The following is a 72,089-nucleotide window of genomic DNA, read 5'->3' as shown; positions in this document are numbered from 1 at the left end:
ATGTAGCCCTAAGCAGTGACTGGCGAGAAACACTTTCATGGAAAGGGGTTGCCAGGCTTCCCAAAATTACGAATCTCCAGAAATCTCAGCAAATATTTTTTCACCCAAACTGGATGATACTTTCAGGTAATGATCAGTACACTAAGGCGACTTGGTTCCCCAAATTTCGTTCTTCTATGTTGAAGCGTTCGTTTCCAGTAACAGTTTGAATTTTTAGGTTTCACTCTGTTTTCTCCTATATTGATAGATGTATTTGGAACTCTGAATCCAACACGGTTTGTGCTAGCTTCTTGAAACTTGACACAATAAAGTAATTTCACGTTCTATCTCTATGTTTTGTTTCCTCTTGATGTAGCCCCAAGCAGTGACTGAGGAGAAACACTTTCATGGAAAGGGGTTGCCAAGCTTCCTAAAATTACAAATCTCCACAAATCTCAGCAAATATTTTTTCACCCAAACTGGATGATACTGTCAGGTAATGATCAGTACACTAAGGCGACTTGGGTCCCCAAATTTCGTTCTTCTATGTTGAAGCGTTCATTTCCAGTAACAGTTTGAATTTTTAGGTTTCACTCTGTTTTCTCCTATATTGATAGATGTATTTGGAACTCTAAATCCAACACGGTTTGTGCTAGCTTCTTGAAACTTGACACAATAAAGTAGTTTCACGTTCTATCTCTATGTTTTGTTTCCTCTTGATGTAGCCCTAACAGTGACTGGCGAGAAACACTTTCATGGAAACGGTTGCCAGGCTTCCCAAATATACGAATCTCCAGAAATCTCAGGAAATATTTTTTCACCCAAACAGGATGATACTTTCAGGTAATGATCAGTACACTAAGGCGACTTGGTTCCCCAAATTTCGTTTTTCTATGTTAAAGCGTTCGTTTCCAGTAACAGTTTGAATTTTTAGGTTTCACTCTGTTTTCTCCTATATTGATAGATGTATTTGGAACTCTAAATCCAACACGGTTTGTGCTAGCTTCTTGAAACTTGACACAATAAAGTAGTTTCACGTTCTATCTCTATGTTTTGTTTCCTCTTGATGTAGCCCTAACAGTGACTGGCGAGAAACACTTTCTTGGAAAGGGGTTGCCAGGCTTCCCAAATATACGAATCTCCAGAAATCTCAGGAAATATTTTTTCACCCAAACAGGATGATACTTTCAGGTAATGATCAGTACACTAAGGCGACTTGGTTCCCCAAATTACGTTCTTCTATGTTGAAGCGTTCGTTTCCAGTAACAGTTTGAATTTTTAGGTTTCACTCTGTTTTCTCCTATATTGATAGATGTATTTGGAACTCTGAATCCAACACGGTTTGTGCTAGCTTCTTGAAACTTGACAGAATAAAGTAGTTTCACGTTCTATCTCTATGTTTTGTTTCCTCTTGATGTAGCCCTAAGCAGTGACTGGCGAGAAACACTTTCATGGAAAGGGGTTGCCAGGCTTCCCAAAATTTCGAATCTCCAGAAATCTCAGCAAATATTTTTTCACCCAAACTGGATGATACTTTCAGGTAATGATCAGTACACTAAGGCGACTTGGTTCCCCAAATTTCGTTCTTCTATGTTGAAGCGTTCGTTTCCAGTAACAGTTTGAATTTTTAGGTTTCACTCTGTTTTCTCCTATATTGATAGATGTATTTGGAACTCTGAATCCAACACGGTTTGTGCTAGCTTCTTGAAACTTGACAGAATAAAGTAGTTTCACGTACTATCTCTATGTTTTGTTTCCTCTTGATGTAGCCCTAAGCAGTGACTGGCGAGAAACACTTTCATGGAAAGGGGTTGCCAGGCTTCCCAAAATTTCGAATCTCCAGAAATCTCAGCAAATATTTTTTCACCCAAACTGGATGATACTTTCAGGTAATGATCAGTACACTAAGGCGACTTGGTTCCCCAAATGTCGTTCTTCTATGTTGAAGCGTTTTTTTTCCATTAACAGTTTGAATTTTTAGGTTTCACTCTGTTTTCTCCTATATTGATAGATGTATTTGGAACTCTAAATCCAACACGGTTTGTGCTAGCTTCTTGAAACTTGACACAATAAAGTAGTTTCACGTTCTATCTCTATGTTTTGTTTCCTCTTGATGTAGCCCTAAGCAGTGACTGGCGAGAAACACTTTCATGGAAAGGGGTTGCCAGGCTTCCCAAAATTACGAATCTCCAGAAATCTCAGCAAATATTTTTTCACCCAAACTGGATGATACTTTCAGGTAATGATCAGTACACTAAGGCGACTTGGTTCCCCAAATTTCGTTCTTCTATGTTGAAGCGTTCGTTTCCAGTAACAGTTTGAATTTTTAGGTTTCACTCTGTTTTCTCCTATATTGATAGATGTATTTGGAACTCTAAATCCAACACGGTTTGTGCTAGCTTCTTGAAACTTGACACAATAAAGTAGTTTCACGTTCTATCTCTATGTTTTGTTTCCTCTTGATGTAGCCCTAAGCAGTGACTGGCGAGAAACACTTTCATGGAAAGGGGTTGCCAGGCTTCCCAAAATTACGAATCTCCAGAAATCTCAGCAAATATTTTTTCATCCAAACTGGATGATACTTTCAGGTAATGATCAGTACACTAAGGCGACTTGGTTCCCCAAATGTCCTTCTTCTATGTTGAAGCGTTCGTTTCCAGTAACAGTTTGAATTTTTAGGTTTCACTCTGTTTTCTCCTATATTGATAGATGTATTTGGAACTCTAAATCCAACACGGTTTGTGCTAGCTTCTTGAAACTTGACACAATAAAGTAGTTTCACGTTCTATTTCTATGTTTTGTTTCCTCTTGATGTAGCCCTAACAGTGACTGGCGAGAAACACTTTCTTGGAAAGGGGTTGCCAGGCTTCCCAAATATACGAATCTCCAGAAATCTCAGGAAATATTTTTTCACCCAAACAGGATGATACTTTCTGGTAATGATCAGTACACTAAGGCGACTTGGTTCCCCAAATTTCGTTCTTCTATGTTGAAGCGTTCGTTTCCAGTAACAGTTTGAATTTTTAGGTTTCACTCTGTTTTCTCCTATATTGATAGATGTATTTGGAACTCTATATTCAACACGGTTTGTGCCAGCTTCTTGAAATTTGACACAATAAAGTAGTTTCACGTTCTATCTCTACGTTTTGTTTCCTCTTGATGTAGCCCTAAGCAGTGACTGGCGAGAAACACTTTCATGGAAAGGGGTTGCCAGGCTTCCCAAAATTACGAACCTCCAGAAATCTCAGCAAATATTTTTTCACCCAAACTGGATGATACTTTCAGGTAATGATCAGTACACTAAGGCGACTTGGTTCCCCAAATTTTGTTCTTCTATGTTGAAGCGTTCGTTTCCAGTAACAGTTTGACTTTTTAGGTTTCACTCTGTTTTCTCCTATATTGATAGATGTATTTGGAACTCTAAATCCAACACGGTTTGTGCTAGCTTCTTGAAACTTGACACAATAAAGTAGTTTCACGTTCTATCTCTATGTTTTGTTTCCTCTTGATGTAGCCCCAAGCAGTGACTGAGGAGAAACACTTTCATGGAAAGGGGTTGCAAGCTTCCTAAAATTACAAATCTCCACAAATCTCAGCAAATATTTTTTCACCCAAACTGGATGATACTGTCAGGTAATGATCAGTACACTAAGGCGACTTGGGTCCCCAAATTTCGTTCTTCTATGTTGAAGCGTTCATTTCCAGTAACAGTTTGAATTTTTAGGTTTCACTCTGTTTTCTCCTATATTGATAGATGTATTTGGAACTCTAAATCCAACACGGTTTGTGCTAGCTTCTTGAAACTTGACACAATAAAGTAGTTTCACGTTCTATCTCTATGTTTTGTTTCCTCTTGATGTAGCCCTAACAGTGACTGGCGAGAGACACTTTCATGGAAACGGGTTGCCTGGCTTCCCAAATATACGAATCTCCAGAAATCTCAGGAAATATTTTTTCACCCAAACAGGATGATACTTTCAGGTAATGATCAGTACACTAAGGCGACTTGGTTCCCCAAATTTCGTTTTTCTATGTTAAAGCGTTCGTTTCCAGTAACAGTTTGAATTTTTAGGTTTCACTCTGTTTTCTCCTATATTGATAGATCTATTTGGAAATCTAAATCCAACACGGTTTGTGCTAGCTTCTTGAAACTTGACACAATAAAGTAGTTTCACGTTCTATCTCTATGTTTTGTTTCCTCTTGATGTAGCCCTAACAGTGACTGGCGAGAAACACTTTCTTGGAAAGGGGTTGCCAGGCTTCCCAAATATACGAATCTCCAGAAATCTCAGGAAATATTTTTTCACCCAAACAGGATGATACTTTCAGGTAATGATCAGTACACTAAGGCGACTTGGTTCCCCAAATTACGTTCTTCTATGTTGAAGCGTTCGTTTCCAGTAACAGTTTGAATTTTTAGGTTTCACTCTGTTTTCTCCTATATTGATAGATGTATTTGGAACTCTAAATTCAACACGGTTTGTGCTAGCTTCTTGAAACTTGACACAATAAAGTAGTTTCACGTTCTATCTCTATGTTTTGTTTCCTCTTGATGTAGCCCTAAGCAGTGACTGGCGAGAAACACTTTCATGGAAAGGGTTTGCCAGGCTTCCCAAAATTACGAATCTCCAGAAATCTCAGCAAATATTTTTTCACCCAAACTGGATGATACTTTCAGCTAATGATCAGTACACTAAGGCGACTTGGTTCCCCAAATTTCCTTCTTCTATGTTGAAGCGTTCGTATCCAGTAACAGTTTGAATTTTTAGGTTTCACTCTGTTTTCTCCTATATTGATAGATGTATTTGGAACTCTAAATCCAACACGGTTTGTGCTAGCTTCTTGAAACTTGACACAATAAAGTAGTTTCACATTCTATCTCTATGTTTTGTTTCCTCTTGATGTAGCCCTAAGCAGTGACTGGCGAGAAACACTTTCGTGGAAAGGGGTTGCCAGGCTTCCCAAAATTACGAATCTCCAGAAATCTCAGCAAATATTTTTTCACCCAAACTGGATGATACTTTCAGGTAATGATCAGTACACTAAGGCGACTTGGTTCCCCAAATTTCCTTCTTCTATGTTGAAGCGTTCGTATCCAGTAACAGTTTGAATTTTTAGGTTTCACTCTGTTTTCTCCTATATTGATACATGTATTTGGAACTCTAAATCCAACACGGTTTGTGCTAGCTTCTTGAAACTTGACACAATAAAGTAGTTTCACGTTCTATCTCTATGTTTTGTTTCCTCTTGATGTAGCCCCAAGCAGTGACTGAGGAGAAACACTTTCATGGAAAGGGGTTGCCAAGCTTCCTAAAATTACAAATCTCCACAAATCTCAGCAAAAATTTTTTCACCCAAACTGGATGATACTGTCAGGTAATGATCAGTACACTAAGGCGACTTGGGTCCCCAAATTTCGTTCTTCTATGTTGAAGCGTTCATTTCCAGTAACAGTTTGAATTTTTAGGTTTCACTCTGTTTTCTCCTATATTGATAGATGTATTTGGAACTCTAAATCCAACACGGTTTGTGCTAGCTTCTTGAAACTTGACACAATAAAGTAGTTTCACGTTCTATCTCTATGTTTTGTTTCCTCTTGATGTAGCCCTAACAGTGACTGGCGAGAAACACTTTCATGGAAACGGTTGCCAGGCTTCCCAAATATACGAATCTCCAGAAATCTCAGGAAATATTTTTTCACCCAAACAGGATGATACTTTCAGGTAATGATCAGTACACTAAGGCGACTTGGTTCCCCAAATTTCGTTTTTCTATGTTAAAGCGTTCGTTTCCAGTAACAGTTTGAATTTTTAGGTTTCACTCTGTTTTCTCCTATATTGATAGATGTATTTGGAACTCTAAATCCAACACGGTTTGTGCTAGCTTCTTGAAACTTGACACAATAAAGTAGTTTCACGTTCTATCTCTATGTTTTGTTTCCTCTTGATGTAGCCCTAACAGTGACTGGCGAGAAACACTTTCTTGGAAAGGGGTTGCCAGGCTTCCCAAAATTACGAATCTCCAGAAATCTCAGCAAATATTTTTTCACCCAAACAGGATGATACTTTCAGGTAATGATCAGTACACTAAGGCGACTTGGTTCCCCAAATTACGTTCTTCTATGTTGAAGCGTTCGTTTCCAGTAACAGTTTGAATTTTTAGGTTTCACTCTGTTTTCTCCTATATTGATAGATGTATTTGGAACTCTGAATCCAACACGGTTTGTGCTAGCTTCTTGAAACTTGACAGAATAAAGTAGTTTCACGTTCTATCTCTATGTTTTGTTTCCTCTTGATGTAGCCCTAAGCAGTGACTGGCGAGAAACACTTTCATGGAAAGGGGTTGCCAGGCTTCCCAAAATTTCGAATCTCCAGAAATCTCAGCAAATATTTTTTCACCCGAACTGGATGATACTTTCAGGTAATGATCAGTACACTAAGGCGACTTGGTTCCCCAAATTTCGTTCTTCTATGTTGAAGCGTTCGTTTCCAGTAACAGTTTGAATTTTTAGGTTTCACTCTGTTTTCTCCTATATTGATAGATGTATTTGGAACTCTGAATCCAACACGGTTTGTGCTAGCTTCTTGAAACTTGACAGAATAAAGTAGTTTCACGTTCTATCTCTATGTTTTGTTTCCTCTTGATGTAGCCCTAAGCAGTGACTGGCGAGAAACACTTTCATGGAAAGGGGTTGCCAGGCTTCCCAAAATTTCGAATCTCCAGAAATCTCAGCAAATATTTTTTCACCCAAACTGGATGATACTTTCAGGTAATGATCAGTACACTAAGGCGACTTGGTTCCCCAAATGTCGTTCTTCTATGTTGAAGCGTTTTTTTTCCATTAACAGTTTGAATTTTTAGGTTTCACTCTGTTTTCTCCTATATTGATAGATGTATTTGGAACTCTAAATCCAACACGGTTTGTGCTAGCTTCTTGAAACTTGACACAATAAAGTAGTTTCACGTTCTATCTCTATGTTTTGTTTCCTCTTGATGTAGCCCTAAGCAGTGACTGGCGAGAAACACTTTCATGGAAAGGGGTTGCCAGGCTTCCCAAAATTACGAATCTCCAGAAATCTCAGCAAATATTTTTTCACCCAAACTGGATGATACTTTCAGGTAATGATCAGTACACTAAGGCGACTTGGTTCCCCAAATTTCGTTCTTCTATGTTGAAGCGTTCGTTTCCAGTAACAGTTTGAATTTTTAGGTTTCACTCTGTTTTCTCCTATATTGATAGATGTATTTGGAACTCTAAATCCAACACGGTTTGTGCTAGCTTCTTGAAACTTGACACAATAAAGTAGTTTCACGTTCTATCTCTATGTTTTGTTTCCTCTTGATGTAGCCCTAAGCAGTGACTGGCGAGAAACACTTTCATGGAAAGGGGTTGCCAGGCTTCCCAAAATTACGAATCTCCAGAAATCTCAGCAAATATTTTTTCACCCAAACTGGATGATACTTTCAGGTAATGATCAGTACACTAAGGCGACTTGGTTCCCCAAATGTCCTTCTTCTATGTTGAAGCGTTCGTTTCCAGTAACAGTTTGAATTTTTAGGTTTCACTCTGTTTTCTCCTATATTGATAGATGTATTTGGAACTCTAAATCCAACACGGTTTGTGCTAGCTTCTTGAAACTTGACACAATAAAGTAGTTTCACGTTCTATTTCTATGTTTTGTTTCCTCTTGATGTAGCCCTAACAGTGACTGGCGAGAAACACTTTCTTGGAAAGGGGTTGCCAGGCTTCCCAAATATACGAATCTCCAGAAATCTCAGGAAATATTTTTTCACCCAAACAGGATGATACTTTCTGGTAATGATCAGTACACTAAGGCGACTTGGTTCCCCAAATTTCGTTCTTCTATGTTGAAGCGTTCGTTTCCAGTAACAGTTTGAATTTTTAGGTTTCACTCTGTTTTCTCCTATATTGATAGATGTATTTGGAACTCTAAATTCAACACGGTTTGTGCCAGCTTCTTGAAATTTGACACAATAAAGTAGTTTCACGTTCTATCTCTACGTTTTGTTTCCTCTTGATGTAGCCCTAAGCAGTGACTGGCGAGAAACACTTTCATGGAAAGGGGTTGCCAGGCTTCCCAAAATTACGAACCTCCAGAAATCTCAGCAAATATTTTTTCACCCAAACTGGATGATACTTTCAGGTAATGATCAGTACACTAAGGCGACTTGGTTCCCCAAATTTTGTTCTTCTATGTTGAAGCGTTCGTTTCCAGTAACAGTTTGACTTTTTAGGTTTCACTCTGTTTTCTCCTATATTGATAGATGTATTTGGAACTCTAAATCCAACACGGTTTGTGCTAGCTTCTTGAAACTTGACACAATAAAGTAGTTTCACGTTCTATCTCTATGTTTTGTTTCCTCTTGATGTAGCCCCAAGCAGTGACTGAGGAGAAACACTTTCATGGAAAGGGGTTGCAAGCTTCCTAAAATTACAAATCTCCACAAATCTCAGCAAATATTTTTTCACCCAAACTGGATGATACTGTCAGGTAATGATCAGTACACTAAGGCGACTTGGGTCCCCAAATTTCGTTCTTCTATGTTGAAGCGTTCATTTCCAGTAACAGTTTGAATTTTTAGGTTTCACTCTGTTTTCTCCTATATTGATAGATGTATTTGGAACTCTAAATCCAACACGGTTTGTGCTAGCTTCTTGAAACTTGACACAATAAAGTAGTTTCACGTTCTATCTCTATGTTTTGTTTCCTCTTGATGTAGCCCTAACAGTGACTGGCGAGAGACACTTTCATGGAAACGGGTTGCCAGGCTTCCCAAATATACGAATCTCCAGAAATCTCAGGAAATATTTTTTCACCCAAACAGGATGATACTTTCAGGTAATGATCAGTACACTAAGGCGACTTGGTTCCCCAAATTTCGTTTTTCTATGTTAAAGCGTTCGTTTCCAGTAACAGTTTGAATTTTTAGGTTTCACTCTGTTTTCTCCTATATTGATAGATCTATTTGGAAATCTAAATCCAACACGGTTTGTGCTAGCTTCTTGAAACTTGACACAATAAAGTAGTTTCACGTTCTATCTCTATGTTTTGTTTCCTCTTGATGTAGCCCTAACAGTGACTGGCGAGAAACACTTTCTTGGAAAGGGGTTGCCAGGCTTCCCAAATATACGAATCTCCAGAAATCTCAGGAAATATTTTTTCACCCAAACAGGATGATACTTTCAGGTAATGATCAGTACACTAAGGCGACTTGGTTCCCCAAATTACGTTCTTCTATGTTGAAGCGTTCGTTTCCAGTAACAGTTTGAATTTTTAGGTTTCACTCTGTTTTCTCCTATATTGATAGATGTATTTGGAACTCTAAATTCAACACGGTTTGTGCTAGCTTCTTGAAACTTGACACAATAAAGTAGTTTCACGTTCTATCTCTATGTTTTGTTTCCTCTTGATGTAGCCCTAAGCAGTGACTGGCGAGAAACACTTTCATGGAAAGGGGTGGCTTCCCAAAATTACGAACCTCCAGAAATCTCAGCAAATATTTTTTCACCCAATCTGGATGATACTTTCAGGTCATGATCACTACACTAACGCGACTTGGTTCCCCAAATTTCGTTCTTCTATGTTGAAGCGTTCGTTTCCAGTAACAGTTTGAATTTTAGGTTTCACTCTGTTTTCTCCTATATTGATAGATGTATTTGGAACTCTGAATCCAACACGGTTTGTGCTAGGTTCTTGAAACTTGACACAATAAAGTAATTTCACGTTCTATCTCTATGTTTTGTTTCCTCTTGATGTAGCCCTAACAGTGACTGGCGAGAAACACTTTCATGTAAAGGGGTTCCCAGGCTTCCCAAAATTACGAATCTCCAGAAATCTCAGCAAATATTTTTTCACCCAAACTGGATGATACTTTCAGGTAATGATCAGTACACTAAAGTGACTTGGTTCCCCAAATTTCGTTCTTCTATGTTGAAGCGTTCGTTTCCAGTAACAGTTTGAATTTTTAGGTTTCACTCTGTTTTCTCCTATATTGATAGATGTATTTGGAACTCTGAATCCAACACGGTTTGTGCTAGCTTCTTGAAACTTGACACAATAAAGTAGTTTCAAGTTCTATCTCTATGTTTTGTTTCCTCTTGCTGTCGCCCTAAGCAGTGACTGACGAGAAACACTTTCATGGAAAGGGGTTGCCAGGCTTCCCAAAATTACGAATCTCCAGAAATCTCAGCAAATATTTTTTCACCCAAACTGGATGATACTTTCAGGTAATGATCAGTACACTAAGGCGACTTGGTTCCCCAAATTTCGTTCTTCTATGTTGAAGCGTTCGTTTCCAGTAACAGTTTGAATTTTTAGGTTTCACTCTGTTTTCTCCTATATTGATAGATGTATTTGGAACTCTAAATCCAACAAGGTTTGTGCTAGCTTCTTGAAACTTGACACAATAAAGTAGTTTCACGTTCTATCTCTATGTTTTGTTTCCTCTTGATGTAGCCCTAAGCAGTGACTGGCGAGAAACACTTTCATGGAAAGGGGTGGCTTCCCAAAATTACGAATCTCCAGAAATCTCAGCAAATATTTTTTCACCCAACCTGGATGATACTTTCAGGTAATGATCAGTGCACTAAGGCGACTTGGTTCCCCAAATTTCGTTCTTCTATGTTAAAGCGTTCGTTTCCAGTAACAGTTTGAATTTTTAGGTTTCACTCTCTTTTCTCCTATATTGATAGATGTATTTGGAACTCTAAATCCAACACGGTTTGTGCTAGCTTCTTGAAACTTGACACAATAAAGTAGTTTCACGTTCTATCTCTATGTTTTGTTTCCTCTTGATGTAGCCCTAAGCAGTGACTGGCGAGAAACACTTTCATGGAAAGGGGTTGCCAGGCTTCCCAAAATTACGAATCTCCAGAAATCTCAGCAAATATTTTTTCACCCAAACTGGATGATACTTTCAGGTAATGATCAGTACACTAAGGCGACTTGGTTCCCCAAATTTCGTTCTTCTATGTTGAAGCGTTCGTTTCCAGTAACAGTTTGAATTTTAGGTTTCACTCTGTTTTCTCCTATATTGATAGATGTATTTGGAACTCTAAATCCAACACGGTTTGTGCTAGCTTCTTGAAACTTGACACAATAAAGTAGTTTCACGTTCTATCTCTATGATTTGTTTCCTCTTGATGTAGCCCTAAGCAGTGACTGGCGAGAAACACTTTCATGGAAAGGGGTTGCCAGGCTTCCCAAAATTACGAATCTCCAGAAATCTCAGCAAATATTTTTTCACCCAAACTGGATGATACTTTCAGGTAATGATCAGTACACTTAGGCGACTTGGTTCCCCAAATTTCGTTCTTCTATGTTGAAGCGTTCGTTTCCAGTAACAGTTTGAATTTTTAGGTTTCACTCTGTTTTCTCCTATATTGATAGATGTATTTGGAACTCTGAATCCAACACGGTTTGTGCTAGCTTCTTGAAACTTGACACAATAAAGTAGTTTCACGTTCTATCTCTATGTTTTGTTTCCTCTTGATGTAGCCCTATCAGTGACTGGCGAGAAACACTTTCATGGAAACGGGTTGCCAGTCTTCCCAAATATACGAATCTCCAGAAATCTCAGGAAATATTTTTTCACCCAAACAGGATGATACTTTCAGGTAATGATCAGTACACTAAGGCGACTTGGTTCCCCAAATTTCGTTTTTCTATGTTAAAGCGTTCGTTTCCAGTAACAGTTTGAATTTTTAGGTTTCACTCTGTTTTCTCCTATATTGATAGATGTATTTGGAACTCTAAATCCAACACGGTTTGTGCTAGCTTCTTGAAACTTGACACAATAAAGTAGTTTCACGTTCTATCTCTATGTTTTGTTTCCTCTTGATGTAGCCCTAAGTAGTGACTGGCGAGAAACACTTTCATGGAAAGGGGTTGCCAGGCTTCCCAAAATTACGAATCTCCAGAAATCCCAGCAAATATTTTTTCACCCAAACTGGATGATACTTTCAGGTAATGATCAGTACACTAAGGCGACTTGGTTCCCCAAATTTTGTTCTTCTATGTTGAAGCGTTCGTTTCCAGTAACAGTTTGAATTTTTAGGTTTCACTCTGTTTTCTCCTATATTGATAGATGTATTTGGAACTCTGAATCCAACACGGTTTGTGCTAGCTTCTTGAAACTTGACACAATAAAGTAGTTTCACGTTCTATCTCTATGTTTTGTTTCCTCTTGATGTAGCCCTAAGCAGTGACTGGCGAGAAACACTTTCATGGAAAGGGGTTGCCAGGCTTCCCAAAATTACGAATCTCAAGAAATCTCAGCAAATATTTTTTCACCCAAACTGGATGATACTTTCAGGTAATGATCAGTACACTAAGGCGACTTGGTTCCCCAAATGTCATTCTTCTATGTTGAAGCGTTCGTTTCCAGTAACAGTTTGAATTTTTAGGTTTCACTCTGTTTTCTCCTATATTGATAGATGTATTTGGAACTCTAAATCCAACACGGTTTGTGCTAGCTTCTTGAAACTTGACAAAATAAAGTAGTTTCACGTTGTATCTCTATGTTTTGTTTCCTCTTGATGTAGCCCTAAGCAGTGACTGGCGAGAAACACTTTCATGGAAAGGGGTTGCCAGGCTTCCCAAAATTACGAATCTCCAGAAATCTCAGCAAATATTTTTTCACCCAAACTGGATGATACTTTCAGGTAATGATCAGTACACTAAGGCGACTTGGTTCCCCAAATTTCCTTCTTCTATGTTGAAGCGTTCGTTTCCAGTAACAGTTTGAATTTTTAGGTTTCACTCTGTTTTCTCCTATATTGATAGATGTATTTGGAACTCTAAATCCAACACGGTTTGTGCTAGCTTCTTGAAACTTGACACAATAAAGTAGTTTCACGTTCTATCTCTATGTTTTGTTTCCTCTTGATGTAGCCCTAAGCAGTGACTGGCGAGAAACACTTTCATGGAAAGGGGTGGCTTCCCAAAATTACGAACCTCCAGAAATCTCAGCAAATATTTTTTCACCCAATCTGGATGATACTTTCAGGTCATGATCACTACACTAACGCGACTTGGTTCCCCAAATTTCGTTCTTCTATGTTGAAGCGTTCGTTTCCAGTAACAGTTTGAATTTTAGGTTTCACTCTGTTTTCTCCTATATTGATAGATGTATTTGGAACTCTGAATCCAACACGGTTTGTGCTAGGTTCTTGAAACTTGACACAATAAAGTAATTTCACGTTCTATCTCTATGTTTTGTTTCCTCTTGATGTAGCCCTAACAGTGACTGGCGAGAAACACTTTCATGTAAAGGGGTTCCCAGGCTTCCCAAAATTACGAATCTCCAGAAATCTCAGCAAATATTTTTTCACCCAAACTGGATGATACTTTCAGGTAATGATCAGTACACTAAAGTGACTTGGTTCCCCAAATTTCGTTCTTCTATGTTGAAGCGTTCGTTTCCAGTAACAGTTTGAATTTTTAGGTTTCACTCTGTTTTCTCCTATATTGATAGATGTATTTGGAACTCTGAATCCAACACGGTTTGTGCTAGCTTCTTGAAACTTGACACAATAAAGTAGTTTCAAGTTCTATCTCTATGTTTTGTTTCCTCTTGCTGTCGCCCTAAGCAGTGACTGACGAGAAACACTTTCATGGAAAGGGGTTGCCAGGCTTCCCAAAATTACGAATCTCCAGAAATCTCAGCAAATATTTTTTCACCCAAACTGGATGATACTTTCAGGTAATGATCAGTACACTAAGGCGACTTGGTTCCCCAAATTTCGTTCTTCTATGTTGAAGCGTTCGTTTCCAGTAACAGTTTGAATTTTTAGGTTTCACTCTGTTTTCTCCTATATTGATAGATGTATTTGGAACTCTAAATCCAACAAGGTTTGTGCTAGCTTCTTGAAACTTGACACAATAAAGTAGTTTCACGTTCTATCTCTATGTTTTGTTTCCTCTTGATGTAGCCCTAAGCAGTGACTGGCGAGAAACACTTTCATGGAAAGGGGTGGCTTCCCAAAATTACGAATCTCCAGAAATCTCAGCAAATATTTTTTCACCCAACCTGGATGATACTTTCAGGTAATGATCAGTGCACTAAGGCGACTTGGTTCCCCAAATTTCGTTCTTCTATGTTAAAGCGTTCGTTTCCAGTAACAGTTTGAATTTTTAGGTTTCACTCTCTTTTCTCCTATATTGATAGATGTATTTGGAACTCTAAATCCAACACGGTTTGTGCTAGCTTCTTGAAACTTGACACAATAAAGTAGTTTCACGTTCTATCTCTATGTTTTGTTTCCTCTTGATGTAGCCCTAAGCAGTGACTGGCGAGAAACACTTTCATGGAAAGGGGTTGCCAGGCTTCCCAAAATTACGAATCTCCAGAAATCTCAGCAAATATTTTTTCACCCAAACTGGATGATACTTTCAGGTAATGATCAGTACACTAAGGCGACTTGGTTCCCCAAATTTCGTTCTTCTATGTTGAAGCGTTCGTTTCCAGTAACAGTTTGAATTTTAGGTTTCACTCTGTTTTCTCCTATATTGATAGATGTATTTGGAACTCTAAATCCAACACGGTTTGTGCTAGCTTCTTGAAACTTGACACAATAAAGTAGTTTCACGTTCTATCTCTATGATTTGTTTCCTCTTGATGTAGCCCTAAGCAGTGACTGGCGAGAAACACTTTCATGGAACGGGGTTGCCAGGCTTCCCAAAATTACGAATCTCCAGAAATCTCAGCAAATATTTTTTCACCCAAACTGGATGATACTTTCAGGTAATGATCAGTACACTTAGGCGACTTGGTTCCCCAAATTTCGTTCTTCTATGTTGAAGCGTTCGTTTCCAGTAACAGTTTGAATTTTTAGGTTTCACTCTGTTTTCTCCTATATTGATAGATGTATTTGGAACTCTGAATCCAACACGGTTTGTGCTAGCTTCTTGAAACTTGACACAATAAAGTAGTTTCACGTTCTATCTCTATGTTTTGTTTCCTCTTGATGTAGCCCTATCAGTGACTGGCGAGAAACACTTTCATGGAAACGGGTTGCCAGTCTTCCCAAATATACGAATCTCCAGAAATCTCAGGAAATATTTTTTCACCCAAACAGGATGATACTTTCAGGTAATGATCAGTACACTAAGGCGACTTGGTTCCCCAAATTTCGTTTTTCTATGTTAAAGCGTTCGTTTCCAGTAACAGTTTGAATTTTTAGGTTTCACTCTGTTTTCTCCTATATTGATAGATGTATTTGGAACTCTAAATCCAACACGGTTTGTGCTAGCTTCTTGAAACTTGACACAATAAAGTAGTTTCACGTTCTATCTCTATGTTTTGTTTCCTCTTGATGTAGCCCTAAGCAGTGACTGGCGAGAAACACTTTCATGGAAAGGGGTTGCCAGGCTTCCCAAAATTACGAATCTCCAGAAATCCCAGCAAATATTTTTTCACCCAAACTGGATGATACTTTCAGGTAATGATCAGTACACTAAGGCGACTTGGTTCCCCAAATTTTGTTCTTCTATGTTGAAGCGTTCGTTTCCAGTAACAGTTTGAATTTTTAGGTTTCACTCTGTTTTCTCCTATATTGATAGATGTATTTGGAACTCTGAATCCAACACGGTTTGTGCTAGCTTCTTGAAACTTGACACAATAAAGTAGTTTCACGTTCTATCTCTATGTTTTGTTTCCTCTTGATGTAGCCCTAAGCAGTGACTGGCGAGAAACACTTTCATGGAAAGGGGTTGCCAGGCTTCCCAAAATTACGAATCTCAAGAAATCTCAGCAAATATTTTTTCACCCAAACTGGATGATACTTTCAGGTAATGATCAGTACACTAAGGCGACTTGGTTCCCCAAATGTCATTCTTCTATGTTGAAGCGTTCGTTTCCAGTAACAGTTTGAATTTTTAGGTTTCACTCTGTTTTCTCCTATATTGATAGATGTATTTGGAACTCTAAATCCAACACGGTTTGTGCTAGCTTCTTGAAACTTGACAAAATAAAGTAGTTTCACGTTGTATCTCTATGTTTTTTTTCCTCTTGATGTAGCCCTAAGCAGTGACTGGCGAGAAACACTTTCATGGAAAGGGGTTGCCAGGCTTCCCAAAATTACGAATCTCCAGAAATCTCAGCAAATATTTTTTCACCCAAACTGGATGATAATTTCAGGTAATGATCAGTACACTAAGGCGAGTTGGTTCCCCAAATTTCCTTCTTCTATGTTGAAGCGTTCGTTTCCAGTAACAGTTTGAATTTTTAGGTTTCACTCTGTTTTCTCCTATATTGATAGATGTATTTGGAACTCTAAATCCAACACGGTTTGTGCTAGCTTCTTGAAACTTGACACAATAAAGTAGTTTCACGTTCTATCTCTATGTTTTGTTTCCTCTTGATGTAGCCCTAAGCAGTGACTGGAGAGAAACACTTTCATGGAAAGGGGTTGCCAGGCTTCCCAAAATTACGAATCTCCAGAAATCTCAGCAAATATTTTTTCACCCAAACTGGATGATACTTTCAGGTAATGATCAGTACACTAAGGCGACTTGGTTCCCCAAATGTCGTTCTTCTATGTTGAAGCGTTCATTTCCAGTAACAGTTTGAATTTTTAGGTTTCACTCTGTTTTCTCCTATATTGATAGATGTATTTGGAACTCTAAATCCAACACGGTTTGTGCTAGCTTCTTGAAACTTGACACAATAAAGTAGTTTCACGTTCTATTTCTATGTTTTGTTTCCTCTTGATGTAGCCCTAACAGTGACTGGCGAGAAACACTTTCTTGGAAAGGGGTTGCCAGGCTTCCCAAATATACGAATCTCCAGAAATCTCAGGAAATATTTTTTCACCCAAACTGGATGATACTTTCAGGTAATGATCAGTACACTAAGGCGACTTGGTTCCCCAAATTTCGTTCTTCTATGTTGAAGCGTTCGTTTCCAGTAACAGTTTGAATTTTTAGGTTTCACTCTGTTTTCTCCTATATTGATAGATGTATTTGGAACTCTAAATCCAACACGGTTTGTGCTAGCTTCTTGAAACTTGACACAATAAAGTAGTTTCACGTTCTATCTCTATGTTTTGTTTCCTCTTGATGTAGCCCTAAGCAGTGACTGGCGAGAAACACTTTCATGGAAAGGGGTTGCCAGGCTTCCCAAAATTACGAATCTCCAGAAATCTCAGCAAATATTTTTTCACCCAAACTGGATGATACTTTCAGGTAATGATCAGTACACTAAGGCGACTTGGTTCCCCAAATGTCCTTCTTCTATGTTGAAGCGTTCGTTTCCAGTAACAGTTTGAATTTTTAGGTTTCACTCTGTTTTCTCCTATATTGATAGATGTATTTGGAACTCTAAATCCAACACGGTTTGTGCTAGCTTCTTGAAACTTGACACAATAAAGTAGTTTCACGTTCTATTTCTATGTTTTGTTTCCTCTTGATGTAGCCCTAACAGTGACTGGCGAGAAACACTTTCTTGGAAAGGGGTTGCCAGGCTTCCCAAATATACGAATCTCCAGAAATCTCAGGAAATATTTTTTCACCCAAACAGGATGATACTTTCTGGTAATGATCAGTACACTAAGGCGACTTGGTTCCCCAAATTTCGTTCTTCTATGTTGAAGCGTTCGTTTCCAGTAACAGTTTGAATTTTTAGGTTTCACTCTGTTTTCTCCTATATTGATAGATGTATTTGGAACTCTAAATTCAACACGGTTTGTGCCAGCTTCTTGAAATTTGACACAATAAAGTAGTTTCACGTTCTATCTCTACGTTTTGTTTCCTCTTGATGTAGCCCTAAGCAGTGACTGGCGAGAAACACTTTCATGGAAAGGGGTTGCCAGGCTTCCCAAAATTACGAACCTCCAGAAATCTCAGCAAATATTTTTTCACCCAAACTGGATGATACTTTCAGGTAATGATCAGTACACTAAGGCGACTTGGTTCCCCAAATTTTGTTCTTCTATGTTGAAGCGTTCGTTTCCAGTAACAGTTTGAATTTTTAGGTTTCACTCTGTTTTCTCCGATATTGATAGATGTATTTGGAACTCTAAATCCAACACGGTTTGTGCTAGCTTCTTGAAACTTGACACAATAAAGTAGTTTCGCGTTCTATCTCTATGTTTTGTTTCCTCTTGATGTAGCCCTAAGCAGTGACTGAGGAGAAACACTTTCATGGAAAGGGGTTGCAAGCTTCCCAAAATTACGAATCTCCAGAAATCTCAGCAAATATTTTTTCACCCAAACTGGATGATACTTTCAGGTAATGATCAGTACACTTAGGCGACTTGGTTCCCCAAATTTCGTTCTTCTATGTTGAAGCGTTCGTTTCCAGTAACAGTTTGAATTTTTAGGTTTCACTCTGTTTTCTCCTATATTGATAGATGTATTTGGAACTCTGAATCCAACACGGTTTGTGCTAGCTTCTTGAAACTTGACACAATAAAGTAGTTTCACGTTCTATCTCTATGTTTTGTTTCCTCTTGATGTAGCCCTATCAGTGACTGGCGAGAAACACTTTCATGGAAACGGGTTGCCAGTCTTCCCAAATATACGAATCTCCAGAAATCTCAGGAAATATTTTTTCACCCAAACAGGATGATACTTTCAGGTAATGATCAGTACACTAAGGCGACTTGGTTCCCCAAATTTCGTTCTTCTATGTTGAAGCGTTCGTTTCCAGTAACAGTTTGAATTTTTAGGTTTCACTCTGTTTTCTCCTATATTGATAGATGTATTTGGAACTCTAAATTCAACACGGTTTGTGCCAGCTTCTTGAAATTTGACACAATAAAGTAGTTTCACGTTCTATCTCTACGTTTTGTTTCCTCTTGATGTAGCCCTAAGCAGTGACTTGCGAGAAACACTTTCATCGAAAGGGGTTGCCAGGCTTCCCAAAATTACGAATCTCCAGAAATCTCAGCAAATATTTTTTCACCCAAACTGGATGATACTTTCAGGTAATGATCAGTACACTAAGGCGACTTGGTTCCCCAAATTTCGTTCTTCTATGTTGAAGCGTTCGTTTCCAGTAACAGTTTGAATTTTTAGGTTTCACTCTGTTTTCTCCTATATTGATAGATGTATTTGGAACTCTAAATCCAACAAGGTTTGTGCTAGCTTCTTGAAACTTGACACAATAAAGTAGTTTCACGTTCTATCTCTATGTTTTGTTTCCTCTTGATGTAGCCCTAAGCAGTGACTGGCGAGAAACACTTTCATGGAAAGGGGTTGCCAGGCTTCCCAAAATTACGAATCTCCAGAAATCTCAGCAAATATTTTTTCACCCAAACTGGATGATACTTTCAGGTAATGATCAGTACACTAAGGCGACTTGGTTCCCCAAATTTCGTTCTTCTATGTTGAAGCGTTCGTTTCCAGTAACAGTTTGAATTTTTAGGTTTCACTCTGTTTTCTCCTATATTGATAGATGTATTTGGAACTCTAAATCCAACACGGTTTGTGCTAGCTTCTTGAAACTTGACACAATAAAGTAGTTTCACGTTCTATCTCTATGTTTTGTTTCCTCTTGATGTAGCCCCAAGCAGTGACTGAGGAGAAACACTTTCATGGAAAGGGGTTGCAAGCTTCCCAAAATTACGAATCTCCAGAAATCTCAGCAAATATTTTTTCACCCAAACTGGATGATACTTTCAGGTAATGATCAGTACACTTAGGCGACTTGGTTCCCCAAATTTCGTTCTTCTATGTTGAAGCGTTCGTTTCCAGTAACAGTTTGAATTTTTAGGTTTCACTCTGTTTTCTCCTATATTGATAGATGTATTTGGAACTCTGAATCCAACACGGTTTGTGCTAGCTTCTTGAAACTTGACACAATAAAGTAGTTTCACGTTCTATCTCTATGTTTTGTTTCCTCTTGATGTAGCCCTATCAGTGACTGGCGAGAAACACTTTCATGGAAACGGGTTGCCAGTCTTCCCAAATATACGAATCTCCAGAAATCTCAGGAAATATTTTTTCACCCAAACTGGATGATACTTTCAGGTAATGATCAGTACACTAAGGCGACTTGGTTCCCCAAATTTCATTTTTCTATGTTAAAGCGTTCGTTTCCAGTAACAGTTTGAATTTTTAGGTTTCACTCTGTTTTCTCCTATATTGATAGATGTATTTGGAACTCTAAATCCAACACGGTTTGTGCTAGCTTCTTGAAACTTGACACAATAAAGTAGTTTCACGTTCTATCTCTATGTTTTGTTTCCTCTTGATGTAGCCCTAAGCAGTGACTGGCGAGAAACACTTTCATGGAAAGGGGTTGCCAGGCTTCCCAAAATTACGAATCTCCAGAAATCCCAGCAAATATTTTTTCACCCAAACTGGATGATACTTTCAGGTAATGATCAGTACACTAAGGCGACTTGGTTCCCCAAATTTTGTTCTTCTATGTTGAAGCGTTCGTTTCCAGTAACAGTTTGAATTTTTAGGTTTCACTCTGTTTTCTCCTATATTGATAGATGTATTTGGAACTCTGAATCCAACACGGTTTGTGCTAGCTTCTTGAAACTTGACACAATAAAGTAGTTTCACGTTCTATCTCTATGTTTTGTTTCCTCTTGATGTAGCCCTAAGCAGTGACTGGCGAGAAACACTTTCATGGAAAGGGGTTGCCAGGCTTCCCAAAATTACGAATCTCAAGAAATCTCAGCAAATATTTTTTCACCCAAACTGGATGATACTTTCAGGTAATGATCAGTACACTAAGGCAACTTGGTTCCCCAAATGTCGTTCTTCTATGTTGAAGCGTTCGTTTCCAGTAACAGTTTGAATTTTTAGGTTTCACTCTGTTTTCTCCTATATTGATAGATGTATTTGGAACTCTAAATCCAACACGGTTTGTGCTAGCTTCTTGAAACTTGACACAATAAAGTAGTTTCACGTTCTATTTCTATGTTTTGTTTCCTCTTGATGTAGCCCTAACAGTGACTGGCGAGAAACACTTTCTTGGAAAGGGGTTGCCAGGCTTCCCAAATATACGAATCTCCAGAAATCTCAGGAAATATTTTTTCACCCAAACAGGATGATACTTTCTGGTAATGATCAGTACACTAAGGCGACTTGGTTCCCCAAATTTCGTTCTTCTATGTTGAAGCGTTCGTTTCCAGTAACAGTTTGAATTTTTAGGTTTCACTCTGTTTTCTCCTATATTGATAGATGTATTTGGAACTCTAAATTCAACACGGTTTGTGCCAGCTTCTTGAAATTTGACACAATAAAGTAGTTTCACGTTCTATCTCTACGTTTTGTTTCCTCTTGATGTAGCCCTAAGCAGTGACTGGCGAGAAACACTTTCATGGAAAGGGGTTGCCAGGCTTCCCAAAATTACGAATCTCCAGAAATCTCAGCAAATATTTTTTCACCCAAACTGGATGATACTTTCAGGTAATGATCAGTACACTAAGGCGACTTGGTTCCCCAAATTTCGTTCTTCTATGTTGAAGCGTTCGTTTCCAGTAACAGTTTGAATTTTTAGGTTTCACTCTGTTTTCTCCTATATTGATAGATGTATTTGGAACTCTAAATCCAACAAGGTTTGTGCTAGCTTCTTGAAACTTGACACAATAAAGTAGTTTCACGTTCTATCTCTATGTTTTGTTTCCTCTTGATGTAGCCCTAAGCAGTGACTGGCGAGAAACACTTTCATGGAAAGGGGTTGCCAGGCTTCCCAAAATTACGAATCTCCAGAAATCTCAGCAAATATTTTTTCACCCAAACTGGATGATACTTTCAGGTAATGATCAGTACACTAAGGCGACTTGGTTCCCCAAATTTCGTTCTTCTATGTTGAAGAGTTCGTTTCCAGTAACATTTTGAATTTTTAGGTTTCACTCTCTTTTCTCCTATATTGATAGATGTATTTGGAACTCTAAATCCAACACGGTTTGTGCTAGCTTCTTGAAACTTGACACAATAAAGTAGTTTCACGTTCTATCTCTATGTTTTGTTTCCTCTTGATGTAGCCCTAAGCAGTGACTGGCGAGAAACACTTTCATGGAAAGGGTTTGCCAGGCTTCCCAAAATTACGAATCTCCAGAAATCTCAGCAAATATTTTTTCACCCAAACTGGATGATACTTTCAGGTAATGATCAGTACACTAAGGCGACTTGGTTCCCCAAATTTCGTTCTTCTATGTTGAAGCGTTCGTTTCCAGTAACAGTTTGAATTTTAGGTTTCACTCTGTTTTCTCCTATATTGATAGATGTATTTGGAACTCTGAATCCAACACGGTTTGTGCTAGGTTCTTGAAACTTGACACAATAAAGTAATTTCACGTTCTATCTCTATGTTTTGTTTCCTCTTGATGTAGCCCTAACAGTGACTGGCGAGAAACACTTTCATGGAAAGGGGTTGCCAGGCTTCCCAAAATTACGAATCTCCAGAAATCTCAGCAAATATTTTTTCACCCAAACTGGATGATACTTTCAGGTAATGATCAGTACACTAAGGCGACTTGGTTCCCCAAATTTCGTTCTTCTATGTTGAAGCGTTCGTTTCCAGTAACAGTTTGAATTTTTAGGTTTCACTCTGTTTTCTCCTATAATGATAGATGTATTTGGAACTCTAAATCCAACACGGTTTGTGCTAGCTTCTTGAAACTTGACACAATAAAGTAGTTTCACGTTCTATCTCTATGTTTTGTTTCCTCTTGATGTAGCCCTAAGCAGTGACTGGCGAGAAACACTTTCATGGAAAGGGGTTGCCAGGCTTCCCAAAATTACGAATCTCCAGAAATCTCAGCAAATATTTTTTCACCCAAACTGGATGATACTTTCAGGTAATGATCAGTACACTAAGGCGACTTGGTTCCCCAAATTTCGTTCTTCTATGTTGAAGCGTTCGTTTCCAGTAACAGTTTGAATTTTTAGGTTTCACTCTGTTTTCTCCTATATTGATAGATGTATTTGGAACACTGAATCCAACACGGTTTGTGCTAGCTTCTTGAAACTTGACAAAATAAAGTAGTTTCACGTTGTATCTCTATGTTTTGTTTCCTCTTGATGTAGCCCTAAGCAGTGACTGGCGAGAAACACTTTCATGGAAAGGGGTTGCCAGGCTTCCCAAAATTACGAATCTCCAGAAATCTCAGCAAATATTTTTTCACCCAAACTGGATGATACTTTCAGGTAATGATCAGTACACTAAGGCGACTTGGTTCCCCAAATTTCGTTCTTCTATGTTGAAGCGTTCGTTTCCAGTAACAGTTTGAATTTTTAGGTTTCACTCTGTTTTCTCCTATATTGATAGATGTATTTGGAACTCTAAATCCAACACGGTTTGTGCTAGCTTCTTGAAACTTGACACAATAAAGTAGTTTCTCGTTCTATCTCTATGTTTTGTTTCCTCTTGATGTAGCCCCAAGCAGTGACTGAGGAGAAACACTTTCATGGAAAGGGGTTGCCAAGCTTCCTAAAATTACAAATCTCCACAAATCTCAGCAAATATTTTTTCACCCAAACTGGATGATACTTTCAGGTAATGATCAGTACCCTAAGGCGACTTGGTTCCCCAAATTTTGTTCTTCTATGTTGAAGCGTTCGTTTCCAGTAACAGTTTGAATTTTTAGGTTTCACTCTGTTTTCTCCTATATTGATAGATGTATTTGGAACTCTGAATCCAACACGGTTTGTGCTAGCTTCTTGAAACTTGACACAATAAAGTAGTTTCACGTTCTATCTCTATGTTTTGTTTCCTCTTGATGTAGCCCTAACAGTGACTGGCGAGAAACACTTTCTTGGAAAGGGGTTGCCAGGCTTCCCAAATATACGAATCTCCAGAAATCTCAGCAAATATTTTTTCACCCAAACAGGATGATACTTTCAGGTAATGATCAGTACACTAAGGCGACTTGGTTCCCCAAATTACGTTCTTCTATGTTGAAGCGTTCGTTTCCAGTAACAGTTTGAATTTTTAGGTTTCACTCTGTTTTCTCCTATATTGATAGATGTATTTGGAACTCTAAATTCAACACGGTTTGTGCTAGCTTCTTGAAACTTGACACAATAAAGTAGTTTCACGTTCTATCTCTACGTTTTGTTTCCTCTTGATGTAGCCCTAAGCAGTGACTGGCGAGAAACACTTTCATGGAAAGGGGTGGCTTCCCAAAATTACGAAACTCCAGAAATCTCAGCAAATATTTTTTCACCCAAACTGGATGATACTTTCAGGTCATGATCACTTCACTAACGCGACTTGGTTCCCCAAATTTCGTTCTTCTATGTTGAAGCGTTCATTTCCAGTAACAGTTTGAATTTTTAGGTTTCACTCTGTTTTCTCCTATATTGATAGATGTATTTGGAACTCTAAATCCAACACGGTTTGTGCTAGCTTCTTGAAACTTGACACAATAAAGTAGTTTCACGTTCTATCTCTATGTTTTGTTTCCTCTTGGTGTAGCCCTAAGCAGTGACTGGCGAGAAACACTTTCATGGAAAGGGGTTGCCAGGCTTCCCAAAATTACGAATCTCCAGAAATCTAAGCAAATATTTTTTCACCCAAACTGGATGATACTTTCAGGTAATGATCAGTACACTAAGGCGACTTGGTTCCCCAAATTTCGTTCTTCTATGTTGAAGCGTTCGTTTCCAGTAACAGTTTGAATTTTAGGTTTCACTCTGTTTTCTCCTATATTGATAGATGTATTTGGAACTCTGAATCCAACACGGTTTGTGCTAGGTTCTTGAAACTTGACACAATAAAGTAATTTCCCATTCTATCTCTATGTTTTGTTTCCTCTTGATGTAGCCCTAACAGTGACTGGCGAGAAACACTTTCATGTAAAGGGGTTGCCAGGCTTCCCAAAATTACGAATCTCCAGAAATCTCAGCAAATATTTTTTCACCCAAACTGGATGATACTTTCAGGTAATGATCAGTACACTAAAGCGACTTGGTTCCCCAAATTTCGTTCTTCTATGTTGAAGCGTTCGTTTCCAGTAACAGTTTGAATTTTTAGGTTTCACTCTGTTTTCTCCTATATTGATAGATGTATTTGGAACTCTGAATCCAACACGGTTTGTGCTAGCTTCTTGAAACTTGACACAATAAAGTAGTTTCAAGTTCTATCTCTATGTTTTGTTTCCTCTTGCTGTAGCCCTAAGCAGTGACTGGCGAGAAACACTTTCATGGAAAGGGGTTGCCAGGCTTCCCAAAATTACGAATCTCCAGAAATCTCAGCAAATATTTTTTCACCCAAACTGGATGATACTTTCAGGTAATGATCAGTACACTAAGGTGACTTGGTTCCCCAAATTTCGTTCTTCTATGTTGAAGCGTTCGTTTCCAGTAACAGTTTGAATTTTTAGGTTTCACTCTGTTTTCTCCTATATTGATAGATGTATTTGGAACTCTAAATCCAACAAGGTTTGTGCTAGCTTCTTGAAAATTGACACAATAAAGTAGTTTCACGTTCTATCTCTATGTTTTGTTTCCTCTTGATGTAGCCCTAAGCAGTGACTGGCGAGAAACACTTTCATGGAAAGGGGTGGCTTCCCAAAATTACGAATCTCCAGAAATCTCAGCAAATATTTTTTCACCCAAACTGGATGATACTTTCAGGTAATGATCAGTACACTAAGGCGACTTGGTTCCCCAAATTTCGTTCTTCTATGTTGAAGCGTTCGTTTCCAGTAACAGTTTGAATTTTTAGGTTTCACTCTCTTTTCTCCTATATTGATAGATGTATTTGGAACTCTAAATCCAACAAGGTTTGTGCTAGCTTCTTGAAACTTGACACAATAAAGTAGTTTCACGTTCTATCTCTATGTTTTGTTTCCTCTTGATGTAGCCCTAAGCAGTGACTGGCGAGAAACACTTTCATGGAAAGGGTTTGCCAGGCTTCCCAAAATTACGAATCTCCAGAAATCTCAGCAAATATTTTTTCACCCAAACTGGATGATACTTTCAGGTAATGATCAGTACACTAAGGCGACTTGGTTCCCCAAATTTCGTTCTTCTATGTTGAAGCGTTCGTTTCCAGTAACAGTTTGAATTTTAGGTTTCACTCTGTTTTCTCCTATATTGATAGATGTATTTGGAACTCTGAATCCAACACGGTTTGTGCTAGGTTCTTGAAACTTGACACAATAATGTAATTTCACGTTCTATCTCTATGTTTTGTTTCCTCTTGATGTAGCCCTAACAGTGACTGGCGAGAAACACTTTCATGGAAAGGGGTTGCCAGGCTTCCCAAAATTACGAATAACCAGAAATCTCAGCAAATATTTTTTCACCCAAACTGGATGATACTTTCAGGTAATGATCAGTACACTAAGGCGACTTGGTTCCCCAAATTTCGTTCTTCTATGTTGAAGCGTTCGTTTCCAGTAACAGTTTGAATTTTTAGGTTTCACTCTGTTTCCTCCTATAATGATAGATGTATTTGGAACTCTAAATCCAACACGGTTTGTGCTAGCTTCTTGAAACTTGACACAATAAAGTAGTTTCACGTTCTATCTCTATGTTTTGTTTCCTCTTGATGTAGCCCTAAGCAGTGACTGGCGAGAAACACTTTCATGGAAAGGGGTTGCCAGGCTTCCCAAAATTACGAATAACCAGAAATCTCAGCAAATATTTTTTCACCCAAACTGGATGATACTTTCAGGTAATGATCAGTACACTAAGGCGACTTGGTTCCCCAAATTTCGTTCTTCTATGTTGAAGCGTTCGTTTCCAGTAACAGTTTGAATTTTTAGGTTTCACTCTGTTTTCTCCTATATTGATAGATGTACTTGGAACACTGAATCCAACACGGTTTGTGCTAGCTTCTTGAAACTTGACAAAATAAAGTAGTTTCACGTTGTATCTCTATGTTTTGTTTCCTCTTGATGTAGCCCTAAGCAGTGACTGGCGAGAAACACTTTCATGGAAAGGGGTTGCCAGGCTTCCCAAAATTACGAATCTCCAGAAATCTCAGCAAATATTTTTTCACCCAAACTGGATGATACTTTCAGGTAATGATCAGTACACTAAGGCGACTTGGTTCCCCAAATTTCCTTCTTCTATGTTGAAGCGTTCGTTTCCAGTAACAGTTTGAATTTTTAGGTTTCACTCTGTTTTCTCCTATATTGATAGATGTATTTGGAACTCTAAATCCAACACGGTTTGTGCTAGCTTCTTGAAACTTGACACAATAAAGTAGTTTCTCGTTCTATCTCTATGTTTTGTTTCCTCTTGATGTAGCCCCAAGCAGTGACTGAGGAGAAACACTTTCATGGAAAGGGGTTGCCAAGCTTCCTAAAATTACAAATCTCCACAAATCTCAGCAAATATTTTTTCACCCAAACTGGATGATACTTTCAGGTAATGATCAGTACACTAAGGCGACTTGGTTCCCCAAATTTTGTTCTTCTATGTTGAAGCGTTCGTTTCCAGTAACAGTTTTAATTTTTAGGTTTCACTCTGTTTTCTCCTATATTGATAGATGTATTTGGAACTCTGAATCCAACACGGTTTGTGCTAGCTTCTTGAAACTTGACACAATAAAGTAGTTTCACGTTCTATCTCTATGTTTTGTTTCCTCTTGATGTAGCCCTAAGCAGTGACTGGCGAGAAACACTTTCATGGAAAGGGGTTGCCAGGCTTCCCAAAATTACGAATCTCCAGAAATCTCAGCAAATATTTTTTCACCCAAACTGGATGATACTTTCAGGTAATGATCAGTACACTAAGGCGACTTGGTTCCCCAAATGTCGTTCTTCTATGTTGAAGCGTTCATTTCCAGTAACAGTTTGAATTTTTAGGTTTCACTCTGTTTTCTCCTATATTGATAGATGTATTTGGAACTCTAAATCCAACACGGTTTGTGCTAGCTTCTTGAAACTTGACACAATAAAGTAGTTTCACGTTCTATTTCTATGTTTTGTTTCCTCTTGATGTAGCCCTAACAGTGACTGGCGAGAAACACTTTCTTGGAAAGGGGTTGCCAGGCTTCCCAAATATACAAATCTCCAGAAATCTCAGGAAATATTTTTTCACCCAAACAGGATGATACTTTCAGGTAATGATCAGTACACTAAGGCGACTTGGTTCCCCAAATTACGTTCTTCTATGTTGAAGCGTTCGTTTCCAGTAACAGTTTGAATTTTTAGGTTTCACTCTGTTTTCTCCTATATTGATAGATGTATTTGGAACTCTAAATTCAACACGGTTTGTGCTAGCTTCTTGAAACTTGACACAATAAAGTAGTTTCACGTTCTATCTCTACGTTTTGTTTCCTCTTGATGTAGCCCTAAGCAGTGACTGGCGAGAAACATTTTCATGGAAAGGGGTGGCTTCCCAAAATTACGAAACTCCAGAAATCTCAGCAAATATTTTTTCACCCAAACTGGATGATACTTTCAGGTCATGATCACTTCACTAACGCGACTTGGTTCCCCAAATTTCGTTCTTCTATGTTGAAGCGTTCATTTCCAGTAACAGTTTGAATTTTTAGGTTTCACTCTGTTTTCTCCTATATTGATAGATGTATTTGGAACTCTAAATGCAACACGGTTTGTGCTAGCTTCTTGAAACTTGACACAATAAAGTAGTTTCACGTTCTATCTCTATGTTTTGTTTCCTCTTGGTGTAGCCCTAAGCAGTGACTGGCGAGAAACACTTTCATGGAAAGGGGTTGCCAGGCTTCCCAAAATTACGAATCTCCAGAAATCTCAGCAAATATTTTTTCACCCAAACTGGATGATACTTTCAGGTAATGATCAGTACACTTAGGCGACTTGGTTCCCCAAATTTCGATCTTCTATTTTGAAGCGTTCGTTTCCAGTAACAGTTTGAATTTTTAGGTTTCACTCTGTTTTCTCCTATATTGATAGATGTATTTGGAACTCTGAATCCAACACGGTTTGTGCTAGCTTCTTGAAACTTGACACAATAAAGTAGTTTCACGTTCTATCTCTATGTTTTGTTTCCTCTTGATGTAGCCCTATCAGTGACTGGCGAGAAACACTTTCATGGAAACGGGTTGCCAGGCTTCCCAAAATTACGAATCTCCAGAAATCTCAGCAAATATTTTTTCACCCAAACTGGATGATACTTTCAGGTAATGATCAGTACACTAAGGCGACTTGGTTCCCCAAATTTCGTTCTTCTATGTTGAAGCGTTCGTTTCCAGTAACAGTTTGAATTTTTAGGTTTCACTCTGTTTTCTCCTATATTGATAGATGTATTTGGAACACTGAATCCAACACGGTTTGTGCTAGCTTCTTGAAACTTGACAAAATAAAGTAGTTTCACGTTGTATCTCTATGTTTTGTTTCCTCTTGATGTAGCCCTAAGCAGTGACTGGCGAGAAACACTTTCATGGAAAGGGGTTGCCAGGCTTCCCAAAATTACGAATCTCCAGAAATCTCAGCAAATATTTTTTCACCCAAACTGGATGATACTTTCAGGTAATGATCAGTACACTAAGGCGACTTGGTTCCCCAAATTTCGTTCTTCTATGTTGAAGCGTTCGTTTCCAGTAACAGTTTGAATTTTTAGGTTTCACTCTGTTTTCTCCTATATTGATAGATGTATTTGGAACACTGAATCCAACACGGTTTGTGCTAGCTTCTTGAAACTTGACAAAATAAAGTAGTTTCACGTTGTATCTCTATGTTTTGTTTCCTCTTGATGTAGCCCTAAGCAGTGACTGGCGAGAAACACTTTCATGGAAAGGGGTTGCCAGGCTTCCCAAAATTACGAATCTCCAGAAATCTCAGCAAATATTTTTTCACCCAAACTGGATGATACTTTCAGGTAATGATCAGTACACTAAGGCGACTTGGTTCCCCAAATTTCGTTCTTCTATGTTGAAGCGTTCGTTTCCAGTAACAGTTTGAATTTTTAGGTTTCACTCTGTTTTCTCCTATATTGATAGATGTATTTGGAACTCTAAATCCAACACGGTTTGTGCTAGCTTCTTGAAACTTGACACAATAAAGTAGTTTCTCGTTCTATCTCTATGTTTTGTTTCCTCTTGATGTAGCCCCAAGCAGTGACTGAGGAGAAACACTTTCATGGAAAGGGGTTGCCAAGCTTCCTAAAATTACAAATCTCCACAAATCTCAGCAAATATTTTTTCACCCAAACTGGATGATACTTTCAGGTAATGATCAGTACCCTAAGGCGACTTGGTTCCCCAAATTTTGTTCTTCTATGTTGAAGCGTTCGTTTCCAGTAACAGTTTGAATTTTTAGGTTTCACTCTGTTTTCTCCTATATTGATAGATGTATTTGGAACTCTGAATCCAACACGGTTTGTGCTAGCTTCTTGAAACTTGACACAATAAAGTAGTTTCACGTTCTATCTCTATGTTTTGTTTCCTCTTGATGTAGCCCTAACAGTGACTGGCGAGAAACACTTTCTTGGAAAGGGGTTGCCAGGCTTCCCAAATATACGAATCTCCAGAAATCTCAGCAAATATTTTTTCACCCAAACAGGATGATACTTTCAGGTAATGATCAGTACACTAAGGCGACTTGGTTCCCCAAATTACGTTCTTCTATGTTGAAGCGTTCGTTTCCAGTAACAGTTTGAATTTTTAGGTTTCACTCTGTTTTCTCCTATATTGATAGATGTATTTGGAACTCTAAATTCAACACGGTTTGTGCTAGCTTCTTGAAACTTGACACAATAAAGTAGTTTCACGTTCTATCTCTACGTTTTGTTTCCTCTTGATGTAGCCCTAAGCAGTGACTGGCGAGAAACACTTTCATGGAAAGGGGTGGCTTCCCAAAATTACGAAACTCCAGAAATCTCAGCAAATATTTTTTCACCCAAACTGGATGATACTTTCAGGTCATGATCACTTCACTAACGCGACTTGGTTCCCCAAATTTCGTTCTTCTATGTTGAAGCGTTCATTTCCAGTAACAGTTTGAATTTTTAGGTTTCACTCTGTTTTCTCCTATATTGATAGATGTATTTGGAACTCTAAATCCAACACGGTTTGTGCTAGCTTCTTGAAACTTGACACAATAAAGTAGTTTCACGTTCTATCTCTATGTTTTGTTTCCTCTTGGTGTAGCCCTAAGCAGTGACTGGCGAGAAACACTTTCATGGAAAGGGGTTGCCAGGCTTCCCAAAATTACGAATCTCCAGAAATCTAAGCAAATATTTTTTCACCCAAACTGGATGATACTTTCAGGTAATGATCAGTACACTAAGGCGACTTGGTTCCCCAAATTTCGTTCTTCTATGTTGAAGCGTTCGTTTCCAGTAACAGTTTGAATTTTAGGTTTCACTCTGTTTTCTCCTATATTGATAGATGTATTTGGAACTCTGAATCCAACACGGTTTGTGCTAGGTTCTTGAAACTTGACACAATAAAGTAATTTCCCATTCTATCTCTATGTTTTGTTTCCTCTTGATGTAGCCCTAACAGTGACTGGCGAGAAACACTTTCATGTAAAGGGGTTGCCAGGCTTCCCAAAATTACGAATCTCCAGAAATCTCAGCAAATATTTTTTCACCCAAACTGGATGATACTTTCAGGTAATGATCAGTACACTAAAGCGACTTGGTTCCCCAAATTTCGTTCTTCTATGTTGAAGCGTTCGTTTCCAGTAACAGTTTGAATTTTTAGGTTTCACTCTGTTTTCTCCTATATTGATAGATGTATTTGGAACTCTGAATCCAACACGGTTTGTGCTAGCTTCTTGAAACTTGACACAATAAAGTAGTTTCAAGTTCTATCTCTATGTTTTGTTTCCTCTTGCTGTAGCCCTAAGCAGTGACTGGCGAGAAACACTTTCATGGAAAGGGGTTGCCAGGCTTCCCAAAATTACGAATCTCCAGAAATCTCAGCAAATATTTTTTCACCCAAACTGGATGATACTTTCAGGTAATGATCAGTACACTAAGGTGACTTGGTTCCCCAAATTTCGTTCTTCTATGTTGAAGCGTTCGTTTCCAGTAACAGTTTGAATTTTTAGGTTTCACTCTGTTTTCTCCTATATTGATAGATGTATTTGGAACTCTAAATCCAACAAGGTTTGTGCTAGCTTCTTGAAAATTGACACAATAAAGTAGTTTCACGTTCTATCTCTATGTTTTGTTTCCTCTTGATGTAGCCCTAAGCAGTGACTGGCGAGAAACACTTTCATGGAAAGGGGTGGCTTCCCAAAATTACGAATCTCCAGAAATCTCAGCAAATATTTTTTCACCCAAACTGGATGATACTTTCAGGTAATGATCAGTACACTAAGGCGACTTGGTTCCCCAAATTTCGTTCTTCTATGTTGAAGCGTTCGTTTCCAGTAACAGTTTGAATTTTTAGGTTTCACTCTCTTTTCTCCTATATTGATAGATGTATTTGGAACTCTAAATCCAACAAGGTTTGTGCTAGCTTCTTGAAACTTGACACAATAAAGTAGTTTCACGTTCTATCTCTATGTTTTGTTTCCTCTTGATGTAGCCCTAAGCAGTGACTGGCGAGAAACACTTTCATGGAAAGGGTTTGCCAGGCTTCCCAAAATTACGAATCTCCAGAAATCTCAGCAAATATTTTTTCACCCAAACTGGATGATACTTTCAGGTAATGATCAGTACACTAAGGCGACTTGGTTCCCCAAATTTCGTTCTTCTATGTTGAAGCGTTCGTTTCCAGTAACAGTTTGAATTTTAGGTTTCACTCTGTTTTCTCCTATATTGATAGATGTATTTGGAACTCTGAATCCAACACGGTTTGTGCTAGGTTCTTGAAACTTGACACAATAATGTAATTTCACGTTCTATCTCTATGTTTTGTTTCCTCTTGATGTAGCCCTAACAGTGACTGGCGAGAAACACTTTCATGGAAAGGGGTTGCCAGGCTTCCCAAAATTACGAATAACCAGAAATCTCAGCAAATATTTTTTCACCCAAACTGGATGATACTTTCAGGTAATGATCAGTACACTAAGGCGACTTGGTTCCCCAAATTTCGTTCTTCTATGTTGAAGCGTTCGTTTCCAGTAACAGTTTGAATTTTTAGGTTTCACTCTGTTTCCTCCTATAATGATAGATGTATTTGGAACTCTAAATCCAACACGGTTTGTGCTAGCTTCTTGAAACTTGACACAATAAAGTAGTTTCACGTTCTATCTCTATGTTTTGTTTCCTCTTGATGTAGCCCTAAGCAGTGACTGGCGAGAAACACTTTCATGGAAAGGGGTTGCCAGGCTTCCCAAAATTACGAATAACCAGAAATCTCAGCAAATATTTTTTCACCCAAACTGGATGATACTTTCAGGTAATGATCAGTACACTAAGGCGACTTGGTTCCCCAAATTTCGTTCTTCTATGTTGAAGCGTTCGTTTCCAGTAACAGTTTGAATTTTTAGGTTTCACTCTGTTTTCTCCTATATTGATAGATGTACTTGGAACACTGAATCCAACACGGTTTGTGCTAGCTTCTTGAAACTTGACAAAATAAAGTAGTTTCACGTTGTATCTCTATGTTTTGTTTCCTCTTGATGTAGCCCTAAGCAGTGACTGGCGAGAAACACTTTCATGGAAAGGGGTTGCCAGGCTTCCCAAAATTACGAATCTCCAGAAATCTCAGCAAATATTTTTTCACCCAAACTGGATGATACTTTCAGGTAATGATCAGTACACTAAGGCGACTTGGTTCCCCAAATTTCCTTCTTCTATGTTGAAGCGTTCGTTTCCAGTAACAGTTTGAATTTTTAGGTTTCACTCTGTTTTCTCCTATATTGATAGATGTATTTGGAACTCTAAATCCAACACGGTTTGTGCTAGCTTCTTGAAACTTGACACAATAAAGTAGTTTCTCGTTCTATCTCTATGTTTTGTTTCCTCTTGATGTAGCCCCAAGCAGTGACTGAGGAGAAACACTTTCATGGAAAGGGGTTGCCAAGCTTCCTAAAATTACAAATCTCCACAAATCTCAGCAAATATTTTTTCACCCAAACTGGATGATACTTTCAGGTAATGATCAGTACACTAAGGCGACTTGGTTCCCCAAATTTTGTTCTTCTATGTTGAAGCGTTCGTTTCCAGTAACAGTTTTAATTTTTAGGTTTCACTCTGTTTTCTCCTATATTGATAGATGTATTTGGAACTCTGAATCCAACACGGTTTGTGCTAGCTTCTTGAAACTTGACACAATAAAGTAGTTTCACGTTCTATCTCTATGTTTTGTTTCCTCTTGATGTAGCCCTAAGCAGTGACTGGCGAGAAACACTTTCATGGAAAGGGGTTGCCAGGCTTCCCAAAATTACGAATCTCCAGAAATCTCAGCAAATATTTTTTCACCCAAACTGGATGATACTTTCAGGTAATGATCAGTACACTAAGGCGACTTGGTTCCCCAAATGTCGTTCTTCTATGTTGAAGCGTTCATTTCCAGTAACAGTTTGAATTTTTAGGTTTCACTCTGTTTTCTCCTATATTGATAGATGTATTTGGAACTCTAAATCCAACACGGTTTGTGCTAGCTTCTTGAAACTTGACACAATAAAGTAGTTTCACGTTCTATTTCTATGTTTTGTTTCCTCTTGATGTAGCCCTAACAGTGACTGGCGAGAAACACTTTCTTGGAAAGGGGTTGCCAGGCTTCCCAAATATACAAATCTCCAGAAATCTCAGGAAATATTTTTTCACCCAAACAGGATGATACTTTCAGGTAATGATCAGTACACTAAGGCGACTTGGTTCCCCAAATTACGTTCTTCTATGTTGAAGCGTTCGTTTCCAGTAACAGTTTGAATTTTTAGGTTTCACTCTGTTTTCTCCTATATTGATAGATGTATTTGGAACTCTAAATTCAACACGGTTTGTGCTAGCTTCTTGAAACTTGACACAATAAAGTAGTTTCACGTTCTATCTCTACGTTTTGTTTCCTCTTGATGTAGCCCTAAGCAGTGACTGGCGAGAAACATTTTCATGGAAAGGGGTGGCTTCCCAAAATTACGAAACTCCAGAAATCTCAGCAAATATTTTTTCACCCAAACTGGATGATACTTTCAGGTCATGATCACTTCACTAACGCGACTTGGTTCCCCAAATTTCGTTCTTCTATGTTGAAGCGTTCATTTCCAGTAACAGTTTGAATTTTTAGGTTTCACTCTGTTTTCTCCTATATTGATAGATGTATTTGGAACTCTAAATGCAACACGGTTTGTGCTAGCTTCTTGAAACTTGACACAATAAAGTAGTTTCACGTTCTATCTCTATGTTTTGTTTCCTCTTGGTGTAGCCCTAAGCAGTGACTGGCGAGAAACACTTTCATGGAAAGGGGTTGCCAGGCTTCCCAAAATTACGAATCTCCAGAAATCTCAGCAAATATTTTTTCACCCAAACTGGATGATACTTTCAGGTAATGATCAGTACACTTAGGCGACTTGGTTCCCCAAATTTCGATCTTCTATTTTGAAGCGTTCGTTTCCAGTAACAGTTTGAATTTTTAGGTTTCACTCTGTTTTCTCCTATATTGATAGATGTATTTGGAACTCTGAATCCAACACGGTTTGTGCTAGCTTCTTGAAACTTGACACAATAAAGTAGTTTCACGTTCTATCTCTATGTTTTGTTTCCTCTTGATGTAGCCCTATCAGTGACTGGCGAGAAACACTTTCATGGAAACGGGTTGCCAGGCTTCCCAAAATTACGAATCTCCAGAAATCCCAGCAAATATTTTTTCACCCAAACTGGATGATACTTTCAGGTAATGATCAGTACACTAAGGCGACTTGGTTCCCCAAATTTTGTTCTTCTATGTTGAAGCGTTCGTTTCCAGTAACAGTTTGAATTTTTAGGTTTCACTCTGTTTTCTCCTATATTGATAGATGTATTTGGAACTCTGAATCCAACACGGTTTGTGCTAGCTTCTTGAAACTTGACACAATAAAGTAGTTTCACGTTCTATCTCTATGTTTTGTTTCCTCTTGATGTAGCCCTCAGCAGTGACTGGCGAGAAACACTTTCATGGAAAGGGGTTGCCAGGCTTCCCAAAATTACGAATCTCCATAAATCTCAGCAAATATTTTTTCACCCAAACAGGATGATACTTTCAGGTAATGATCAGTACACTAAGGCGACTTGGTTCCCCAAATGTCGTTCTTCTATGTTGAAGTGTTCGTTTCCAGTAACAGTTTGAATTTTTAGGTTTCACTCTGTTTTCTCCTATATTGATAGATGTATTTGGAACTCTAAATCCAACACGGTTTGTGCTAGCTTCTTGAAACTTGACACAATAAAGTAGTTTCACGTTCTATTTCTATGTTTTGTTTCCTCTTGATGTAGCCCTAACAGTGACTGGCGAGAAACACTTTCTTGGAAAGGGGTTGCCAGGCTTCCCAAATATACGAATCTCCAGAAATCTCAGGAAATATTTTTTCACCCAAACAGGATGATACTTTCTGGTAATGATCAGTACACTAAGGCGACTTGGTTCCCCAAATTTCGTTCTTCTATGTTGAAGCGTTCGTTTCCAGTAACAGTTTGAATTTTTAGGTTTCACTCTGTTTTCTCCAATATTGATAGATGTATTTGGAACTCTAAATTCAACACGGTTTGTGCCAGCTTCTTGAAATTTGACACAATAAAGTAGTTTCACGTTCTATCTCTACGTTTTGTTTCCTCTTGATGTAGCCCTAAGCAGTGACTGGCGAGAAACACTTTCATGGAAAGGGGTTGCCAGGCTTCCCAAAATTACGAACCTCCAGAAATCTCAGCAAATATTTTTTCACCCAAACTGGATGATACTTTCAGGTAATGATCAGTACACTAAGGCGACTTGGTTCCCCAAATTTCCTTCTTCTATGTTGAAGCGTTCGTTTCCAGTAACAGTTTGAATTTTTAGGTTTCACTCTGTTTTCTCCTATATTGATAGATGTATTTGGAACTCTAAATCCAACACGGTTTGTGCTAGCTTCTTGAAACTTGACAAAATAAAGTAGTTTCACGTTCTATCTCTACGTTTTGTTTCCTCTTGATGTAGCCCTAAGCAGTGACTGGCGAGAAACACTTTCATGGAAAGGGGTTGCCAGGCTTCCCAAAATTACGAATCTCCAGAAATCTCAGCAAATATTTTTTCACCCAAACTGGATGATACTTTCAGGTAATGATCAGTACACTAAGGCGACTTGGTTCCCCAAATTTCGTTCTTCTATGTTGAAGCGTTCGTTTCCAGTAACAGTTTGAATTTTAGGTTTCATTTTTTTTCTCCTATATTGATAGATGTATTTGGAACTCTGAATCCAACACGGTTTGTGCTAGGTTCTTGAAACTTGACACAATAAAGTAATTTCACGTTCTATCTCTATGTTTTGTTTCCTCTTGATGTAGCCCTAACAGTGACTGGCGAGAAACACTTTCATGGAAAGGGGTTGCCAGGCTTCCCAAAATTACGAATCTCCAGAAATCTCAGCAAATATTTTTTCACCCAAACTGGATGATACTTTCAGGTAATGATCAGTACACTAAGGCGACTTGGTTCCCCAAATTTCGTTCTTCTATGTTGAAGCGTTCGTTTCCAGTAACAGTTTGAATTTTTAGGTTTCACTCTGTTTTCTCCTATATTGATAGATGTATTTGGAACTCTAAATCCAACACGGTTTGTGCTAGCTTCTTGAAACTTGACACAATAAAGTAGTTTCACGTTCTATCTCTATGTTTTGTTTCCTCTTGATGTAGCCCTAAGCAGTGACTGGCGAGAAACACTTTCATGGAAAGGGGTTGCCAGGCTTCCCAAAATTACGAATCTCCAGAAATCTCAGCAAATATTTTTTCACCCAAACTGGATGATACTTTCAGGTAATGATCAGTACACTAAGGCGACTTGGTTCCCCAAATTTCGTTCTTCTATGTTGAAGCGTTCGTTTCCAGTAACAGTTTGAATTTTAGGTTTCATTTTTTTTCTCCTATATTGATAGATGTATTTGGAACTCTGAATCCAACACGGTTTGTGCTAGGTTCTTGAAACTTGACACAATAAAGTAATTTCACGTTCTATCTCTATGTTTTGTTTCCTCTTGATGTAGCCCTAACAGTGACTGGCGAGAAACACTTTCATGGAAAGGGGTTGCCAGGCTTCCCAAAATTACGAATCTCCAGAAATCTCAGCAAATATTTTTTCACCCAAACTGGATGATACTTTCAGGTAATGATCAGTACACTAAGGCGACTTGGTTCCCCAAATTTCGTTCTTCTATGTTGAAGCGTTCGTTTCCAGTAACAGTTTGAATTTTTAGGTTTCACTCTGTTTTCTCCTATATTGATAGATGTATTTGGAACTCTAAATCCAACACGGTTTGTGCTAGCTTCTTGAAACTTGACACAATAAAGTAGTTTCACGTTCTATCTCTATGTTTTGTTTCCTCTTGATGTAGCCCTAAGCAGTGACTGGCGAGAAACACTTTCATGGAAAGGGGTTGCCAGGCTTCCCAAAATTACGAATCTCCAGAAATCTCAGCAAATATTTTTTCACCCAAACTGGATGATACTTTCAGGTAATGATCAGTACACTAAGGCGACTTGGTTCCCCAAATTTCGTTCTTCTATGTTGAAGCGTTCGTTTCCAGTAACAGTTTGAATTTTTAGGTTTCACTCTGTTTTCTCCTATATTGATAGATGTATTTGGAACACTGAATCCAACACGGTTTGTGCTAGCTTCTTGAAACTTCACACAATAAAGTAATTTCACGTTCTATCTCTATGTTTTGTTTCCTCTTGATGTAGCCCTAACAGTGACTGGCGAGAAACACTTTCTTGGAAAGGGGTTGCCAGGCTTCCCAAATATACGAATCTCCAGAAATCTCAGGAAATATTTTTTCACCCAAACAGGATGATACTTTCAGGTAATGATCAGTACACTAAGGCGACTTGGTTCCCCAAATTACGTTCTTCTATGTTGAAGCGTTCGTTTCCAGTAACAGTTTGAATTTTTAGGTTTCACTCTGTTTTCTCCTATATTGATAGATGTATTTGGAACTCTAAATTCAACACGGTTTGTGCTAGCTTCTTGAAACTTGACACAATAAAGTAGTTTCACGTTCTATCTCTACGTTTTGTTTCCTCTTGATGTAGCCCTAAGCAGTGACTGGCGAGAAACACTTTCATGGAAAGGGGTGGCTTCCCAAAATTACGAAACTCCAGAAATCTCAGCAAATATTTTTTCACCCAAACTGGATGATACTTTCAGGTCATGATCACTTCACTAACGCGACTTGGTTCCCCAAATTTCGTTCTTCTATGTTGAAGCGTTCATTTCCAGTAACAGTTTGAATTTTTAGGTTTCACTCTGTTTTCTCCTATATTGATAGATGTATTTGGAACTCTAAATGCAACACGGTTTGTGCTAGCTTCTTGAAGCTTGACACAATAAAGTAGTTTCACGTTCTATCTCTATGTTTTGTTTTCTCTTGGTGTAGCCCTAAGCAGTGACTGGCGAGAAACACTTTCATGGAAAGGGGTTGCCAGGCTTCCCAAAATTACGAATCTCCAGAAATCTCAGCAAATATTTTTTCACCCAAACTGGATGATACTTTCAGGTAATGATCAGTACACTAAAGCGACTTGGTTCCCCAAATTTCGTTCTTCTATGTTGAAGCGTTCGTTTCCAGTAACAGTTTGAATTTTTAGGTTTCACTCTGTTTTCTCCTATATTGATAGATGTATTTGGAACTCTAAATGCAACACGGTTTGTGCTAGCTTCTTGAAACTTGACACAATAAAGTAGTTTCACGTTCTATCTCTATGTTTTGTTTTCTCTTGGTGTAGCCCTAAGCAGTGACTGGCGAGAAACACTTTCATGGAAAGGGGTTGCCAGGCTTCCCAAAATTACGAATCTCCAGAAATCTCAGCAAATATTTTTTCACCCAAACTGGATGATACTTTCAGGTAATGATCAGTACACTAAAGCGACTTGGTTCCCCAAATTTCGTTCTTCTATGTTGAAGCGTTCGTTTCCAGTAACAGTTTGAATTTTTAGGTTTCACTCTGTTTTCTCCTATATTGATAGATGTATTTGGAACTCTGAATCCAACACGGTTTGTGCTAGCTTCTTGAAACTTGACACAATAAAGTAGTTTCAAGTTCTATCTCTATGTTTTGTTTCCTCTTGCTGTAGCCCTAAGCAGTGACTGACGAGAAACACTTTCATGGAAAGGGGTTGCCAGGCTTCCCAAAATTACGAATCTCCAGAAATCTCAGCAAATATTTTTTCACCCAAACTGGATGATACTTTCAGGTAATGATCAGTACACTAAGGCGACTTGGTTCCCCAAATTTCGTTCTTCTATGTTGAAGCGTTCGTTTCCAGTAACAGTTTGAATTTTTAGGTTTCACTCTGTTTTCTCCTATATTGATAGATGTATTTGGAACTCTAAATCCAACAAGGTTTGTGCTAGCTTCTTGAAACTTGACACAATAAAGTAGTTTCACGTTCTATCTCTATGTTTTGTTTCCTCTTGATGTAGCCCTAAGCAGTGACTGGCGAGAAACACTTTCATGGAAATGGGTGGCTTCCCAAAATTACGAATCTCCAGAAATCTCAGCAAATATTTTTTCACCCAAACTGGATGATACTTTCAGGTAATGATCAGTACACTAAGGCGACTTGGTTCCCCAAATTTCCTTCTTCTATGTTGAAGCGTTCGTTTCCAGTAACAGTTTGAATTTTTAGGTTTCACTCTGTTTTCTCCTATATTGATAGATGTATTTGGAACTCTAAATCCAACACGGTTTGTGCTAGCTTCTTGAAACTTGACACAATAAAGTAGTTTCTCGTTCTATCTCTATGTTTTGTTTCCTCTTGATGTAGCCCCAAGCAGTGACTGAGGAGAAACACTTTCATGGAAAGGGGTTGCCAAGCTTCCTAAAATTACAAATCTCCACAAATCTCAGCAAATATTTTTTCACCCAAACTGGATGATACTTTCAGGTAATGATCAGTACACTAAGGCGACTTGGTTCCCCAAATTTTGTTCTTCTATGTTGAAGCGTTCGTTTCCAGTAACAGTTTGAATTTTTAGGTTTCACTCTGTTTTCTCCTATATTGATAGATGTATTTGGAACTCTGAATCCAACACGGTTTGTGCTACCTTCTTGAAACTTGACACAATAAAGTAGTTTCACGTTCTATCTCTATGTTTTGTTTCCTCTTGATGTAGCCCTAAGCAGTGACTGGCGAGAAACACTTTCATGGAAAGGGGTTGCCAGGCTTCCCAAAATTACGAATCTCCAGAAATCTCAGCAAATATTTTTTCACCCAAACTGGATGATACTTTCAGGTAATGATCAGTACACTAAGGCGACTTGGTTCCCCAAATGTCGTTCTTCTATGTTGAAGCGTTCATTTCCAGTAACAGTTTGAATTTTTAGGTTTCACTCTCTTTTCTCCTATATTGATAGATGTATTTGGAACTCTAAATCCAACACGGTTTGTGCTAGCTTCTTGAAACTTGACACAATAAAGTAGTTTCACGTTCTATTTCTATGTTTTGTTTCCTCTTGATGTAGCCCTAACAGTGACTGGCGAGAAACACTTTCTTGGAAAGGGGTTGCCAGGCTTCCCAAATATACGAATCTCCAGAAATCTCAGGAAATATTTTTTCACCCAAACAGGATGATACTTTCTGGTAATGATCAGTACACTAAGGCGACTTGGTTCCCAAATTTCGTTCTTCTATGTTGAAGCGTTCGTTTCCAGTAACAGTTTGAATTTTTAGGTTTCACTCTGTTTTCTCCTATATTGATAGATGTATTTGGAACTCTAAATCCAACACGGTTTGTGCTAGCTTCTTGAAACTTGACACAATAAAGTAGTTTCTCGTTCTATCTCTATGTTTTGTTTCCTCTTGATGTAGCCCCAAGCAGTGACTGAGGAGAAACACTTTCATGGAAAGGGGTTGCCAAGCTTCCTAAAATTACAAATCTCCACAAATCTCAGCAAATATTTTTTCACCCAAACTGGATGATACTTTCAGGTAATGATCAGTACACTAAGGCGACTTGGTTCCCCAAATTTTGTTCTTCTATGTTGAAGCGTTCGTTTCCAGTAACAGTTTGAATTTTTAGGTTTCACTCTGTTTTCTCCTATATTGATAGATGTATTTGGAACTCTGAATCCAACACGGTTTGTGCTAGCTTCTTGAAACTTGACACAATAAAGTAGTTTCACGTTCTATCTCTATGTTTTGTTTCCTCTTGATGTAGCCCTAAGCAGTGACTGGCGAGAAACACTTTCATGGAAAGGGGTTGCCAGGCTTCCCAAAATTACGAATCTCCAGAAATCTCAGCAAATATTTTTTCACCCAAACTGGATGATACTTTCAGGTAATGATCAGTACACTAAGGCGACTTGGTTCCCCAAATGTCGTTCTTCTATGTTGAAGCGTTCATTTCCAGTAACAGTTTGAATTTTTAGGTTTCACTCTGTTTTCTCCTATATTGATAGATGTATTTGGAACTCTAAATCCAACACGGTTTGTGCTAGCTTCTTGAAACTTGACACAATAAAGTAGTTTCACGTTCTATTTCTATGTTTTGTTTCCTCTTGATGTAGCCCTAACAGTGACTGGCGAGAAACACTTTCTTGGAAAGGGGTTGCCAGGCTTCCCAAATATACGAATCTCCAGAAATCTCAGGAAATATTTTTTCACCCAAACAGGATGATACTTTCTGGTAATGATCAGTACACTAAGGCGACTTGGTTCCGAAATTTCGTTCTTCTATGTTGAAGCGTTCGTTTCCAGTAACAGTTTGAATTTTTAGGTTTCACTCTGTTTTCTCCTATATTGATAGATGTATTTGGAACTCTAAATTCAACACGGTTTGTGCCAGCTTCTTGAAATTTGACATAATAAAGTAGTTTCACGTTCTATCTCTACGTTTTGTTTCCTCTTGATGTAGCCCTAAGCAGTGACTGGCGAGAAATACTTTCATGGAAAGGGGTTGCCAGGCTTCCCAAAATTACGAACCTCCAGAAATCTCAGCAAATATTTTTTCACCCAAACTGGATGATACTTTCAGGTAATGATCAGTACACTAAGGCGACTTGGTTCCCCAAATTTCCTTCTTCTATGTTGAAGCGTTCGTTTCCAGTAACAGTTTGAATTTTTAGGTTTCACTCTGTTTTCTCCTATATTGATAGATGTATTTGGAACTCTAAATCCAACACGGTTTGTGCTAGCTTCTTGAAACTTGACACAATAAAGTAGTTTCACGTTCTATCTCTATGTTTTGTTTCCTCTTGATGTAGCCCTAAGCAGTGACTGGCGAGAAACACTTTCATGGAAAGGGGATGCCAGGCTTCCCAAAATTACGAATCTCCAGAAATCTCAGCAAATATTTTTTCACCCAAACTGGATGATACTTTCAGGTAATGATCAGTACACTAAGGCGACTTGGTTCCCCAAATTTCGTTCTTCTATGTTGAAGCGTTCGTTTCCAGTAACAGTTTGAATTTTAGGTTTCATTTTTTTTCTCATATATTGATAGATGTATTTGGAACTCTGAATCCAACACGGTTTGTGCTAGGTTCTTGAAACTTGACACAATAAAGTAATTTCACGTTCTATCTCTATGTTTTGTTTCCTCTTGATGTAGCCCTAACAGTGACTGGCGAGAAACACTTTCATGGAAAGGGGTTGCCAGGCTTCCCAAAATTACGAATCTCCAGAAATCTCAGCAAATATTTTTTCACCCAAACTGGATGATACTTTCAGGTAATGATCAGTACACTAAGGCGACTTGGTTCCCCAAATTTCGTTCTTCTATGTTGAAGCGTTCGTTTCCAGTAACAGTTTGAATTTTTAGGTTTCACTCTGTTTTCTCCTATATTGATAGATGTATTTGGAACTCTAAATCCAACACGGTTTGTGCTAGCTTCTTGAAACTTGACACAATAAAGTAGTTTCAGGTTCTATCTCTATGTTTTGTTTCCTCTTGATGTAGCCCTAAGCAGTGACTGGCGAGAAACACTTTCATGGAAAGGGGTTGCCAGGCTTCCCAAAATTACGAATCTCCAGAAATCTCAGCAAATATTTTTTCACCCAAACTGGATGATACTTTCAGGTAATGATCAGTACACTAAGGCGACTTGGTTCCCCAAATTTCGTTCTTCTATGTTGAAGCGTTCGTTTCCAGTAACAGTTTGAATTTTTAGGTTTCACTCTGTTTTCTCCTATATTGATAGATGTATTTGGAACACTGAATCCAACACGGTTTGTGCTAGCTTCTTGAAACTTGACACAATAAAGTAGTTTCACGTTCTATCTCTATGTTTTGTTTCCTCTTGATGTAGCCCTAAGCAGTGACTGGCGAGAAACACTTTCATGGAAAGGGGTTGCCAGGCTTCCCAAAATTACGAATCTCCAGAAATCTCAGCAAATATTTTTTCACCCAAACTGGATGATACTTTCAGGTAATGATCAGTACACTAAGGTGACTTGGTTCCCCAAATTTCCTTCTTCTATGTTGAAGCGTTCGTTTCCAGTAACAGTTTGAATTTTTAGGTTTCACTCTCTTTTCTCCTATATTGATAGATGTATTTGGAACTCTGAATCCAACACGGTTTGTGCTAGCTTCTTGAAACTTGACACAATAAAGTAGTTTCACGTTCTATCTCTATGTTTTGTTTCCTCTTGATGTAGCCCTAAGCAGTGACTGGCGAGAAACACTTTCATGGAAAGGGGTTGCCAGGCTTCCCAAAATTACGAATCTCCAGAAATCTCAGCAAATATTTTTTCACCCAAACTGGATGATACTTTCAGGTAATGATCAGTACACTAAGGCGACTTGGTTCCCCAAATGTCGTTCTTCTATGTTGAAGCGTTCATTTCCAGTAACAGTTTGAATTTTTAGGTTTCACTCTGTTTTCTCCTATATTGATAGATGTATTTGGAACTCTAAATCCAACACGGTTTGTGCTAGCTTCTTGAAACTTGACACAATAAAGTAGTTTCACGTTCTATTTCTATGTTTTGTTTCCTCTTGATGTAGCCCTAACAGTGACTGGCGAGAAACACTTTCTTGGAAAGGGGTTGCCAGGCTTCCCAAATATACGAATCTCCAGAAATCTCAGGAAATATTTTTTCACCCAAACAGGATGATACTTTCTGGTAATGATCAGTACACTAAGGCGACTTGGTTCCGAAATTTCGTTCTTCTATGTTGAAGCGTTCGTTTCCAGTAACAGTTTGAATTTTTAGGTTTCACTCTGTTTTCTCCTATATTGATAGATGTATTTGGAACTCTAAATTCAACACGGTTTGTGCCAGCTTCTTGAAATTTGACATAATAAAGTAGTTTCACGTTCTATCTCTACGTTTTGTTTCCTCTTGATGTAGCCCTAAGCAGTGACTGGCGAGAAATACTTTCATGGAAAGGGGTTGCCAGGCTTCCCAAAATTACGAACCTCCAGAAATCTCAGCAAATATTTTTTCACCCAAACTGGATGATACTTTCAGGTAATGATCAGTACACTAAGGCGACTTGGTTCCCCAAATTTCCTTCTTCTATGTTGAAGCGTTCGTTTCCAGTAACAGTTTGAATTTTTAGGTTTCACTCTGTTTTCTCCTATATTGATAGATGTATTTGGAACTCTAAATCCAACACGGTTTGTGCTAGCTTCTTGAAACTTGACACAATAAAGTAGTTTCACGTTCTATCTCTATGTTTTGTTTCCTCTTGATGTAGCCCTAAACAGTGACTGGCGAGAAACACTTTCATGGAAAGGGGATGCCAGGCTTCCCAAAATTACGAATCTCCAGAAATCTCAGCAAATATTTTTTCACCCAAACTGGATGATACTTTCAGGTAATGATCAGTACACTAAGGCGACTTGGTTCCCCAAATTTCGTTCTTCTATGTTGAAGCGTTCGTTTCCAGTAACAGTTTGAATTTTAGGTTTCATTTTTTTTCTCATATATTGATAGATGTATTTGGAACTCTGAATCCAACACGGTTTGTGCTAGGTTCTTGAAACTTGACACAATAAAGTAATTTCACGTTCTATCTCTATGTTTTGTTTCCTCTTGATGTAGCCCTAACAGTGACTGGCGAGAAACACTTTCATGGAAAGGGGTTGCCAGGCTTCCCAAAATTACGAATCTCCAGAAATCTCAGCAAATATTTTTTCACCCAAACTGGATGATACTTTCAGGTAATGATCAGTACACTAAGGCGACTTGGTTCCCCAAATTTCGTTCTTCTATGTTGAAGCGTTCGTTTCCAGTAACAGTTTGAATTTTTAGGTTTCACTCTGTTTTCTCCTATATTGATAGATGTATTTGGAACTCTAAATCCAACACGGTTTGTGCTAGCTTCTTGAAACTTGACACAATAAAGTAGTTTCAGGTTCTATCTCTATGTTTTGTTTCCTCTTGATGTAGCCCTAAGCAGTGACTGGCGAGAAACACTTTCATGGAAAGGGGTTGCCAGGCTTCCCAAAATTACGAATCTCCAGAAATCTCAGCAAATATTTTTTCACCCAAACTGGATGATACTTTCAGGTAATGATCACTACACTAAGGCGACTTGGTTCCCCAAATTTCGTTCTTCTATGTTGAAGCGTTCGTTTCCAGTAACAGTTTGAATTTTTAGGTTTCACTCTGTTTTCTCCTATATTGATAGATGTATTTGGAACACTGAATCCAACACGGTTTGTGCTAGCTTCTTGAAACTTGACACAATAAAGTAGTTTCACGTTCTATCTCTATGTTTTGTTTCCTCTTGATGTAGCCCTAAGCAGTGACTGGCGAGAAACACTTTCATGGAAAGGGGTTGCCAGGCTTCCCAAAATTACGAATCTCCAGAAATCTCAGCAAATATTTTTTCACCCAAACTGGATGATACTTTCAGGTAATGATCAGTACACTAAGGTGACTTGGTTCCCCAAATTTCCTTCTTCTATGTTGAAGCGTTCGTTTCCAGTAACAGTTTGAATTTTTAGGTTTCACTCTGTTTTCTCCTATATTGATAGATGTATTTGGAACTCTAAATCCAACACGGTTTGTGCTAGCTTCTTGAAACTTGACACAATAAAGTAGTTTCACGTTCTATCTCTATGTTTTGTTTCCTCTTGATGTAGCCCCAAGCAGTGACTGAGGAGAAACACTTTCGTGGAAAGAGGTTGCCAAGCTTCCTAAAATTACAAATCTCCACAAATCTCAGCAAATATTTTTTCACCCAAACTGGATGATACTGTCAGGTAATGATCAGTACACTAAGGCGACTTGGGTCCCCAAATTTTGTTCTTCTATGTTGAAGCGTTCATTTCCAGTAACAGTTTGAATTTTTAGGTTTCACTCTGTTTTCTCCTATATTGATAGATGTATTTGGAACTCTAAATCCAACACGGTTTGTGCTAGCTTCTTGAAACTTGACACAATAAAGTAGTTTCACGTTCTATCTCTATGTTTTGTTTCCTCTTGGTGTAGCCCTAAGCAGTGACTGGCGAGAAACACTTTCATGGAAAGGGGTTGCCAGGCTTCCCAAAATTACGAATCTCCAGAAATCTCAGGAAATATTTTTTCACCCAAACTGGATGATACTTTCAGGTAATGATCAGTACACTAAGGCGACTTGGTTCCCCAAATTTCGTTCTTCTATGTTGAAGCGTTCGTTTCCAGTAACAGTTTGAATTTTAGGTTTCACTCTGTTTTCTCCTATATTGATAGATGTATTTGGAACTCTGAATCCAACACGGTTTGTGCTAGGTTCTTGAAACTTGACACAATAAAGTAATTTCCCGTTCTATCTCTATGTTTTGTTTCCTCTTGATGTAGCCCTAACAGTGACTGGCGAGAAACACTTTCATGTAAAGGGGTTGCCAGGCTTCCCAAAATTACGAATCTCCAGAAATCTCAGCAAATATTTTTTCACCCAAACTGGATGATACTTTCAGGTAATGATCAGTACACTAAAGCGACTTGGTTCCCCAAATTTCGTTCTTCTATGTTGAAGCGTTCGTTTCCAGTAACAGTTTGAATTTTTAGGTTTCACTCTGTTTTCTCCTATATTGATAGATGTATTTGGAACTCTGAATCCAACACGGTTTGTGCTAGCTTCTTGAAACTTGACACAATAAAGTAGTTTCAAGTTATATCTCTATGTTTTGTTTCCTCTTGCTGTAGCCCTAAGCAGTGACTGACGAGAAACACTTTCATGGAAAGGGGTTGCCAGGCTTCCCAAAATTACGAATCTCCAGAAATCTCAGCAAATATTTTTTCACCCAAACTGGATGATACTTTCAGGTAATGATCACTACACTAAGGCGACTTGGTTCCCCAAATTTCGTTCTTCTATGTTGAAGCGTTCGTTTCCAGTAACAGTTTGAATTTTTAGGTTTCACTCTGTTTTCTCCTATATTGATAGATGTATTTGGAACTCTAAATCCAACAAGGTTTGTGCTAGCTTCTTGAAACTTGACACAATAAAGTAGTTTCACGTTCTATCTCTATGTTTTGTTTCCTCTTGATGTAGCCCTAAGCAGTGACTGGCGAGAAACACTTTCATGGAAAGGGGTGGCTTCCCAAAATTACGAATCTCCAGAAATCTCAGCAAATATTTTTTCACCCAAACTGGATGATACTTTCAGGTAATGATCAGTACACTAAGGCGACTTGGTTCCCCAAATTTCGTTCTTCTATGTTGAAGAGTTCGTTTCCAGTAACAGTTTGAATTTTTAGGTTTCACTCTCTTTTCTCCTATATTGATAGATGTATTTGGAACTCTAAATCCAACACGGTTTGTGCTAGCTTCTTGAAACTTGACACAATAAAGTAGTTTCACGTTCTATCTCTATGTTTTGTTTCCTCTTGATGTAGCCCTAAGCAGTGACTGGCGAGAAACACTTTCATGGAAAGGGTTTGCCAGGCTTCCCAAAAGTACGAATCTCCAGAAATCTCAGCAAATATTTTTTCACCCAAACTGGATGATACTTTCAGGTAATGATCAGTACACTAAGGCGACTTGGTTCCCCAAATTTCGTTCTTCTATATTGAAGCGTTCGTTTCCAGTAACAGTTTGAATTTTAGGTTTCACTCTGTTTTCTCCTATATTGATAGATGTATTTGGAACTCTGAATCCAACACGGTTTGTGCTAGGTTCTTGAAACTTGACACAATAAAGTAATTTCACGTTCTATCTCTCTGTTTTGTTTCCTCTTGATGTAGCCCTAACAGTGACTGACGAGAAACACTTTCATGGAAAGGGGTTGCCAGGCTTCCCAAAATTACGAACCTCCAGAAATCTCAGCAAATATTTTTTCACCCAAACTGGATGATACTTTCAGGTAATGATCAGTACACTAAGGCGACTTGGTTCCCCAAATTTCCTTCTTCTATGTTGAAGCGTTCGTTTCCAGTAACAGTTTGAATTTTTAGGTTTCACTCTGTTTTCTCCTATATTGATAGATGTATTTGGAACTCTAAATCCAACACGGTTTGTGCTAGCTTCTTGAAACTTGACACAATAAAGTAGTTTCACGTTCTATCTCTATGTTTTGTTTCCTCTTGATGTAGCCCTAAGCAGTGACTGGCGAGAAACACTTTCATGGAAAGGGGATGCCAGGCTTCCCAAAATTACGAATCTCCAGAAATCTCAGCAAATATTTTTTCACCCAAACTGGATGATACTTTCAGGTAATGATCAGTACACTAAGGCGACTTGGTTCCCCAAATTTCGTTCTTCTATGTTGAAGCGTTCGTTTCCAGTAACAGTTTGAATTTTAGGTTTCATTTTTTTTCTCATATATTGATAGATGTATTTGGAACTCTGAATCCAACACGGTTTGTGCTAGGTTCTTGAAACTTGACACAATAAAGTAATTTCACGTTCTATCTCTATGTTTTGTTTCCTCTTGATGTAGCCCTAACAGTGACTGGCGAGAAACACTTTCATGGAAAGGGGTTGCCAGGCTTCCCAAAATTACGAATCTCCAGAAATCTCAGCAAATATTTTTTCACCCAAACTGGATGATACTTTCAGGTAATGATCAGTACACTAAGGCGACTTGGTTCCCCAAATTTCGTTCTTCTATGTTGAAGCGTTCGTTTCCAGTAACAGTTTGAATTTTTAGGTTTCACTCTGTTTTCTCCTATATTGATAGATGTATTTGGAACTCTAAATCCAACACGGTTTGTGCTAGCTTCTTGAAACTTGACACAATAAAGTAGTTTCAGGTTCTATCTCTATGTTTTGTTTCCTCTTGATGTAGCCCTAAGCAGTGACTGGCGAGAAACACTTTCATGGAAAGGGGTTGCCAGGCTTCCCAAAATTACGAATCTCCAGAAATCTCAGCAAATATTTTTTCACCCAAACTGGATGATACTTTCAGGTAATGATCAGTACACTAAGGCGACTTGGTTCCCCAAATTTCGTTCTTCTATGTTGAAGCGTTCGTTTCCAGTAACAGTTTGAATTTTTAGGTTTCACTCTGTTTTCTCCTATATTGATAGATGTATTTGGAACACTGAATCCAACACGGTTTGTGCTAGCTTCTTGAAACTTGACACAATAAAGTAGTTTCACGTTCTATCTCTATGTTTTGTTTCCTCTTGATGTAGCCCTAAGCAGTGACTGGCGAGAAACACTTTCATGGAAAGGGGTTGCCAGGCTTCCCAAAATTACGAATCTCCAGAAATCTCAGCAAATATTTTTTCACCCAAACTGGATGATACTTTCAGGTAATGATCAGTACACTAAGGTGACTTGGTTCCCCAAATTTCCTTCTTCTATGTTGAAGCGTTCGTTTCCAGTAACAGTTTGAATTTTTAGGTTTCACTCTCTTTTCTCCTATATTGATAGATGTATTTGGAACTCTGAATCCAACACGGTTTGTGCTAGCTTCTTGAAACTTGACACAATAAAGTAGTTTCACGTTCTATCTCTATGTTTTGTTTCCTCTTGATGTAGCCCTAAGCAGTGACTGGCGAGAAACACTTTCATGGAAAGGGGTTGCCAGGCTTCCCAAAATTACGAATCTCCAGAAATCTCAGCAAATATTTTTTCACCCAAACTGGATGATACTTTCAGGTAATGATCAGTACACTAAGGCGACTTGGTTCCCCAAATGTCGTTCTTCTATGTTGAAGCGTTCATTTCCAGTAACAGTTTGAATTTTTAGGTTTCACTCTGTTTTCTCCTATATTGATAGATGTATTTGGAACTCTAAATCCAACACGGTTTGTGCTAGCTTCTTGAAACTTGACACAATAAAGTAGTTTCACGTTCTATTTCTATGTTTTGTTTCCTCTTGATGTAGCCCTAACAGTGACTGGCGAGAAACACTTTCTTGGAAAGGGGTTGCCAGGCTTCCCAAATATACGAATCTCCAGAAATCTCAGGAAATATTTTTTCACCCAAACAGGATGATACTTTCTGGTAATGATCAGTACACTAAGGCGACTTGGTTCCGAAATTTCGTTCTTCTATGTTGAAGCGTTCGTTTCCAGTAACAGTTTGAATTTTTAGGTTTCACTCTGTTTTCTCCTATATTGATAGATGTATTTGGAACTCTAAATTCAACACGGTTTGTGCTAGCTTCTTGAAACTTGACACAATAAAGTAGTTTCACGTTCTATCTCTATGTTTTGTTTCCTCTTGATGTAGCCCTAAGCAGTGACTGGCGAGAAACACTTTCATGGAAAGGGGTTGCCAGGCTTCCCAAAATTACGAATCTCCAGAAATCTCAGCAAATATTTTTTCACCCAAACTGGATGATACTTTCAGGTAATGATCAGTACACTAAGGTGACTTGGTTCCCCAAATTTCCTTCTTCTATGTTGAAGCGTTCGTTTCCAGTAACAGTTTGAATTTTTAGGTTTCACTCTGTTTTCTCCTATATTGATAGATGTATTTGGAACTCTAAATCCAACACGGTTTGTGCTAGCTTCTTGAAACTTGACACAATAAAGTAGTTTCACGTTCTATCTCTATGTTTTGTTTCCTCTTGATGTAGCCCCAAGCAGTGACTGAGGAGAAACACTTTCGTGGAAAGAGGTTGCCAAGCTTCCTAAAATTACAAATCTCCACAAATCTCAGCAAATATTTTTTCACCCAAACTGGATGATACTGTCAGGTAATGATCAGTACACTAAGGCGACTTGGGTCCCCAAATTTTGTTCTTCTATGTTGAAGCGTTCATTTCCAGTAACAGTTTGAATTTTTAGGTTTCACTCTGTTTTCTCCTATATTGATAGATGTATTTGGAACTCTAAATCCAACACGGTTTGTGCTAGCTTCTTGAAACTTGACACAATAAAGTAGTTTCACGTTCTATCTCTATGTTTTGTTTCCTCTTGGTGTAGCCCTAAGCAGTGACTGGCGAGAAACACTTTCATGGAAAGGGGTTGCCAGGCTTCCCAAAATTACGAATCTCCAGAAATCTCAGGAAATATTTTTTCACCCAAACTGGATGATACTTTCAGGTAATGATCAGTACACTAAGGCGACTTGGTTCCCCAAATTTCGTTCTTCTATGTTGAAGCGTTCGTTTCCAGTAACAGTTTGAATTTTAGGTTTCACTCTGTTTTCTCCTATATTGATAGATGTATTTGGAACTCTGAATGCAACACGGTTTGTGCTAGGTTCTTGAAACTTGACACAATAAAGTAATTTCCCGTTCTATCTCTATGTTTTGTTTCCTCTTGATGTAGCCCTAACAGTGACTGGCGAGAAACACTTTCATGTAAAGGGGTTGCCAGGCTTCCCAAAATTACGAATCTCCAGAAATCTCAGCAAATATTTTTTCACCCAAACTGGATGATACTTTCAGGTAATGATCAGTACACTAAAGCGACTTGGTTCCCCAAATTTCGTTCTTCTATGTTGAAGCGTTCGTTTCCAGTAACAGTTTGAATTTTTAGGTTTCACTCTGTTTTCTCCTATATTGATAGATGTATTTGGAACTCTGAATCCAACACGGTTTGTGCTAGCTTCTTGAAACTTGACACAATAAAGTAGTTTCAAGTTATATCTCTATGTTTTGTTTCCTCTTGCTGTAGCCCTAAGCAGTGACTGACGAGAAACACTTTCATGGAAAGGGGTTGCCAGGCTTCCCAAAATTACGAATCTCCAGAAATCTCAGCAAATATTTTTTCACCCAAACTGGATGATACTTTCAGGTAATGATCAGTACACTAAGGCGACTTGGTTCCCCAAATTTCGTTCTTCTATGTTGAAGCGTTCGTTTCCAGTAACAGTTTGAATTTTTAGGTTTCACTCTGTTTTCTCCTATATTGATAGATGTATTTGGAACTCTAAATCCAACAAGGTTTGTGCTAGCTTCTTGAAACTTGACACAATAAAGTAGTTTCACGTTCTATCTCTATGTTTTGTTTCCTCTTGATGTAGCCCTAAGCAGTGACTGGCGAGAAACACTTTCATGGAAAGGGGTGGCTTCCCAAAATTACGAATCTCCAGAAATCTCAGCAAATATTTTTTCACCCAAACTGGATGATACTTTCAGGTAATGATCAGTACACTAAGGCGACTTGGTTCCCCAAATTTCGTTCTTCTATGTTGAAGAGTTCGTTTCCAGTAACAGTTTGAATTTTTAGGTTTCACTCTCTTTTCTCCTATATTGATAGATGTATTTGGAACTCTAAATCCAACACGGTTTGTGCTAGCTTCTTGAAACTTGACACAATAAAGTAGTTTCACGTTCTATCTCTATGTTTTGTTTCCTCTTGATGTAGCCCTAAGCAGTGACTGGCGAGAAACACTTTCATGGAAAGGGTTTGCCAGGCTTCCCAAAAGTACGAATCTCCAGAAATCTCAGCAAATATTTTTTCACCCAAACTGGATGATACTTTCAGGTAATGATCAGTACACTAAGGCGACTTGGTTCCCCAAATTTCGTTCTTCTATATTGAAGCGTTCGTTTCCAGTAACAGTTTGAATTTTAGGTTTCACTCTGTTTTCTCCTATATTGATAGATGTATTTGGAACTCTGAATCCAACACGGTTTGTGCTAGGTTCTTGAAACTTGACACAATAAAGTAATTTCACGTTCTATCTCTCTGTTTTGTTTCCTCTTGATGTAGCCCTAACAGTGACTGACGAGAAACACTTTCATGGAAAGGGGTTGCCAGGCTTCCCAAAATTACGAACCTCCAGAAATCTCAGCAAATATTTTTTCACCCAAACTGGATGATACTTTCAGGTAATGATCAGTACACTAAGGCGACTTGGTTCCCCAAATTTCCTTCTTCTATGTTGAAGCGTTCGTTTCCAGTAACAGTTTGAATTTTTAGGTTTCACTCTGTTTTCTCCTATATTGATAGATGTATTTGGAACTCTAAATCCAACACGGTTTGTGCTAGCTTCTTGAAACTTGACACAATAAAGTAGTTTCACGTTCTATCTCTATGTTTTGTTTCCTCTTGATGTAGCCCTAAGCAGTGACTGGCGAGAAACACTTTCATGGAAAGGGGATGCCAGGCTTCCCAAAATTACGAATCTCCAGAAATCTCAGCAAATATTTTTTCACCCAAACTGGATGATACTTTCAGGTAATGATCAGTACACTAAGGCGACTTGGTTCCCCAAATTTCGTTCTTCTATGTTGAAGCGTTCGTTTCCAGTAACAGTTTGAATTTTAGGTTTCATTTTTTTTCTCATATATTGATAGATGTATTTGGAACTCTGAATCCAACACGGTTTGTGCTAGGTTCTTGAAACTTGACACAATAAAGTAATTTCACGTTCTATCTCTATGTTTTGTTTCCTCTTGATGTAGCCCTAACAGTGACTGGCGAGAAACACTTTCATGGAAAGGGGTTGCCAGGCTTCCCAAAATTACGAATCTCCAGAAATCTCAGCAAATATTTTTTCACCCAAACTGGATGATACTTTCAGGTAATGATCAGTACACTAAGGCGACTTGGTTCCCCAAATTTCGTTCTTCTATGTTGAAGCGTTCGTTTCCAGTAACAGTTTGAATTTTTAGGTTTCACTCTGTTTTCTCCTATATTGATAGATGTATTTGGAACTCTAAATCCAACACGGTTTGTGCTAGCTTCTTGAAACTTGACACAATAAAGTAGTTTCAGGTTCTATCTCTATGTTTTGTTTCCTCTTGATGTAGCCCTAAGCAGTGACTGGCGAGAAACACTTTCATGGAAAGGGGTTGCCAGGCTTCCCAAAATTACGAATCTCCAGAAATCTCAGCAAATATTTTTTCACCCAAACTGGATGATACTTTCAGGTAATGATCAGTACACTAAGGCGACTTGGTTCCCCAAATTTCGTTCTTCTATGTTGAAGCGTTCGTTTCCAGTAACAGTTTGAATTTTTAGGTTTCACTCTGTTTTCTCCTATATTGATAGATGTATTTGGAACACTGAATCCAACACGGTTTGTGCTAGCTTCTTGAAACTTGACACAATAAAGTAGTTTCACGTTCTATCTCTATGTTTTGTTTCCTCTTGATGTAGCCCTAAGCAGTGACTGGCGAGAAACACTTTCATGGAAAGGGGTTGCCAGGCTTCCCAAAATTACGAATCTCCAGAAATCTCAGCAAATATTTTTTCACCCAAACTGGATGATACTTTCAGGTAATGATCAGTACACTAAGGTGACTTGGTTCCCCAAATTTCCTTCTTCTATGTTGAAGCGTTCGTTTCCAGTAACAGTTTGAATTTTTAGGTTTCACTCTCTTTTCTCCTATATTGATAGATGTATTTGGAACTCTGAATCCAACACGGTTTGTGCTAGCTTCTTGAAACTTGACACAATAAAGTAGTTTCACGTTCTATCTCTATGTTTTGTTTCCTCTTGATGTAGCCCTAAGCAGTGACTGGCGAGAAACACTTTCATGGAAAGGGGTTGCCAGGCTTCCCAAAATTACGAATCTCCAGAAATCTCAGCAAATATTTTTTCACCCAAACTGGATGATACTTTCAGGTAATGATCAGTACACTAAGGCGACTTGGTTCCCCAAATGTCGTTCTTCTATGTTGAAGCGTTCATTTCCAGTAACAGTTTGAATTTTTAGGTTTCACTCTGTTTTCTCCTATATTGATAGATGTATTTGGAACTCTAAATCCAACACGGTTTGTGCTAGCTTCTTGAAACTTGACACAATAAAGTAGTTTCACGTTCTATTTCTATGTTTTGTTTCCTCTTGATGTAGCCCTAACAGTGACTGGCGAGAAACACTTTCTTGGAAAGGGGTTGCCAGGCTTCCCAAATATACGAATCTCCAGAAATCTCAGGAAATATTTTTTCACCCAAACAGGATGATACTTTCTGGTAATGATCAGTACACTAAGGCGACTTGGTTCCGAAATTTCGTTCTTCTATGTTGAAGCGTTCGTTTCCAGTAACAGTTTGAATTTTTAGGTTTCACTCTGTTTTCTCCTATATTGATAGATGTATTTGGAACTCTAAATTCAACACGGTTTGTGCCAGCTTCTTGAAATTTGACATAATAAAGTAGTTTCACGTTCTATCTCTACGTTTTGTTTCCTCTTGATGTAGCCCTAAGCAGTGACTGGCGAGAAATACTTTCATGGAAAGGGGTTGCCAGGCTTCCCAAAATTACGAACCTCCAGAAATCTCAGCAAATATTTTTTCACCCAAACTGGATGATACTTTCAGGTAATGATCAGTACACTAAGGCGACTTGGTTCCCCAAATTTCCTTCTTCTATGTTGAAGCGTTCGTTTCCAGTAACAGTTTGAATTTTTAGGTTTCACTCTGTTTTCTCCTATATTGATAGATGTATTTGGAACTCTAAATCCAACACGGTTTGTGCTAGCTTCTTGAAACTTGACACAATAAAGTAGTTTCACGTTCTATCTCTATGTTTTGTTTCCTCTTGATGTAGCCCTAAGCAGTGACTGGCGAGAAACACTTTCATGGAAAGGGGATGCCAGGCTTCCCAAAATTACGAATCTCCAGAAATCTCAGCAAATATTTTTTCACCCAAACTGGATGATACTTTCAGGTAATGATCAGTACACTAAGGCGACTTGGTTCCCCAAATTTCGTTCTTCTATGTTGAAGCGTTCGTTTCCAGTAACAGTTTGAATTTTAGGTTTCATTTTTTTTCTCATATATTGATAGATGTATTTGGAACTCTGAATCCAACACGGTTTGTGCTAGGTTCTTGAAACTTGACACAATAAAGTAATTTCACGTTCTATCTCTATGTTTTGTTTCCTCTTGATGTAGCCCTAACAGTGACTGGCGAGAAACACTTTCATGGAAAGGGGTTGCCAGGCTTCCCAAAATTACGAATCTCCAGAAATCTCAGCAAATATTTTTTCACCCAAACTGGATGATACTTTCAGGTAATGATCAGTACACTAAGGCGACTTGGTTCCCCAAATTTCGTTCTTCTATGTTGAAGCGTTCGTTTCCAGTAACAGTTTGAATTTTTAGGTTTCACTCTGTTTTCTCCTATATTGATAGATGTATTTGGAACTCTAAATCCAACACGGTTTGTGCTAGCTTCTTGAAACTTGACACAATAAAGTAGTTTCAGGTTCTATCTCTATGTTTTGTTTCCTCTTGATGTAGCCCTAAGCAGTGACTGGCGAGAAACACTTTCATGGAAAGGGGTTGCCAGGCTTCCCAAAATTACGAATCTCCAGAAATCTCAGCAAATATTTTTTCACCCAAACTGGATGATACTTTCAGGTAATGATCAGTACACTAAGGCGACTTGGTTCCCCAAATTTCGTTCTTCTATGTTGAAGCGTTCGTTTCCAGTAACAGTTTGAATTTTTAGGTTTCACTCTGTTTTCTCCTATATTGATAGATGTATTTGGAACACTGAATCCAACACGGTTTGTGCTAGCTTCTTGAAACTTGACACAATAAAGTAGTTTCACGTTCTATCTCTATGTTTTGTTTCCTCTTGATGTAGCCCTAAGCAGTGACTGGCGAGAAACACTTTCATGGAAAGGGGTTGCCAGGCTTCCCAAAATTACGAATCTCCAGAAATCTCAGCAAATATTTTTTCACCCAAACTGGATGATACTTTCAGGTAATGATCAGTACACTAAGGTGACTTGGTTCCCCAAATTTCCTTCTTCTATGTTGAAGCGTTCGTTTCCAGTAACAGTTTGAATTTTTAGGTTTCACTCTGTTTTCTCCTATATTGATAGATGTATTTGGAACTCTAAATCCAACACGGTTTGTGCTAGCTTCTTGAAACTTGACACAATAAAGTAGTTTCACGTTCTATCTCTATGTTTTGTTTCCTCTTGATGTAGCCCCAAGCAGTGACTGAGGAGAAACACTTTCGTGGAAAGAGGTTGCCAAGCTTCCTAAAATTACAAATCTCCACAAATCTCAGCAAATATTTTTTCACCCAAACTGGATGATACTGTCAGGTAATGATCAGTACACTAAGGCGACTTGGGTCCCCAAATTTTGTTCTTCTATGTTGAAGCGTTCATTTCCAGTAACAGTTTGAATTTTTAGGTTTCACTCTGTTTTCTCCTATATTGATAGATGTATTTGGAACTCTAAATCCAACACGGTTTGTGCTAGCTTCTTGAAACTTGACACAATAAAGTAGTTTCACGTTCTATCTCTATGTTTTGTTTCCTCTTGGTGTAGCCCTAAGCAGTGACTGGCGAGAAACACTTTCATGGAAAGGGGTTGCCAGGCTTCCCAAAATTACGAATCTCCAGAAATCTCAGGAAATATTTTTTCACCCAAACTGGATGATACTTTCAGGTAATGATCAGTACACTAAGGCGACTTGGTTCCCCAAATTTCGTTCTTCTATGTTGAAGCGTTCGTTTCCAGTAACAGTTTGAATTTTAGGTTTCACTCTGTTTTCTCCTATATTGATAGATGTATTTGGAACTCTGAATCCAACACGGTTTGTGCTAGGTTCTTGAAACTTGACACAATAAAGTAATTTCCCGTTCTATCTCTATGTTTTGTTTCCTCTTGATGTAGCCCTAACAGTGACTGGCGAGAAACACTTTCATGTAAAGGGGTTGCCAGGCTTCCCAAAATTACGAATCTCCAGAAATCTCAGCAAATATTTTTTCACCCAAACTGGATGATACTTTCAGGTAATGATCAGTACACTAAAGCGACTTGGTTCCCCAAATTTCGTTCTTCTATGTTGAAGCGTTCGTTTCCAGTAACAGTTTGAATTTTTAGGTTTCACTCTGTTTTCTCCTATATTGATAGATGTATTTGGAACTCTGAATCCAACACGGTTTGTGCTAGCTTCTTGAAACTTGACACAATAAAGTAGTTTCAAGTTATATCTCTATGTTTTGTTTCCTCTTGCTGTAGCCCTAAGCAGTGACTGACGAGAAACACTTTCATGGAAAGGGGTTGCCAGGCTTCCCAAAATTACGAATCTCCAGAAATCTCAGCAAATATTTTTTCACCCAAACTGGATGATACTTTCAGGTAATGATCAGTACACTAAGGCGACTTGGTTCCCCAAATTTCGTTCTTCTATGTTGAAGCGTTCGTTTCCAGTAACAGTTTGAATTTTTAGGTTTCACTCTGTTTTCTCCTATATTGATAGATGTATTTGGAACTCTAAATCCAACAAGGTTTGTGCTAGCTTCTTGAAACTTGACACAATAAAGTAGTTTCACGTTCTATCTCTATGTTTTGTTTCCTCTTGATGTAGCCCTAAGCAGTGACTGGCGAGAAACACTTTCATGGAAAGGGGTGGCTTCCCAAAATTACGAATCTCCAGAAATCTCAGCAAATATTTTTTCACCCAAACTGGATGATACTTTCAGGTAATGATCAGTACACTAAGGCGACTTGGTTCCCCAAATTTCGTTCTTCTATGTTGAAGAGTTCGTTTCCAGTAACAGTTTGAATTTTTAGGTTTCACTCTCTTTTCTCCTATATTGATAGATGTATTTGGAACTCTAAATCCAACACGGTTTGTGCTAGCTTCTTGAAACTTGACACAATAAAGTAGTTTCACGTTCTATCTCTATGTTTTGTTTCCTCTTGATGTAGCCCTAAGCAGTGACTGGCGAGAAACACTTTCATGGAAAGGGTTTGCCAGGCTTCCCAAAAGTACGAATCTCCAGAAATCTCAGCAAATATTTTTTCACCCAAACTGGATGATACTTTCAGGTAATGATCAGTACACTAAGGCGACTTGGTTCCCCAAATTTCGTTCTTCTATATTGAAGCGTTCGTTTCCAGTAACAGTTTGAATTTTAGGTTTCACTCTGTTTTCTCCTATATTGATAGATGTATTTGGAACTCTGAATCCAACACGGTTTGTGCTAGGTTCTTGAAACTTGACACAATAAAGTAATTTCACGTTCTATCTCTCTGTTTTGTTTCCTCTTGATGTAGCCCTAACAGTGACTGACGAGAAACACTTTCATGGAAAGGGGTTGCCAGGCTTCCCAAAATTACGAATCTCCAGAAATCTCAGCAAATATTTTTTCACCCAAACTGGATGATACTTTCAGGTAATGATCAGTACACTAAGGCGACTTGGTTCCCCAAATTTCGTTCTTCTATGTTGAAGCGTTCGTTTCCAGTAACAGTTTGAATTTTAGGTTTCACTCTGTTTTCTCCTATATTGATAGATGTATTTGGAACTCTAAATCCAACACGGTTTGTGCTAGCTTCTTGAAACTTGACACAATAAAGTAGTTTCACGTTCTATCTCTATGATTTGTTTCCTCTTGATGTAGCCCTAAGCAGTGAGTGGCGAGAAACACTTTCATGGAAAGGGGTTGCCAGGCTTCCCAAAATTACGAATCTCCAGAAATCTCAGCAAATATTTTTTCACCCAAACTGGATGATACTTTCAGGTAATGATCAGTACACTTAGGCGACTTGGTTCCCCAAATTTCGTTCTTCTATGTTGAAGCGTTCCTTTCCAGTAACAGTTTGAATTTTTAGGTTTCACTCTGTTTTCTCCTATATTGATAGATGTATTTGGAACTCTGAATCCAACACGGTTTGTGCTAGCTTCTTGAAACTTGACACAATAAAGTAGTTTCACGTTCTATCTCTATGTTTTGTTTCCTCTTGATGTAGCCCTATCAGTGACTGGCGAGAAACACTTTCATGGAAACGGGTTGCCAGTCTTCCCAAATATACGAATCTCCAGAAATCTCAGGAAATATTTTTTCACCCAAACAGGATGATACTTTCAGGTAATGATCAGTACACTAAGGCGACTTGGTTCCCCAAATTTCGTTTTTCTATGTTAAAGCGTTCGTTTCCAGTAACAGTTTGAATTTTTAGGTTTCACTCTGTTTTCTCCTATATTGATAGATGTATTTGGAACTCTAAATCCAACACGGTTTGTGCTAGCTTCTTGAAACTTGACACAATAAAGTAGTTTCACGTTCTATCTCTATGTTTTGTTTCCTCTTGATGTAGCCCTAAGCAGTGACTGGCGAGAAACACTTTCATGGAAAGGGGTTGCCAGGCTTCCCAAAATTACGAATCTCCAGAAATCCCAGCAAATATTTTTTCACCCAAACTGGATGATACTTTCAGGTAATGATCAGTACACTAAGGCGACTTGGTTCCCCAAATTTCGTTCTTCTATGTTGAAGCGTTCTTTTCCAGTAACAGTTTGAATTTTTAGGTTTCACTCTGTTTTCTCCTATATTGATAGATGTATTTGGAACTCTGAATCCAACACGGTTTGTGCTAGCTTCTTGAAACTTGACACAATAAAGTAGTTTCACGTTCTATCTCTATGTTTTGTTTCCTCTTGATGTAGCCCTAAGCAGTGACTGGCGAGAAACACTTTCATGGAAAGGGGTTGCAGGCTTCCCAAAATTACGAATCTCCAGAAATCTCAGCAAATATTTTTTCACCCAAACTGGATGATACTTTCAGGTAATGATCAGTACACTAAGGCGACTTGGTTCCCCAAATGTCGTTCTTCTATGTTGAAGCGTTCGTTTCCAGTAACAGTTTGAATTTTTAGGTTTCACTCTGTTTTCTCCTATATTGATAGATGTATTTGGAACTCAAAATCCAACACGGTTTGTGCTAGCTTCTTGAAACTTGACACAATAAAGTAGTTTCACGTTCTATTTCTATGTTTTGTTTCCTCTTGATGTTGCCCTAACAGTGACTGGCGAGAAACACTTTCTTGGTAAGGGGTTGCCAGGCTTCCCAAATATACGAATCTCCAGAAATCTCAGGAAATATTTTTTCACCCAAACAGGATGATACTTTCTGGTAATGATCAGTACACTAAGGCGACTTGGTTCCCCAAATTTCGTTCTTCTATGTTGAAGCGTTCCTTTCCAGTAACAGTTTGAATTTTTAGGTTTCACTCTGTTTTCTCCTATATTGATAGATGTATTTGGAACTCTAAATCCAACACGGTTTGTGCCAGCGTCTTGAAATTTGACACAATAAAGTAGTTTCACGTTCTATCTCTACGTTTTGTTTCCTCTTGATGTAGCCCTAAGCAGTGACTGGCGAGAAACACTTTCATGGAAAGGGGTTGCCAGGCTTCCCAAAATTACGAACCTCCAGAAATCTCAGCAAATATTTTTTCACCCAAACTGGATGATACTTTCAGGTCATGATCACTACACTAACGCGACTTGGTTCCCCAAATTTCGTTCTTCTATGTTGAAGCGTTCATTTCCAGTAACAGTTTGAATTTTTAGGTTTCACTCTGTTTTCTCCTATATTGATAGATGTATTTGGAACTCTAAATGCAACACGGTTTGTGCTAGCTTCTTGAAACTTGACACAATAAAGTAGTTTCACGTTCTATCTCTATGTTTTGTTTCCTCTTGATGTAGCCCTAACAGTGACTGGCGAGAAACACTTTCATGGATAGGGGTTGCCAGGCTTCCCAAAATTACGAATCTCCAGAAATCTCAGCAAATATTTTTTCACCCAAACTGGATGATACTTTCAGGTAATGATCAGTACACTAAGGCGACTTGGTTCCCCAAATTTCGTTCTTCTATGTTGAAGCGTTCGTTTCCAGTAACAGTTTGAATTTTTAGGTTTCACTCTGTTTTCTCCTATATTGATAGATGTATTTGGAACTCTAAATCCAACACGGTTTGTGCTAGCTTCTTGAAACTTGACACAATAAAGTAGTTTCACGTTCTATCTCTATGTTTTGTTTCCTCTTGATGTAGCCCTAAGCAGTGACTGGCGAGAAACACTTTCATGGAAAGGGGTTGCCAGGCTTCCCAAAATTACGAATCTCCAGAAATCTCAGCAAATATTTTTTCACCCAAACTGGATGATACTTTCAGGTAATGATCAGTACACTAAGGCGACTTGGTTCCCCAAATTTCGTTCTTCTATGTTGAAGCGTTCGTTTCCAGTAACAGTTTGAATTTTTAGGTTTCACTCTGTTTTCTCCTATATTGATAGATGTATTTGGAACACTGAATCCAACACGGTTTGTGGTAGCTTCTTGAAACTTGACACAATAAAGTAGTTTCACGTTCTATCTCTATGTTTTGTTTCCTCTTGATGTAGCCCTAAGCAGTGACTGGCAAGAAACACTTTCATGGAAAGGGGTTGCCAGGCTTCCCAAAATTACGAATCTCCAGAAATCTCAGCAAATATTTTTTCACCCAAACTGGATGATACTTTCAGGTAATGATCAGTACACTAAGGCGACTTGGTAACCCAAATTTCCTTCTTCTATGTTGAAGCATTCGTTTCCAGTAACAGTTTGAATTTTTAGGTTTCACTCTGTTTTCTCCTATATTGATAGATGTATTTGGAACACTGAATCCAACACGGTTTGTGCTAGCTTCTTGAAACTTGACACAATAAAGTAGTTTCACGTTTTATCTCTATGTTTTGTTTCCTCTTGATGTAGCCCTAAGCACTGACTGGCGAGAAACACTTTCATGGAAAGGGGTTGCCAGGCTTCCCAAAATTACGAATCTCCAGAAATCTCAGCAAATATTTTTTCACCCAAACTGGATGATACTTTCAGGTAATGATCAGTACACTAAGGCGACTTGGTAACCCAAATTTCCTTCTTCTATGTTGAAGCGTTCGTTTCCAGTAACAGTTTGAATTTTTAGGTTTCACTCTGTTTTCTCCTATATTGATAGATGTATTTGGAACACTAAATCCAACACGGTCTGTGCTAGCTTCTTGAAACTTGACACAATAAAGTAGTTTTACGTTCTATCTCTATGTTTTGTTTCCTCTTGATGTAGCCCCAAGCAGTGACTGAGGAGAAACACTTTCATGGAAAGGGGTTGCCAAGCTTCCTAAAATTACAAATCTCCACAAATCTCAGCAAATATTTTTTCACCCAAACTGGATGATACTGTCAGGTAATGATCAGTACACTAAGGCGACTTGGGTCCCCAAATTTCGTTCTTCTATGTTGAAGCGTTCATTTCCAGTAACAGTTTGAATTTTTAGGTTTCACTCTGTTTTCTCCTATATTGATAGATGTATTTGGAACTCTAAATCCAACACGGTTTGTGCTAGCTTCTTGAAACTTGACACAATAAAGTAGTTTCACGTTCTATCTCTATGTTTTGTTTCCTCTTGATGTAGCCCTAACAGTGACTGGCGAGAAACACTTTCATGGAAACGGGTTGCCAGGCTTCCCAAATATACGAATCTCCAGAAATCTCAGGAAATATTTTTTAACCCAAACAGGATGATACTTTCAGGTAATGATCAGTACACTAAGGCGACTTGGTTCCCCAAATTTCGTTTTTCTATGTTAAAGCGTTCGTTTCCAGTAACAGTTTGAATTTTTAGGTTTCACTCTGTTTTCTCCTATATTGATAGATGTATTTGGAACTCTAAATCCAACACGGTTTGTGCTAGCTTCTTGAAACTTGACACAATAAAGTAGTTTCACGTTCTATCTCTATGTTTTGTTTCCTCTTGATGTAGCCCTAACAGTGACTGGCGAGAAACACTTTCTTGGAAATGGGTTGCCAGGCTTCCCAAATATACGAATCTCCAGAAATCTCAGGAAATATTTTTTCACCCAAACAGGATGATACTTTCAGGTAATGATCAGTACACTAAGGCGACTTGGTTCCCCAAATTACGTTCTTCTATGTTGAAGCGTTCGTTTCCAGTAACAGTTTGAATTTTTAGGTTTCACTCTGTTTTCTCCTATATTGATAGATGTATTTGGAACTCTAAATTCAACACGGTTTGTGCTAGCTTCTTGAAACTTGACACAATAAAGTAGTTTCAAGTTCTATTTCTATGTTTTGTTTCCTCTTGCTGTAGTCCTAAGCAGTGACTGACGAGAAACACTTTCATGGAAAGGGGTTGCCAGGCTTCCCAAAATTACGAATCTCCACAAATCTCAGCAAATATTTTTTCACCCAAACTGGATGATACTTTCAGGTAATGATCAGTACACTAAGGCGACTTGGTTCCCCAAATTTCGTTCTTCTATGTTGAAGCGTTCGTTTCCAGTAACAGTTTGAATTTTTAGGTTTCACTCTGTTTTCTCCTATATTGATAGATGTATTTGGAACTCTAAATCCAACAAGGTTTGTGCTAGCTTCTTGAAACTTGACACAATAAAGTAGTTTCACGTTCTATCTCTATGTTTTGTTTCCTCTTGATGTAGCCCTAAGCAGTGACTGGCGAGAAACACTTTCATGGAAAGGGGTGGCTTCCCAAAATTACGAATCTCCAGAAATCTCAGCAAATATTTTTTCACCCAAACTGGATGATACTTTCAGGTAATGATCAGTACACTAAGGCGACTTGGTTCCCCAAATTTCGTTCTTCTATGTTGAAGAGTTCGTTTCCAGTAACAGTTTGAATTTTTAGGTTTCACTCTCTTTTCTCCTATATTGATAGATGTATTTGGAACTCTAAATCCAACACGGTTTGTGCTAGCTTGTTGAAACTTGACACAATAAAGTAGTTTCACGTTCTATCTCTATGTTTTGTTTCCTCTTGATGTAGCCCTAAGCAGTGACTGGCGAGAAACACTTTCATGGAAAGGGTTTGCCAGGCTTCCCAAAATTACGAATCTCCAGAAATCTCAGCAAATATTTTTTCACCCAAACTGGATGATACTTTCAGGTAATGATCAGTACACTAAGGAGACTTGGTTCCCCAAATTTCGTTCTTCTATGTTGAAGCGTTCGTTTCCAGTAACAGTTTGAATTTTAGGTTTCACTCTGTTTTCTCCTATATTGATAGATGTATTTGGAACTCTGAATCCAACACGGTTTGTGCTAGGTTCTTGAAACTTGACACAATAAAGTAATTTCACGTTCTATCTCTATGTTCTGTTTCCTCTTGATGTAGCCCTAACAGTGACTGGCGAGAAACACTTTCATGGAAAGGGGTTGCCAGGCTTCCCAAAATTACGAATCTCCAGAAATCTCAGCAAATATTTTTTCACCCAAACTGGATGATACTTTCAGGTAATGATCAGTACACTAAGGCGACTTGATTACCCAAATTTCGTTCTTCTATGTTGAAGCGTTCGTTTCCAGTAACAGTTTGAATTTTTAGGTTTCACTCTGTTTTCTCCTATATTGATAGATGTATTTGGAACTCTAAATCCAACACGGTTTGTGCTAGCTTCTTGAAACTTGACACAATAAAGTAGTTTCACGTTCTATCTCTATGTTTTGTTTCCTCTTGATGTAGCCCTAAGCAGTGACTGGCGAGAAACACTTTCATGGAAAGGGGTTGCCAGGCTTCCCAAAATTACGAATCTCCAGAAATCTCAGCAAATATTTTTTAACCCAAACTGGATGATACTTTCAGGTAATGATCAGTACACTAAGGCGACTTGGTTCCCCAAATTTCGTTCTTCTATGTTGAAGCGTTCGTTTCCAGTAACAGTTTGAATTTTTAGGTTTCACTCTGTTTTCTCCTATATTGATAGATGTATTTGGAACACTGAATCCAACACGGTTTGTGCTAGCTTCTTGAAACTTGACAAAATAAAGTAGTTTCACGTTGTATCTCTATGTTTTGTTTCCTCTTGATGTAGCCCTAAGCAGTGACTGGCGAGAAACACTTTCATGGAAAGGGGTTGCCAGGCTTCCCAAAATTACGAATCTCCAGAAATCTCAGCAAATATTTTTTCACCCAAACTGGATGATACTTTCAGGTAATGATCAGTACACTAAGGCGACTTGGTTCCCCAAATTTCCTTCTTCTATGTTGAAGCGTTCGTTTCCAGTAACAGTTTGAATTTTTAGGTTTCACTCTGTTTTCTCCTATATTGATAGATGTATTTGGAACTCTAAATCCAACACGGTTTGTGCTAGCTTCTTGAAACTTGACACAATAAAGTAGTTTCTCGTTCTATCTCTATGTTTTGTTTCCTCTTGATGTAGCCCCAAGCAGTGACTGAGGAGAAACACTTTCATGGAAAGGGGTTGCCAAGCTTCCTAAAATTACAAATCTCCACAAATCTCAGCAAATATTTTTTCACCCAAACTGGATGATACTGTCAGGTAATGATCAGTACACTAAGGCGACTTGGGTCCCCAAATTTCGTTCTTCTATGTTGAAGCGTTCATTTCCAGTAACAGTTTGAATTTTTAGGTTTCATTCTGTTTTCTCCTATATTGATAGATGTATTTGGAACTCTAAATCCAACACGGTTTGTGCTAGCTTCTTGAAACTTGACACAATAAAGTAGTTTCACGTTCTATCTCTATGTTTTGTTTCCTCTTGATGTAGCCCTAACAGTGACTGGCGAGAAACACTTTCTTGGAAAGGGGTTGCCAGGCTTCCCAAATAGACGAATCTCCAGAAATCTCAGGAAATATTTTTTCACCCAAACAGGATGATACTTTCAGGTAATGATCAGTACACTAAGGCGACTTGGTTCCCCAAATTACGTTCTTCTATGTTGAAGCGTTCGTTTCCAGTAACAGTTTGAATTTTTAGGTTTCACTCTGTTTTCTCCTATATTGATAGATGTATTTGGAACTCTAAATTCAACACGGTTTGTGCTAGCTTCTTGAAACTTGACACAATAAAGTAGTTTCACGTTCTATCTCTATGTTTTGTTTCCTCTTGATGTAGCCCTAAGCAGTGACTGGCGAGAAACACTTTCATGGAAAGGGGTGGCTTCCCAAAATTACGAACCTCCAGAAATCTCAGCAAATATTTTTTCACCCAAACTGGATGATACTTTCAGGTCATGATCACTTCACTAACGCGACTTGGTTCCCCAAATTTCGTTCTTCTATGTTGAAGCGTTCATTTCCAGTAACAGTTTGAATTTTTAGGTTTCACTCTGTTTTCTCCTATATTGATAGATGTATTTGGAACTCTAAATGCAACACGGTTTGTGCTAGCTTCTTGAAACTTGACACAATAAAGTAGTTTCACGTTCTATCTCTATGTTTTGTTTCCTCTTGGTGTAGCCCTAAGCAGTGACTGGCGAGAAACACTTTCATGGAAAGGGGTTGCCAGGCTTCCCAAAATTACGAATCTCCAGAAATCTAAGCAAATATTTTTTCACCCAAACTGGATGATACTTTCAGGTAATGATCAGTACACTAAGGCGACTTGGTTCCCCAAATTTCGTTCTTCTATGTTGAAGCGTTCGTTTCCAGTAACAGTTTGAATTTTAGGTTTCACTCTGTTTTCTCCTATATTGATAGATGTATTTGGAACTCTGAATCCAACACGGTTTGTGCTAGGTTCTTGAAACTTGACACAATAAAGTAATTTCCCGTTCTATCTCTATGTTTTGTTTCCTCTTGATGTAGCCCTAACAGTGACTGGCGAGAAACACTTTCATGTAAAGGGGTTGCCAGGCTTCCCAAAATTACGAATCTCCAGAAATCTCAGCAAATATTTTTTCACCCAAACTGGATGATACTTTCAGGTAATGATCAGTACACTAAAGCGACTTGGTTCCCCAAATTTCGTTCTTCTATGTTGAAGCGTTCGTTTCCAGTAACAGTTTGAATTTTTAGGTTTCACTCTGTTTTCTCCTATATTGATAGATGTATTTGGAACTCTGAATCCAACACGGTTTGTGCTAGCTTCTTGAAACTTGACACAATAAAGTAGTTTCAAGTTCTATCTCTATGTTTTGTTTCCTCTTGCTGTAGCCCTAAGCAGTGACTGACGAGAAACACTTTCATGGAAAGGGGTTGCCAGGCTTCCCAAAATTACGAATCTCCAGAAATCTCAGCAAATATTTTTTCACCCAAACTGGATGATACTTTCAGGTAATGATCAGTACACTAAGGCGACTTGGTTCCCCAAATTTCGTTCTTCTATGTTGAAGCGTTCATTTCCAGTAACAGTTTGAATTTTTAGGTTTCACTCTGTTTTCTCCTATATTGATAGATGTATTTGGAACTCTAAATCCAACAAGGTTTGTGCTAGCTTCTTGAAACTTGACACAATAAAGTAGTTTCACGTTCTATCTCTATGTTTTGTTTCCTCTTGATGTAGCCCTAAGCAGTGACTGGCGAGAAACACTTTCATGGAAAGGGGTGGCTTCCCAAAATTACGAATCTCCAGAAATCTCAACAAATATTTTTTCACCCAAACTGGATGATACTTTCAGGTAATGATCAGTACACTAAGGCGACTTGGTTCCCCAAATTTCGTTCTTCTATGTTGAAGAGTTCGTTTCCAGTAACAGTTTGAATTTTTAGGTTTCACTCTCTTTTCTCCTATATTGATAGATGTATTTGGAACTCTAAATCCAACACGGTTTGTGCTAGCTTCTTGAAACTTGACACAATAAAGTAGTTTCACGTTCTATCTCTATGTTTTGTTTCCTCTTGATGTAGCCCTAAGCAGTGACTGGCGAGAAACACTTTCATGGAAAGGGTTTGCCAGGCTTCCCAAAATTACGAATCTCCAGAAATCTCAGCAAATATTTTTTCACCCAAACTGGATGATACTTTCAGGTAATGATCAGTACACTAAGGCGACTTGGTTCCCCAAATTTCGTTCTTCTATGTTGAAGCGTTCGTTTCCAGTAACAGTTTGAATTTTAGGTTTCACTCTGTTTTCTCCTATATTGATAGATGTATTTGGAACTCTGAATCCAACACGGTTTGTGCTAGGTTCTTGAAACTTGACACAATAAAGTAATTTCACGTTCTATCTCTATGTTTTGTTTCCTCTTGATGTAGCCCTAACAGTGACTGGCGAGAAACACTTTCATGGAAAGGGGTTGCCAGGCTTCCCAAAATTACGAATCTCCAGAAATCTCAGCAAATATTTTTTCACCCAAACTGGATGATACTTTCAGGTAATGATCAGTACACTAAGGCGACTTGGTAACCCAAATTTCCTTCTTCTATGTTGAAGCGTTCGTTTCCAGTAACAGTTTGAATTTTTAGGTTTCACTCTGTTTTCTCCTATATTGATAGATGTATTTGGAACTCTAAATCCAACACGGTTTGTGCTAGCTTCTTGAAACTTGACACAATAAAGTTGTTTCTCGTTCTATCTCTATGTTTTGTTTCCTCTTGATGTAGCCCCAAGCAGTGACTGAGGAGAAACACTTTCATGGAAAGGGGTTGCCAAGCTTCCTAAAATTACAAATCTCCACAAATCTCAGCAAATATTTTTTCACCCAAACTGGATGATACTGTCAGGTAATGATCAGTACACTAAGGCGACTTGGGTCCCCAAATTTCGTTCTTCTATGTTGAAGCGTTCATTTCCAGTAACAGTTTGAATTTTTAGGTTTCACTCTGTTTTCTCCTATATTGATAGATGTATTTGGAACTCTAAATCCAACACGGTTTGTGCTAGCTTCTTGAAACTTGACACAATAAAGTAGTTTCACGTTCTATCTCTATGTTTTGTTTCCTCTTGATGTAGCCCTAACAGTGACTGGCGAGAAACACTTTCTTGGAAAGGGGTTGCCAGGCTTCCCAAATAGACGAATCTCCAGAAATCTCAGGAAATATTTTTTCACCCAAACAGGATGATACTTTCAGGTAATGATCAGTACACTAAGGCGACTTGGTTCCCCAAATTACGTTCTTCTATGTTGAAGCGTTCGTTTCCAGTAACAGTTTGAATTTTTAGGTTTCACTCTGTTTTCTCCTATATTGATAGATGTATTTGGAACTCTAAATTCAACACGGTTTGTGCTAGCTTCTTGAAACTTGACACAATAAAGTAGTTTCACGTTCTATCTCTACGTTTTGTTTCCTCTTGATGTAGCCCTAACCAGTGACTGGCGAGAAACACTTTCATGGAAAGGGGTGGCTTCCCAAAATTACGAACCTCCAGAAATCTCAGCAAATATTTTTTCACCCAAACTGGATGATACTTTCAGGTCATGATCACTTCACTAACGCGACTTGGTTCCCCAAATTTCGTTCTTCTATGTTGAAGCGTTCGTTTCCAGTAACAGTTTGAATTTTTAGGTTTCACTCTGTTTTCTCCTATATTGATAGATGTATTTGGAACTCTGAATCCAACACGGTTTGTGCTAGCTTCTTGAAACTTGACACAATAAAGTAGTTTCAAGTTCTATCTCTATGTTTTGTTTCCTCTTCCTGTAGCCCTAAGCAGTGACTGACGAGAAACACTTTCATGGAAAGGGGTTGCCAGGCTTCCCAAAATTACGAATCTCCAGAAATCTCAGCAAATATTTTTTCACCCAAACTGGATGATACTTTCAGGTAATGATCAGTACACTAAGGCGACTTGGTTCCCCAAATTTCGTTCTTCTATGTTGAAGCGTTCGTTTCCAGTAACAGTTTGAATTTTTAGGTTTCACTCTGTTTTCTCCTATATTGATAGATGTATTTGGAACTCTAAATCCAACAAGGTTTGTGCTAGCTTCTTGAAACTTGACACAATAAAGTATTTTCACGTTCTATCTCTATGTTTTGTTTCCTCTTGATGTAGCCCTAAGCAGTGACTGGCGAGAAACACTTTCATGGAAAGGGGTTGCCAGGCTTCCCAAAATTACGAATCTCCAGAAATCTCAGCAAATATTTTTTCACCCAAACTGGATGATACTTTCAGGTAATGATCAGTACACTAAGGCGACTTGGTTCCCCAAATTTCGTTCTTCTATGTTGAAGCGTTCGTTTCCAGTAACAGTTTGAATTTTTAGGTTTCACTCTGTTTTCTCCTATATTGATAGATGTATTTGGAACACTGAATCCAACACGGTTTGTGCTAGCTTCTTGAAACTTGACAAAATAAAGTAGTTTCACGTTGTATCTCTATGTTTTGTTTCCTCTTGATGTAGCCCTAAGCAGTGACTGGCGAGAAACACTTTCATGGAAA

Source organism: Spermophilus citellus (genome assembly GCF_964194105.1).
Source record: "Spermophilus citellus genome assembly, chromosome: 7".
NCBI lineage: Eukaryota > Metazoa > Chordata > Mammalia > Rodentia > Sciuridae > Spermophilus > Spermophilus citellus.
This window is presented reverse-complemented; position numbering follows the sequence as displayed.